This window comes from Cupressus sempervirens, chromosome 11, assembly GCF_028749045.1.
Source record: "Cupressus sempervirens isolate cs-2001-9-10 chromosome 11, ASM2874904v1, whole genome shotgun sequence".
NCBI classification, from domain to species: domain Eukaryota; kingdom Viridiplantae; phylum Streptophyta; class Pinopsida; order Cupressales; family Cupressaceae; genus Cupressus; species Cupressus sempervirens.
Window position 1 is genome coordinate 363028056 of NC_143128.1, and position 72089 is coordinate 363100144.

Genomic DNA, 72089 nt, shown 5'->3' on the forward strand with positions numbered 1-72089 from the left:
ATAGGGTGACTTATGACCCGCTTTGACCCATTAAATGATGACATATGTCCCTAGGGGTCCTAGGACCCCTAGGGGCATATTAGAATGGTTAATATATGTGAAAGGAGGTCATAGGTTGACCTATGACCCCCTTTGACCCATTAAATGATGACATATGTCCCTAGGGGTCCTAGGACCCCTAGGGACATATTAGAATGGTTAATATGTGTGAAAGGGGGTCATAGGTTGACCTATGACCCCCCACGACCCATTAAATGATGAGATATGTCTCTAGTGGTCCTAGGACCCCTTGGGACATATTAGAATGGTACATATGGTGACCTATGACCCCCTTTGACCCATGACCCCCCACAACCCATTAAATGACGAGATATGTCCCTAGGACCCCTAGGGACATATTAGAATGGTATATAGGGTGACTTGTGACCCCCTTTGACGCATTAAATGACGACATATGTCCCTAGGGGTCCTAAGACCCCTAGAGACATATTCGAATGGTTAATATGTGTGAAAGGGGGTCATAGGTTGACCTATGACCCCCCACGATCCATTTAATGACGAGATATGTCCCAAAGGGTCCTAGGACCCCTAGGGACATATTAGAATGGTTAATATGGGTCAAAGGGGGTCATAGGGTGACCTATGACCCCCTTTGACCCATGAATTGATGACATATGTCCTTAGGGGTCCTAGGGACATATTAGAATGGTTAATATGGGTCAAAGGGGGTATAAGATATGTCCCTAGGGGTGCTAGGACCCCTAGTGACATATTAGAATGGTATATATGGGTCAAAGGAGATCATAGGGTGACCTATGACCCCCTTTGACCCATTAAATGATGACATATGTCCCTAAGGGTCTTAGGAACCCTAAGGACATATTAGAATCATTCATATGGGTTAAAGGGGGTCATAGGTCCTTTGACCCATTAAATGATAACATATTTATATACTATTAATACTATTGTAGCATAATAATAATAATAATAATATAATAAACACTAAATATTAATACTATTATATCTATAGTAATAATAATAATACTATTATAGCTATAATAATAATATATATATATTAATACTATTATATCTATAGTAATAATAAGAATACTACTATAGGTATAATAATAATATTGATACTATATATTAATACTAATAAACTAAAGTTGGTTTCCCTCCAATTATTACTCTAATATTAATACTAATATAGCAAAGGTTGTTTTCCCTCCAAATCTCATTGGATAAGATTGGATATCTAATTGTAAATCGAATATCCGATCTGAAATCGGATATCCGATCTGAAATCGGATATTCGATCTGAAATTGGATATCCGATTTTTCCTGGCACCAATTTCCAACATATCCCTGTCACTGCAGAATTGACAACATCGTTTTTTCTGTTCTTTTTTCACGTGTTTTGCAAAAAAGTGCATGGAATTTTTTTTCGAAAATATAACCTTAGGTGTTCGAATTTTTCATCTCAATGGGGAGTAGCAGTCATCAAAAGGATAAACACAAAAGGAAGATATCCAATAAAGACATTGCGGAATCTAGGGAAAGAGACAAAATGGAACACCGAAGAAAAAGACAAGGTATGCTAAATATCAATCAAGTTGACGATGAATTAGTCGAAGGTGAAATCATAGAGTCAGATAATGAGTATGTACAATTGGGGAATGAAAATGTACCTATTGAAAATGATAATGCCGAAATTGAAAATTTAGAAAATGAAAATTTTGAAGATGAAATGTTACCAAGTCATAATCCAAATTGCATAATTGACCATGTCGAACATGACAATGCACAGAAACCTGATGCACAAGAACATTACATATCTCCTAATTATAATTGACATGAAGGTTCTAAAACACCAAAATGGATAATTGAAATTGATGAAATGATTATTACTAGTTTGGAAGGGAAAAAATCAGAAAGAACCATTAGGTTATGGCTTCAAGACTATATCAGATGTTTTTCGGCAACAAGACAGTGGTAGAGCAATGTCAGCTTTTCATGCACTTATTAAAGATGCAAAAGATGTGACCTATGCTTTCCAAATTGAAGATTCGTGTCAATAAAAAGTTGGAAAGAAATGTCATTATTGTGAAGAATCTTTTCAGTGCTCTCAATAGCATTGGGAAAAATAACAAGGAGAAGGATAACAGAGCTGCTCGAAGGGTTATTACAACCTCTTTGGTAAGTCATCATTTGAGAAAGGGTAGATATATGAGACAAACTTGTATTGATTTGGATCTAAATCGTACTACTTTGAGAAGAGCACTTAGTCGACGAGAGAAAATTGATGATCCTCTTCAAAATGAAACATGGGCATTTGGTGGGAGACTTCCACGTTTTGATAAGAAACTATCTGATGATGTGAAGGAAGAAATTACACAATTTTGGCACTCTAACTCATGAGTATCACCCAATGCTAAAGACATGTTAAAGTTGAGAATTGGCATCATAGACCGCACGCCACATCCTAAACACTATTTCGAGGTAAGTCAAACTATGTTGTTCAAACAATTTAGAGAGAGTCATCCAAGTCTTCATATATCACAAAGGGATTTTGAATCTTTGAAGCCATTTTATTGTGTGCCACTCAAAATTCGAAATACATGTTGTTGCAAATATCATATTGAGTTTTCTATGCACTATGAACTAGTACTCTCCATCCGTTCTACTTTGCATAGTAAAGAAATGTTGGAGGCTTGTGGTGCTAGTGAGCTTCCAAAATCATCAAGAGACTTGCTAGATCAACTTTTATGTCATAGAGTTGATGGTTGTTTCTTTTATGGAAATGCTTGCTTAAATGAGAAGTGTTCAGAATGTGGTGGCTTATCCAAGTTTGACACATTTTTTCATGAGGGGTGCAAACAAGATCTTGGAAAGACAATAGTGAAAAAAAAGGTATATGAAACAGTGAAAGACACATTGAAGAGTGGAGGTGAGAGCTCTAGATGTGAATTGGTTGGAAAAGATATCAGTGTGGCTAGTTTTATTTCAGATTTCAAGGCAAATCTTTTTTACAAGTATGCAAGACATAGTCACAGGTCTAAGTGGTTGGATGAACAATTTAGAATGTGCAAGGAGACTTTTCTCATTGGCACTATTATATCAGTTGTTGATTTTGCTGAGAACTACACATTACAACCTCAAAATGAGACACAATCTCAGTATTACAACTCTATTCAGATTGCTATTTTTGTTCACGTAACATATAGACATGCCCCTGATAGTGTGGAAGATAATCGAAAGATTATTAGAGAGTATCATTTTTATATGAGTGATGATAGATCTCACTCTCATGAGTTTGTGCAACATTGTTTCGAGAATTATTTTGATTTCTTACATGAGCACGCAATTTCTATGGATAGACATATCATTTGGTCAGATAACTGTACAGGTCAATTCAAGAATGCTTGCATGTTTTATTGGTTGTGTAGGATGCATGTAGAGAGAGGGGTGCCTCATATTAGGAGTTTTTTTTAGTCCGGCCATGAAAAAGGGGAACATGATGGAGCGGGGGCATGTGTGAAGAGAGCTCTAGTCAAGAAGCAACTAAAGATTTCAACAACAGAGCTTCTTAATGCTTGTAGCATTGTTGATTGGTGTAGTTTAGCATTATCACAGGGGGGAATCTTGATTCAGTGGTACGCAAGTTCTTTTGGTTGGTTAAGGAAGGGTCCATAGCTGATAAATTAGATTGTGCTACAGTGAGAGACTCATCAAAAATGCATTCATTTTGGAGCTCTGATTCTAGTACATGGACCATTTGGACATGATAGCTAGCTTGCTTTTGTCCTAGTTTTTTTCAGTGTGATTGGGATCACTGTGAGTCAAGTGAGTGGGTGGACACATGGGCTCCACATTATCTTACTCCATTGTCTATCATATCCTCTATCAGAAATGATGACATGGAAAGTTCACTTGAGCATAACCATCTATCAGATCTACTTCAACCAAGACATGTCTTTGCATTGGTTGCACCACAAGGGAATGATGAGAAATCTAATTATTGGTTAGCACGTTGTGTAAGAGGTAAAAAAAAACTTGCACAACCAATCACAGATGATGATGGATTCACATATCCTACTGGTTTAGTGGTTGTCGCTGGAACATGGCTGCGGACATACATGCTTAGAAGGAACGAAATTCCTGCATTCGAAGACTATCAAAAGCACAAAATAATTCTCATATATTCGCATCTTATTATGGCGACAAATGTAAAGGTGTTGAAGCATCAAGGAAGACCAAAAGTAAAAGAACTTTTTACTATTGCTAATGTTGATCATGAAGCCCTGTTGGAGACCCTAAAACAGAGAGAGGACCCTATTGGAACACTCGACTAGGTATATTTACTTCTTATGCTATTTTTTTCATAATGATTCAATGAACTGATAATTATCTTATTTAATACAATAAGTTACTAATTTTTTTATGATATTGGAATGTAGGTACATCATGAAGAGTTGGGGGGGTGGTATTGGGGAGAATTCCTAAGATTTTGATGACGGTCTGCTCTGATACCACTGACGAAGGGCCACACCACCCTTACCAACTCACAACCAAGAATGCAACAATATGAAGACAACGAGATAAAATGCTTCCCAAGAAATTTTATTAAACTTAAAAATCCTTAGCAATTACAATAACCTTTTTGCAAGATCTCTCAAAATCCAATCCAAGCCCAAGCTAGTCCAGATCCACGCTCTGGTAGAAACCTCCAAGATCTCAACTTGTGCTCGCAAGCCACCAAGCAACCTCCTTGTTTCTAAACCACAGTCACTAGCTCTTCTCAAAAACCTAATCCAAGATCCAAGTGTAAACTGCCTCACATTCGACGCTTTGTCTACACACTCACAACTCCACCATAATCCTACTGTAAACTACCTCACATTCGACGCTCTGTCCACATACTCAGGAAAACTCACTCTTCACTCTCTCCTTATCTTTCACACCTTGAAGCCTTCCAAGTTTTCCAAGCTTCACCTTCCACAACTTTCACCTTTCCAAGCTTTCCTTCCAAAGCTTCTACTCCTCGAGCTTCTCCTTGAGCTTCTACTCCTCAAGCTTCCCCTTGAGCTTCTACTCCTCAAGCTTCCCCTTGAGCTTCCACTTCTCAAACTTGATTAGAAATGCTCATATGCCTTGCTTAAATAGGCACTTACCACCCAATACATGACTTATCCACAACCTTCTAGAATTCCTCCACAACCTTCTACAACTTCCATAACTTTCTACAATATCATAACTTTCTAAAATTCTACCCACACACCTCGATAAATGGAATGACAACCATTTATTTTTATTTTTATTTCTATTATGCCACCTATGCACCTCGAAAATAGAAATCCTCTTTTCCTTTTTTTTCTCCTTTTTCCCCTTTTAAATTTTTTTATTATTTCTCCTCTAATTTTCGTCACTTTCTCTCTCCTCCACAATTTTTTTTTTTTTTTTTTTAAATTTTAAATTTTACATTCAACATGTCTCCCCTTTATTTTGGATGCAAGATGCTCCTACATCAGATTTATGGTGTATTATGACATAAAATGTGAACTTTTTTTGTATATGGTTTTTGTAATAATGAAAAAGACAGGTTAAATTAGTTGCACATTCTAATTTGTATTTTGGTAGGTTCTTTGTAAGGAATTACAAGAAGAATATATTGAACAAGTTCTTGTAAATCATATTTGCATGTGATACAAGGCTATAAGGACAATTTTAAGAGCATTTATAACTATATGAAAGATACTTGCTTGCGGATATCTTATTACAAATTTGGTTTTTTCCTTATTTGACATAAAGCTGACATTATGATTATTAAAACTATTTTTATCAAACTAATCAAATAAGAAAAATTTAGAAAGTATAGATGAACGATTAGAATACTTGATTTCTTCCATTTTGCAACCAATGATGACATTTGAAAGCATAAAGAGTCATAATATTGTATAATGTTTTGAAAGACTTTCATATTGAAAAGTTGTAAAGGACCATGAAATTTGAACTTTAGTAATGTCTAAGTTTTCATAGGGTAAGTGAGTCATTACATAGGTCCTAATAAGGTCTCATAATAATCTCAAGTCATTTCATAAGTTGAAACATTCAATAAGTCACTCAAAATTTAGCTTATTGCTTTAGAAAATTCAAATCTTGAATGTAACGGCTACATGAGCATTTTGGAAGGAAACTCTATAGTTTAAATTTTATGAAATACAGGGAACACTAGTGCAAAGCACCTAATAATTTTTCTTTTCTTGATGTAATATGGTCTAGGGATAGATCTAATGATCTCCCTGTGACCATCCACATTTGTAATGGACACAAGACCCCATGGTGCAACTATAAGCCTTAGCCATCAATTGGTCCAATAAAGTGGATTTTTGGTAAATTCCATGTTTTTTAGGTAAGTCTAGATGTTTAGAACATTATTAGGGTCCCTAGGAGTTTGTAGAGTCTATTTGCAATCAAATTTGCAATAAAACTTGTCTTAGCGCAAAAATTGTAAAAAGTTGCTTAACAACTTTTGCAATTTTCTTGACAACTTTTCAAAATCCAACTCCTAACGGCTAGAACTATTTGAATCATTAGTTCCATTAGCTCCGGGTGGTGGGTGAACCCTAGTGATACCCTTGTTCCAACCATGGAGACCCTCTATCATCCGTGGCCACCCCGTATCGAGGAGTCCCCAAGGATCTCTAAGTGCATTTTCAGGTCGATCTTCTAAGGGTCATAACTTGGAGCTCGTGAGGGCTATTGATGAATTGTCAAATGCTACAGGACAATGATGTTGAGGCCTAAAATAACCTATCTCATTTTCGAGAGATCACATTCTGTTTGGATTCGGCATAGCGATCTCGCTCGATGCCAAAACTCACAGTGTGCCTCAGTTCATAGGTGCACCATAGTGTAACTTTGAAACCGTTGATCGTGGCATCGAATTGTCAGCGCCATTAGCTCTGAATGGTCAGGTGAACTCTAATCACACCCTTTTTCCAGCCACGGAGACCATCCATCATTTGCAGCCACCCCGTACCGAGGAGTCCCCAAGATGCTCTAAGTGCATTTTGAGGGCAATCTTTCAAGGGTCATAACTTGAAGCTCGTGAGGGCTATTGATGAACTGTCAAATGCTATAGAACAGTCATGTTGAGGCCTAAAATAACCTATCTCATTTTTGAGAGATCACATTCCGTTTGGATTCGACACAGCGATCTCGCTCAATGCCAAAACTCGCAATGCCTCAGTTCATAGGTGCACCACATCGTAACTTTGAAACTGATGATCATGGCATTGAATCGTCAGTGCCATTAGCTCCGGATGGGCGGGTGAACCCTAGTCACACCCTTGTTCTAGCCATGGAGACCATCCATCATTTGCGGCCACCCCGTACCGAAGAGTCTCCAAGGTGCTCTAAGTGCATTTCGAGGTCGATATTTTGAGGGTCATAACTCGAAGCTCGTGAGGGCTATCAATGAACTATCAAATGCTATAGGACGGTAATGTTGAGGCCTAAAATAACCTATCTCATTTTTTAGAGATCACATTCCATTTGGATTCAGCACAACAATCTCGCTCGATGCCAAATCGATGCCAAAACTCGCAGTGTGCCTCAGTTCATAGGTGCACCACAACGTAACTTTGAAACCGCTGATCATGGCATCAAATGGTTAGCACCATTAGATCTAGATGGGTGGTTGAACCCTAGTCACACCCTTGTTCCGGCCATGAAGACCATCCATCATTTGCGGCCACCCTGTACCGAGGAGTCCCCAAGGTGCTCTAAGTGCATTTCGAGGTTAATCTTTCAAGGGTCATAACTCGAAGCTCGTGAGGGCTATCAATGAACTATCAAATGCTACAGGACGGTGATGTTGAGGCCTAAAATAACCTATCTCATTTTCAAGAGATCACATTCTGTTTGAATTCAGCACAGCGATCTCACTCGATGCCAAAACTCGCAGTGTGCCTCAATTCATAGGTGCACCACAGCGTAACTTTGAAACCGTTGATCGTGGCATTGAATTGTCAGTGCCATTAGCTCTGGATGGGCGGGTGAACCCTAGTCACACCCTTGTTTCGAACATGGAGACCATCCATCATTTGTGGCCACCCCGTACCGAGGAGTCCCCAAGGTGCTCTAAGTGCATTTTGAGGTCGATCTTTCGAGGGTCATAACTTGAAGCTCATGAGGGATATTGATGAACTATTAAATGCTGTAGGATGGTGATGTTGAGGCCTAAAATAACCTATCTCATTTTTGAGAGATCACATTCCGTTTGGATTTGGCATAGCGATCTCACTCGATGCAAAACTCGTAGTGTGCCTCAGTTCATAGGTGCACCACAACGTAACTTTGAAACCGTTGATCGTGGCATCGAATCATCAGCGCCATTTGCTCTGGATGGGCGGGTGAACCCTAGTCACACCCTTGTTTCGACCATGGAGACCATCTATCATTTGCGGCCACCCCATACCAAGGAGTCTCCAAGGTGCTCTAAGTGCATTTTGAGGTCGATCTTTCGAGGGTCATAACTCGAAGCTCGTGAGGGATATCAATGAAATGTCAAATGCTACAGGACATTGATACTGAGGCCTAAAATAACCTATCTCATTTTTGAGAGATCACATTTTGTTTGGATTCGACACAACGATCTCGCTCGATGCCAAAACTCGTAGTGTGCCTTAATTCATAGGTGCACCACAAAGTAACTTTGAAATCGTTGATCTTGGCATTGAATCATCAATGCCATTAGTTCCGGATGGGCGGGTGAACCATAGTCACACCCTTGTTTCGGCCACAAAGACCATCCATCATTTGCAGCCACCCCATACCGAGGAGTCTCCAAGGTGCTCTAAGTGCATTTCGAGGTCGATATTTTGAGGGTCATAACTCAGAGCTCATGAGGGCTATCAATGAACCATTAGAGGAGACAAGTTTGTAAGAAGTAGTGGCTTAGTGTTTTATCTAAAATAAGTTAGTGGGAAGGCTTTATTAGAGGGTCTTGGCCAAACTAGTGGGGTGTCTACCCACTCTCTAATTTTAGAGATAGTTAGGTTTTGGAGGGAGATTAGGGGAGCTCTACTACAACTATCCTTACCCTAGCTTGGACCAAGGTTGGTATCTCAAACTTGCTTCTTTTCTATTTCTTTCTTTTAGCATGGTTAAGAAAATATGCAAGTGTGGAGTTTATCAATGGAGTATGCATTGCATTGCATTGTGGAGTAGCATTCATGTGAGTGCTTGAATGGTGTTCATTCCATGCAGATTAGTGTGACACCATTGTGCATCTTGTTATATTGTGTGGAGTATTGTGAGTATGAGGTTCAGATTTCCTCTATTTCCTTGTTGTATTATCCATTGTATGCCATAACCATTCATATCTTGCTGGGGGTGATAAGGAAAGTATGGTGTAGAAAGGAAGTTTGAAGAGTTACAACTGATGGTAGTGGGTTTGGAGGAGGAAATGTGGAGGCCCCGAGAGGCATTAAATTGTTGATTTATGATAGCCCCGAGAGGGCATGAAATTTTTTGAATTATGATAACCCCGAGAGGGCATGAAAATTGTTTATTGCAGATATGGTTTGGTATGGCAAGTCTCCATTTTAGAACACACCTTCACCCTATGTTTATGGTTCCATATGTAAAGCCATTGTGAAATAGCCTTGGGGGGAAATTGTTCAAGTTTGAAATGTAATGTTTATGCATTGAAAGATTGCATGTGTGTCCCAGTTTGAGCCTTGTTCCCTAGCATGGGGGTGGTCTCTTTGAGGCCTATGGTTGGGTGGAAAGCACCCATGGTCCTTGTTATTTTGTTGTGTTGCATATGCAGATTTGTGTCCAAGGGAGCAATGAAAATGGCTTGGAATGATCATCTTGCAGATTGATGTTGGATGAGAAAACTTGACATTGTGCCCTCATTTGTGAAGGAGGATTCACCAACTTGTTCACGTTCTCAACGATCATGTTGAACAATGTTCATGCTACTCATTGTCCATATCTTTCAATGTTCATGTTCCTTATGATTTTGAAAAGTCCCTTATGTTGCCCCATTGTGATGGAAGGAGATTGTATCATTGTTACCTAATGTACGTGTAGAGGAAATGATTGATAAGGTTGTATATGCATGTTTCGTTTGGAGTTTATATTGTTATGAAAGCATTGGTATGAGTTGCAGATTTACTTTGACATCATTGTTATCATTTGAAAATGTGAAAGAAAGTTTTCTCCTTATGGTATCGTAAATGACTAGTTGATAATAACAATCCATAGATGTTATGTGATACCATTGATTGTATAAATTTAAAACTTAGTAGATTGCTTACAATCTTGTTGTGCACTCAATAATTTGGAAGGAAAATTTTATGTTCATATCACATGCACTCAATAAAAGCCAAGATTGATCTTGACCGCCCTTCTAGAGTAGCCCCCAACATTTCCTAAGTCATCATAATGCAAAAAGTTTTCTCCACTCCCCAAGGCGTATTGTTAAATCCGACATTCATTCTGACATGTCATGTCAAAGCTTTTATCCTTGAGCTTTCCTCCTTGAAAAGGGGTTTCATCCCCATTAATATACTTGGGTGCATAGGAGAAAGGGTTTATGTCACATCCTTGTCTTATGCACTAGTCGTCCCCTCCTTGCAGCAGTGGTCACGTGTTCCCAAGCATAGGTAGTCGACTTGAAATTAAGGGGGAGTGGGATAGCAATCCCAAGGGATTTGTACTTAGGAGAATGTCAAGTTGACATTTAATATGACTTGTTCACATTAGGATTGCTGATTGGAGGGATGGGAAAAAGATGTCCTAAAGCTTGGATTAGTCAAAATTCTGCACATGCCCCACGTGGGACCTTGTGGGGACCACGTGTAGGAAGAAATGTGGCCTTGGTAAGAGTTAGGGAATGATGAGGATTTAAGATAGATAGGAGATTCACCCTTTAGATTTGTTTTTATTTTTATCAGATAATTATTTAATCATTTCAAGTCTTGAGTAGAGGACAATGACACGTAGTGTATTTGAGCTTAGTTTAAGGGTAATGTTTATATCAAGGGGCTCATTTAGAAACATGTAACAATTAAATCATATGGTAATGGAAAAGCTCAATATAGGAAAATAAATTAAATGAAATAAATAAGTTTATGAGAATGCATATATAATTGAACACGATGTTAAGTACGAAGGGTTTAATTAAATTAGTGTTAAGACTGTAAATTAGGATAGTTGGATGTAGATATAATAGGGTTAAGATGAAGTAAGTTATTGGGATGATGGGATTGGAGAATCAAGGATAAGGATGGATGGTGGATTAAAATAATAACTCAAATCTAGTTTTATCTAGTCAATAAAGCACATTGATAGATAAGAGTTACTAGATAGAATTGAATGCATGACAAACCTGTGTAGATGTTGTATTTAATGTCAAGTGAATTTTATATTTGGCTTGAGGGAATGTTAGTTAGATAATGAATGTTGTGGATTTGATTGAAGATATTAGTAGAATATCAAAGTCGATAGAATATATATACCAATTTGAAAATGTAGTGTAGGAATAAAGCATTAGTTAGCTAGTATGTAATAAGGGTCAATAGGCATGTCATTATAGGTAGCTCGTCAGCTCATGTACCCTATGTATAATTAATGATAATATGATTCATGTACACCACATTTTAGTACGTTAGTTGCATGAAATGATGAATACATATATGTCAGAACGACAAGGTATGTTATATACAAACGTTATTTATACGCTTGCACCTAATCCTTGCATAAACAAATCATCTAACAAATTTAAATTGACACACTCAATACGATGATGTAGTAGGATGTGTTTAAATACTGATTGTGAATTATTATTGAGTTAAGTACTTTGAATTGGCCCTTAAACTTACTAAGAGTTTCTCATTTTATGTGCTTACTAATTCGTACTATGAAACTACTTTGAATCTTAACATGCTTTGATAATAATAATATTGATAGTGAGAAAGTAAGCTTATGGTGAATAATTAGATGTAATAATGTAAAAAGTAAATGTAATAGTATAGTAATTATAGTAATTAAAATAGTAAATGTAAAAGCATGGCAATGTAGCTAGATTAGTTAGTAGTTGATGAGCTAGATAGTTAGTAATTGTCTTTTGTTAGAGTGAGTTTAATTTATGTATTGAAATAGTAATTTTTGTGTTTAGGAAACTGTAGTGAGTTCTAGTTTGGTGAGGAAGAAATGTAAATAGAATGCATAAGGATGACTAAATAGAGTAAAGCGGGAGAAAATGACTCAGTATTGGTCCAATCTTCGAGAGGACCTATAACCAGTAAGATATGGATGCAAGGACATGATACACATTTGGCACATAAAACAAATTGTTTATTACATAAGTTGTGTATATTATGTGTTGAATGATGGATACTATCAATACAAGTGGCCCCTTCTCCATCATGTAGACTTCGAAGCTACCTTTGGGGCATATCTTTTTTTAATTTCCAATGGTTAGATCCGATATAGTGTGGTAGATAAGTGTACATTTTCTTATTTGACTAAGGGTGCTCGTGTGATGAGTACTAAATCTAAATTCTCTAGATACGTGTGTTTAATCGATTAAGATATACTACACTTCCACACCATATAGTAATTGTCACATTAATATATATTGTAATGATTAATGAATGTGTGTACATTGGTAATGAGGATAATAAGTAATTTTGATCCCCTTCCCTTACATGCTAGAATCACGACCTAATCCATATGATACAACTGACAGACCTTGATAGAATATTAGTATCAAAGGCTTGTTAGGATATGAATTACCTCACTAATTTATGAGTGTTGTATCTTGAACTTGCTCTTTTGACTCGTGATGCTAACTTGAACTAGACTGTCATCCAATCTATTTGAAAACCACCTGTGATTAAAATGTTACAACTGGATGACACTATCCACATGAGTCTTGAACTCCTATTCAATGATAACCTTGTTTTACAATATGTAATTTCTTATGCAACTTCATAAGCTACAAAAAAAAAATTGTTGTGTTTTTACTATTAAAATTTAGGGCATGACACATGATCCACGATAAATTGAACAATACTAGATACTAAATTAATATGTATATCATTGTGCACATAAATGACAAAAATATATATCAAAATACATGTATCCAAAGACAAAATTTTACACAAATATATATCAACCATCATGTATCCATAGACAAAGTACTCAAATATATATCAAAATACATAGATCCATATACGAAATGTGGCTGATCATGCCATCAGAATGTGTATAATATCAATGTTTATGTATACAATGTGGCATATGCCATCTCAAAATGTCTCATGATGCATCCTACGACAACTATACTATTCTAGGGTGCTGGTGGATGATCAAAATGCAGCCTCTTCACTGCACTAGGTGGATCGGATGCCTCCTACATAAACAAAAAAGGAAAACCCAAAGTTAGACTACTAAATTTATATGATTCTACGTATCTAACATTGAATTACTCAAATGCATAATGATCTTTTTTGTGAGATTAATACTATCAAAATTTCATAATGAATACCTCTCTCGTCGACCTCCTGCGTTGAACAAGAGTCCTTGTATGCCCTCGGCAATGCTGGTACCTCTTTGATTGTGGGTTGTATATGTTCAAATACCTTTGTCAGATGAATCTACAATTTAAACTATAACATTATAATTCATAGCATGCTAAATTTATAACACATTTAATCATGAATTCAAACTACAACTTACTATTGTAGGCTCCTCCTCAGGAGTGAGTGGCCGCATCATCAAATCTACATAACTCTCCTGTCGGACCTCTTGTTCATTAGGAGTCTCCTATGAGATACAAAATAGTAGTTGTTAATATCACAGAAATTAGTTTTGAATTTATTTATGAAGATAAGGATAATAAAAAATAAATGATACTTATACATACAATGGGGCTCTCAGTGCGAATGGAAATCCCTGATGGTCTACGACACAGAATCTGTACAGGCTCATCACCAGTAGCGACACCTTATATACAATAAAGAATGTAATTAAATGGGATTACCACAAAAATTTTACAAGAATGCATCGATATTTAATCAAATAGAAAGCGCCTAATTACCTTTCCTTTGTCAGTGCGTGCTGGCTCACCCTCCGCACTTTGTCCCTCCGAGACAAGTGCTACCTACAAGATAGAAGAAAGATTAGCAACCATATATGCTACAATATCAAATAGAAAAAAAATACGAACACAACATAATTTACCTTAGATGTCTCAAGGCCAAATGAAATGGTCGAGAGCGTGGCATCATCAATCTGTCTGAGCTCATCCTCGGTCATCAACTAAACATGAATGAAGATCACATACATATAAAAGTCAATATGGCTTAAAAATTAAAATTACTCTATTATAAAAATTAACTTTAAATCACATATGTCATAACAAAAAAATATATGCACATACCGACACCGAAGGAGTCCATGCCTCTACATTCCCCTCCTCTCTCGTATCAGGGTCTGTAGCCTCTGCGTGTGTGTTTGGTGTATCCTCGTCTAATACAAAATGATACTCAGGAAGATCACCTTTGGGACCTAGGCAAATATTCTTGCACGTAATGCAAGTGTGAGGCACACAAACATGTGATGAGCTAGCCGATGATGAACTGGCACCAACATCATCAACACGAGGATGCATGATTGACCTAGCCTAAGATATCATTAGGCTACTCAGCCTATGAATGGCTCTAATAGTCTGAGAGCTAGCCTCTATCATAATATCTGGATGCTGCACTCGAGGAGGAGGGGAGATATCAGTGGGGGGGACAAAAGTGCCAGCTTTCTTCCACTGGGAAGAGGGTCTATCCTAAGGAGCTCCTAGTCCTAAGCCCATGTTGGGCTTCATGCTCCAATAGTTCACTTTAAGTTTCAACACAAATTTAGCATATAATTTTTTAAGGAAATAAAATGGTATGTCTGAATTGCCATGTGGAGGGATATCAAAGACCATCCACCAATGATCCCAAAAGTTTGCACGTATGATGTCATTTGTGCACCATTTAATCGATAATTTGGATTTTTTTGGGTCAATTGGTAAACCCGTTTTCGGGTTTGCAAAAAGGTTGGCCAAATTGTCTTTTCTTATGTTGAGGGCCGCAACCTCATCATAATCCAAACCATCATCAAACATCTCGTGCATTTGATCACGCCAACGAAGAGCGGCATTTTGTTGGTTTGTAAGGGTTTCAATGTTATCCTCTATGGTGTTTAACGTGGATAACATAGGAGCCAATGCGGGTACATTATTATATATTCTATGCAAACCTCTCAACTCGGTGAGATTTTCATTTATCAAATCCTCGATTTGAGGAGGGTTTTGAGGGGGTAGAGAATCGTTTGGTGGACAGTTTTGTGGGGGTATTGGATCGTTTGGTGGGGGGTTACGAGGAATATTATTCCCTGCCTCAGTGTCATCATTATGATCAACCATTCCTATTGAATTGCAAAATGTAATATATATTAAAAAAAAACCTTAATTTTAACATTTTTTTTTCAAAAAAACCCTAGATTCAACTAAAACAAACAAAATCATGCTAAAATCTATCGAATTTAGATTAAAAATTAGTTAAAAAAAAAACCATACCTCAATATCTGATATCCGATTTTATAACTGATATCCGGTCGTGCGTTGATACTGGCCCCCAAAATGTGAGAAATAAGGGCCCGCGGGTCTGTTCTTTTTTAAAAATGTAATGCCGCAAGTATTGGATATCCGATATTGTATCGGATATCTGATATTGAATCGGATATCCGATCGCCCATTATATTTTATATATAAGATATATAACATATAGCTTTGAAATATTATATTATATTATTATAATGTATTATATTATATTATATTATTATAGTTTATAATATATTATACTTTATTATTATTATATTATATTATATATATATTAGATTACATTACAATATATTATAATATTAAATATTATATTATTATAATATAATATTAAATATTATATTATTATAATATAATAATATTATTATAGTATAATAATATACTATTATAATATTATAATAATAATATTATTATATTATAGTATAATAATAATTATAATAATAATAATATTATATTATAGTATAATAATAATTATAATAATAATATTATATTATATATTTAATAACAATATTATATTATAAATTATATTATAATAATAATAATATTATTATATTATAGTATAATAATAATAATTATAATAATATTATATTATAATGTATTATACTGTTATAATATAATGTTTTTATATTATTATAATATTATTATAATAATGTCATGAATATCGGATATCGGATATTAGATCGAATATCCGATAAGGCTCAACTTTTCCTTCCAGGCTTGGTACCTGGATAGGTGGAAAAAAGTCAGAGCGGATTTTGAAGCGCTTTTATACGTGTTCAAACTCTATTTTTTTCACATCGCCACTTTTTGGCACACCATGATCCTGCACATACCCTGCGAATAAAGAAAACTTGCTTACCTCACAGGAAGGAAGACCACTCTCACTCTGCAAATTCTTCTTTTTCAATCTAATAACCATGCAGCCATGATGAAACCTCTATTTGTAACTTGTCAAAGTCGACATTGACTATGACCGCACCATTCCTTAAGTGATCTTGCACTGTACGAAAGATTTCAAAATTTAATTGCTCCACTATTTATGCAGTCGACACTTATGCATGTACAAAGAGATACACATGTTCACACAGTCCAAAGTTAACATTAAAATATGTTCCTCTGACACAAGAATTAAATAGATATGAATTTGGATAGACGTAATCTACTATTTTCAAAAAATATCAATTCTCGACACTCAAGTTTCACATCCTACTTTTCCCAAGTCTCTACAATCATCACAAAATGTTATATGATAAATTCACAAAATTTAAGGGCGACTTGCTACACACATTTCTAAGAGGTATGAATTAGATGCTTTTCAGATTGTACCTTTCAACCTATTTTCCACTAAGACCACCCCTAGTAAATGCAGATGTCATACAACACTGAGTAGAGTAGAAAGGTGTCTTTTTAAGCACTAACTTTACATCTTCATTTTTATTCACTACTTCCATAAAGCAAACAAAAAAAACAATTGCCAAATGAAAAGTTTTAAAAAATTTCCCAACATTGACTGTTCATTGTACAATTCTATGTAAAAATTTATCAAATCAAATTTATAAAATAAGAAATTAGAAAAACAGTATAGATGCATCATATTAGATCATTGTTTTGGAAAAAATAAATTGATTTCATTGGACATTAGAAAAAGACAAAAAAAACCACCCATTGGATGCTATAGTATCCTGCCTACAGCAGGAACTAATAAATAGAAGAAATCTAAAATGAAAATAAGTAAATGAGAGAAACCAAAGAGAAGAAAAGAAGGATAACAAAATATTAAAAAGATAATAAAGGAAAAAGAAAGAAAGATAAAAGAACCAATAATGAAATAATAAAAATATGACACACAATCCAATTCAAAAAATGCATCTGTCTACTATGCAAATATATGCAAAACCCGACCAAAATTGTCAAGCAAGTCCATACTAATATATTTTTGCTAATATTAATTCATATTTAAACAAATATATAAATTATTATATGCTATTCATCTACCAACTACACTACAAATACTATTAATAAAACTACCACAAAGATAAGTATTGATCCTTATATAATACTTTATTATTATTATTAATAAATTAAAGAATTATGAACAAAATTAATACATTTAAGAATTATGAAAATAAAATTTAATTCAACTATATTATAAACAAGTAATTCTTTAGAATCCTAAAGGGACAAATACCCATTAGATGCAAGACCATGTTGAGGAAGCATCATATTTTAATAATTGTTAGTGCTTATTTTACCCTAAGATATTTATGTAGATTTCCGTCCTCCGTTAAAAATACGGGAACATTAGAACCAGACATTTTCGGTTAAATTTTTAGTCATTTTGATAATAAGATTTTGGCTACAATGTTTGTGTGGCCAGTAAGCTGGAGATGTCCAGTTTTGGAGCTTCGGTTTCGCTGAATTAGAGTCGGCCAGGGTTTCAAACATCTTGTGTAAGTACCAATTGAATCTGTATTTTCATTTCTACATAAAACATCATAAAAATATTTTGGATGAATTATATGTTTGTGGAGAATTCTGTAGTTAAGGGGCCTCCCACTGTTAGATTTGTTCTGATACCAGTTAAGCAGATCCCAATCTACGGTTTTCCTATCTTCTGTTGTTGGGGGGCTATAGCTGGTATTGACCTTATTAAAGCTCCATTCTTGGAGTTCGTAGTTTTTGAAGTAATGTGAAGAAGGATTTGCATACAGAGAGGCATGGAAGAACCTTGAAAGTTTGAAAAGAGTGAGAGTTTGCAACATGTTTAGCTATTCTCAGACCAAACTACTGATTGCAGGTGTCGAAGGATTTGCAGTTTTTAATGTATGAATAAAGTTGGCTGTGGCAAGGGATAAGTGCTGGTTGAAAGTCTGGGAAAGATAATTTTTTGAACAAAGGTGTTGAAAAATGGGGGAAAATTGAGTGGAAGAAGTGTATTCTGTTTGCAAGATGGTGGCGAGGAACTTCAATCGGCATTGAGATCCGACCACCCAGTTCAAATTCCCTCCAGTGGGTGCTGATGAACTTTATGGCATAGATATGCACATAACTACTTTGGCTCATTACCCTTGGTAGAGCCGTGAGCAGCGTTTCCCTAAAGAAAGAAAAAGGGTAAGTTTTAGGGGCGGAGTTCGAGAACGGGAATGAATTCATGGCACCTGTTATGCCGTTGACGGCGCCTCCCACCCTCGATGTACGTAACACATTCCTGAGAGAGCACACTCTCGATCCTAATAATTGCGCACACATCCACAACAACAAAGTCAATAACGACAACAACAGCAGTGAGAACGATAACGATACCAGCAACAGGCAGCAGCAGCAGGAGTTGCCTTGTCAAAATGGTGAAACTAAGCAGCAGCGACAGCACAGCGAGCAGGAGGGTTTGAGCAGATCGGCAGCAGTGGCTCTGGATCAAACTGTGCTGGACGAGCGAGATAATAAGGATTTGAATGGTACCCTGATTTCGGGAAGAGCAGGAACCAGGGCTTCTTTGGACATTACAATTGCGAATCGTGCATTGATTGGGAGGCGGACAGTAAGCTGGAGCGATACCCGTGGCAACGATCTTGTTCAAATTTGGGAATTTCAGCCAAGGTACTTTTCGTGAAATCCTTATTGCAGTTTTTATTGCCTTCTGTGTCATTTTTTTTTGAGAATGCTGTTGCTAAACAAGTCTTTTAGGGGCATCAAATTTTACTATTCTCTTTAGTCGTAGGTCTCCTCCTCCTTTCATACAGATTTTTGATACAGACGTATGTGGTTCCAAATTTATTCTTTATCTACACCTTAATCATGCTTATATAACCCCAAGCTGTGTTTAATATTTTGATATTCTTGAGTCAAATTGTTCTGTTTCTTTTACTGATGAATGGTTAATAGAATTCCTTTTTTTTTCCTTTATATCCTTTGTCTTTGGGGTAACTACTCTGCAAAATTCTACCTTGGACTTAAACCTGGCTTCATCAGTTTTAAAATTATATACGAATTAGGGTCCATTATCAGCTGGAGTGAAACCATTGTGTTCTTCGGCTACTAAGTCAAATTCACCAGCAAGCTACAGCCAGATTGATGTTCTCTTTTACTTCTAATCATTTGAAATAGCAGATTCTTTTCAGTGACTACCTTCCTAGGTCACAAGCTTTTGTATTACTAATTGGCTAGGATGCTCATACATGATCCAAAGGGGTTTTTGCAGAACATTATACACATTATCTTTGCTCAGATTCTAGGTTTTGAGAGGTATCTTCATCTTATGTCACAATTGACTTGCATTAGATTGCATCCCTTTTATTGTCCTGTGATATGGGTGTTTCAGAGTTCAATTATGCCTTAGTGTGTCATATGCAATCTCTTTACACGTACTAGTGAATGAGTCCATTGTTCCATGCCAGATTTTTATTTTATTTGCACACACGTTATTTAGAGTGCCATCATATTGAAGGAAAATAATATTTGATTAATATTTGTAAAACTTGAAATTTCTGAGACCACAAATGTTGGTCAGTAGCAATAGTCTTTTGCATGATCTGATTTTTAGAGACCACTCTCTAGGAAACTAGATTTATTAAAAGCCATACATTCTATGTTGTTGCAAACCCAACTCCATATCAATTGAATAAATTAAGTTTCAACGATTGCACTCAGTTATTTTTAGTGTCATCAGATCTGTGCTACTTGATACTCAGCATGAGATCTTGTATTTATGTGTTCCATGCATCCAGTAAAAATGATACATGCATCCATAAAAATGATACATTCATCCATAAAAAATGATGCAAGTAATTCTATGGTTTGATTACGTCTGAGATAATTTCTCAGTCTTTGAACCATACTAGTTCACATTGAGTTTATTAGTAAGTTTCTATTTTATAACTGCAAATTTTGTTTGCAGGATTTGGAACATAAAATGAGCATTGTCACCTGTAGAACCATTAGCCTATGTTTCTTTATGTACATGTGGTTATTTCTGAAACTTTGAGCCGTTCAATGCTTATGTACCTTTTGTCATAAGTGTATCCTTGTCTCTTTCGTTTCAACACTAGTAAATAAGATTGGGGCTTTGAGCAGTTTTAACATCAGACCTGCTCAGTCTGGGAGTAGTGCTCCACCTATTGGTTTATTTTATTTCTAGACCCACTGACAATAAATTTTGGATGGACAAAAACTAGTTTTTTGATGAATGAAATGAATTTCAAGGTATATATCGAACCTTATTGTTTGAATAATGAGGGTAAATACAATGCATTAAAACTTTAAACTAAAACAAAGCCACATGCATGAAAAGACAATAAGACCCAACACCAAATAAAAACTATAATGGATTACATGAGCAATCGCTGTTTTGCCAGGAAAGCCTTTCTAACTATTTGGGAAAGAAGGCTCTCCATTGTCCACTACAAACTTTCCTCAACAGAACTCATGGTTTCCAAGTGCAATCTTTCAGCTTCTGACCTTCATCCATGGTGTATAATTGAGTGGTTACAATTTTTGTTGACTTCTTAGATTCTGGTTGAGAGATGGCAACAATTTCCAAAGAAGCCAAATGAATTTCCTCTTCCTTTTGAAACTACACAGCTTGTGCATCCTTCGACATCTGAATCAGGAAAATCAATTCCAACAGCCTCTTTCAAAAGAGCAGAATTGTTTAAAGGTAGTACTGAAGTCTTAAATCTAAAATTAAAACTGCTATTGCTTATCCTATTTCAAAGAGTGAATTTTTATACACATTTCTGCTGTTGCATTAGTCTTACAGTTTTTAGCATCACTATCAATTACTGTATTCCCTACTAAATTTTATATACAGCATGAATATATCATTTCTATTAGAAAAAGTGTTGTTTTAATATCCTATTATTGAAAAAGGACAAGAATTTCCAAAGAAGCTAAATGAATTTCCTCTTCCTTCCTGGACTTCACAACCTGTAAATCCTGTGAACATCTGAATTATGAAAACCAATTCAACAGTCTTCTGAAGTAGATGAATGATTGACTGTCATGTTTCCTGATGGTAAACTAATTTTGTAATGATTGTCCTTTTTCTTAATGCGAAACACATTTTGTAATGATTGTCCTTTATCTGTATGCGAAACACATTTGTGTATCTGTGCTCAATAAGAACTAAAGTAGACTACTTGTAAGATGGGCGGACTTGAAGAGGATGAAGTGGTTTATGTGTAGGAAAAACAGAGTTTCTGTAGAACTGAATCACATTGAGAATGAGAAGCCTTAAATTTTTTTTCTTATTTGTGAGATGGTAATATGTAACTAGTGTGAGTTGGCAAACAACAGCAATAATAGGGTCTGCATATTTTGCCAATTTGCGGTTGAGTCTGCTGTAAGTGGGATGCTGCTGCACACCACATGATGGCTATAGTTCCTTGATCCTTCTTAACCTGTTGCAAGCATAGGAGGTTTTTTAGCTGGAAAATATGCTCAGGGCTAAGATTTTGATGTTAAATTTCTCACTTGAATCAGGAGCATAGTGAAAAGGAAAAATTATTCATTGGTTTGCATGCCTCATAGCTTGCCATCCTTCGCTAAATGCAGTTTGAATATTGAAATACAGTGCAATAACAAAGATTTTGTGGACATCTTAGTGTTATAGTACTTGGTTTTCTAGACTGCTAGTGTGTCCTAACAATTCTAGTTTGTAATGCATATCGATTCACTGGTTCTGCTGTCAATGGGAATACTAGAAGAAGATAAGGTTTAGGTGCATTAGAAGGATCCTTACTACATGTTTTTCTTCAAGACTTTTGAATAGTTTCCCTAATTCAAAAGATAATCTACACGTTTTTTTCTCTTGCAAAAACAGCTTTGTACTAGGCTTAATAAGAATTCAAGAGGAATTGTTGAATGATTGGAGGACTTGAAGAGGATGAAGTGGTTGGTGTGTACAATTTATAAAGTTGTGGGAAAACAGCTGAACTGTATTGAGAATCTGAGAGTCCTCACTTGTGAAGTGATAAGTAATTGTTGTGAGGTGGTATGCATTGACAAATCTAGGGTCTGCACATTTCTTGATGTTTGGCTTGGTCTACTCATGTATAAGGAAAGGAATAATACAAGAGCTAACAAGTTAGGATCTGCAAACTTAGGGTATTTTGAAAGGAATAATATCAGAGCTAGCAAGTGGGCAGTCTTTAGGAAGGAAAAGTAGACCATTTACCATTTTTAGACCCTGAGCTATTGTTGAGGAGATTTGTCACAGGTCTTCTGGAGTCTCTTGCTCTTTGTTGAGTTTAGAAAGGCCTTTAACTTGGTTTTGAGACAACTACTCTTCCAGAATTTGTGATAAATTGGCAACCCAAACTCTTTGATTATGATTGTGCAGAGGCTTATGTGATAGATTTGTGGCAATTTTACTCTTCTCTGTCTTTTGGAATTAGGGAAGAGTACCATTTGGGTCAAGCAAGGGTGTGTTCTCAACAACTCCATTCAACTTTTACATTAATGAGGTAGAGGAATTTCCTTTCCAATATGTTCATTTAGATTACGTTTGTATTTTACATGAAGTAGTTATGCCTTATCTTCTTTTGCATAGGATGTTATCCTTGTCTCACTTTTTGTTGAGTAGAAATAGTAACAACTAGATGCACTTGCTAATTTCTGTGAATTTTGCCAGCTAAATGTCACCCTTAGTAGAACTAAGATCGTGCCTTTCAATATCTTCAACCACTCTCTCTCTAGACTGAGTTTTTGTGATGTCCCCTGCTAGAAGGCTGCCAATTTCCAATTAGTAACATCCATCATTATGCATCTAGATTGGATTAAACTAAGAAACAATGAGTGATTCATAATACATTTGATGGTTAACATACATGAGCCCGATTCCTTATTTATCTCTTTTAATTAAACTCTAAGGAGGATGAGGAATTACTTGTCATAGGGCCTCTGGAAACCATCTACAAGCAGGCTCCCTCAAGGTACTGTGAGCGCATGTTCATACTATTCTTGGGATGCTTCCCTCTAGGCATTGGACATACATGTCCTTACCCATCTTGGGAATAACCTACCTTGTGAGGATTTACTCCACCTCTCCCTATACAACACCAACCTATCCGCTAATATATATATACAATTCTGAAGTCACTGCTATAAAATGATATTAAGCTACGGTATATTTATATACTGGACCTCCCTTATTCTTAATAACTTTCAGATGTAATTTTTATAAACCAGTATTGAGGGGTAGATTGTTACAGAATGCGACTTGTTGGTACACCTTGCTTGCCAGCCAGTAAATATGAATAATATTTCCTTTATCATCCGAGGAATACCAAATATAACTGTAATCCTGATCCTTTGATGCTGAGTTGAGTGAAGGTGAATGTCCTGTTATATCATATGCTTGGGGTGTCTCATGTTCCTTCATAATCATTACTAAATGCACCTCTTCCTTATAATTGATCTTTATCCAATTGCATCCATTCATATAATTGCTGATTAGTTTATATTCGCTGCTAACAACTGACTGTTAATCTTTTTATCAGTCGATGTTAAATTGACATTTGCTGCCGTGAAACAGGAGCACTGTAGTTATATTAGGCTCAAGAATTCAAAGGTGGCATTATGGTTTTGTTTGATGTTCTTTCATGTAATAAGGTCTTTTGTAGCCATTTTAGGTTGATTGGAGTCAAGGTTGGGTTCCTAGGTGATAGGGAATACAAAAATGTAAAAGTTGTACAATGTTGTCAAGAAACTTTTTGCATCTTTTTGTCCTAAAGTGACATAATAATGTTCTAGTTAGCTTCTAGTTTGGAAATTTGTTCAGGAGTGTGAACTGTTTGTAAACATTTAAAACAATCCTGTAACATTGACCCAAGGGGTTGTATGGAAGTTTAGATGTTGAAACAAACAATAAGATGACTTTTTTGAAGTTTTTTCTAGCAAATCTGAATGTGTTTTTGCTGTTTCCTTGAGTTGTGCATGCCTGTACAGATTCATACTGACCTGCAAGTGATTGGGGATGAATCTTTTTTGAGTCTAATTTGTATTGCAATTGCTTTGAGATTCATTAAGTTTTGATGGATATATTTGTGTTCCTTCCTAGGTGGGTCCAAACACTAGCTAGGGCATCCATAGACAGAAAAATGTGTAGGATGCCATTCCACCAGTTAAAACTCCTAAAAATTGGTGGAATTGCCCGTACAAATGTACTCTTCTATATGCCAGAGTTTCAGGAGCAGGGGTGGAAGTTTGCACCTGTGGTAAAGGCATAAAAGTCTGATATCTTATCAGGCTGAAAATCCTAGATGAGTACTAATTCGCATTGGACCATTGTGAGATGTTGGGAGATGTGTGTGAACCCTGCCTAGACTGAGACATTACTTGATTACCTGTTTGGAGTCAATACCCCTTTGGAGTCCTTTGGAGACAAGAAACCAAAGTTTTCTATAAGCCTAAATGCCCATTTGGGCTAATTCCAACTGGGACTGTCAAAATTTGACACAATCAGTACAAAGTAACCCTATATCATATTCAATTATGTGTAGCAAGGGTCAAAAGGGTATCTAAAACTGTGTTTACATTTTGATTATTAAGTCTGCTCCAAAAGTAATTTAGAAAGAAACTTAGTGGAGGGCTAAAAGGAATAAGGGTGGTTTATGAAGAAAGTCCATTGAATGATGAGTCCAAGGTTCTCTCAAGTAGTTGTTTGAGACATTGTAAATGTTTCTATCAATAGTTGGAAAACCCGGACTCGGCAACAACTCTCCAAGCCCCCAAAAGTTTATTCGGGAAAAAATCGGCCAGCTTTTAAAAAAAAAAACTCGGGAGCCTAAAACCGCTTAAATTTAATTAAAATACTTATTTTTTGCAAAATTCAATGAGAAGATTCATGTAATGAGTTAATTAAAGAGAATACAAAAGAAACAAGTAGAGTTTGGATATATATATATATATATATATATATATATATATATATATATATATATATATATATATATATATATAAATGCATAGTGGGTACAAAATCGCATCCTCATGCGGAATGCTGATGACAGGAAGCAAAATAATTAATAGTTTCTTTCAAACTAGAAGTAAATATTAAATACATCAATACAATCACATCTTCCTCTTCCTACCTCTACAATTGGAAAAGAGAGGGGGTCTAGGCCTCGAAGAGGTGCCCCACACTGGGAGTGGGCGTGAGCCGCGTGACTGTGAAGTCTGTGACTGTGCCTTCTCACTCAGCATCCCTAGTGACTAGCTCTGTGTCGTGGAAGTGGATGTATCTCCTCCTATATGTGGCATTGGTAATGCCTCCTCTAATTTTGAATCCACATTGTCCTCTTTCTCAATGTCATCCATTGTGAAATGAAAATCTATTCTAGCGATCTCATCCGCTGAAAACAATGGACATGGCTCCTGTGCTGTCCAATCAGAATAAGGATCTATCTCTTCTAGATCAAGTGGACTAGGTAGTGCTCAACTCTGTACCCTCTTTATGTGCAACTTAAGATTATAGTGCACATAAACAAGGTCTTTGAGCTGTTTTTGAGTCAGTCTGTTTCTTTTCTTTGTGTGGATGGACTCAAATAAGCTCCAATTGCGCTCACAATGGGATGCGCTACAAGTTTGGCACAAGACTTTGAGAGCAAAATTCTTTAAATTGGGGGTATTGCCACCCCAAGTTGCCCACCAACCACTTGCAAAACAAAATATAATAAGCTATAAAGCAATGAAAAAAGATAATTAGAAAACAGAACTTATCAATTTGCGAACCAACCATCTGCAAAACAACATATAATATGTTATAAATTAATGAAAAAGATAATCAGAAAACAAAACTTATCGATTTGCAAAAGTTTTATAGTTTAACTTTAATCTTTGACGGTTTACGTGGGGCTTGAGTGGCTCTTTCTCTCTTTGCTAGCATAGAAGAGAACAAATTACCCCTTGATTCCACATAGACTTGTTGTTCGGTCACCACAAGGTCTCTCTCTACTTCATCGGATATCATCCTCTCAATGCATTTAGAGAGACCCTCAATGACCTCTCTATTAGGCTCTAAATAGGAATTATCAGCCCTAAAACAAATAAAAAATGAAATCAAGTCTTAGTACACAACCTTGAAAAATAAAGTAAAATTAAGTCTTAGTAAAATCTCAAAGAGAATCATCGTACTTGAATTTGGGGTTGAGGAAGTAGCCTGTTACATGAATGGGTTGGTGGAGCATATTGTTCCACCTCTTATCAATTATTACCCAAATGTGCTCAAATTTGAGTCTGTCCGCATGGTAATAATTTCTAACAGCCTCTTTGGCCTTATCCATGGCCTCATAAAGACTTACCATTGGGGAATGTTGCCCATTACATATGTGCATGACACTAACTAGGGGCATAGACATCTACATTTAAAGTTTGAAAAATACAAATTAGTTAGTAACATAGTAAGTTACAAATTAATTATGAAACTTGAATCAACTAAAAAGTTAATGTTTTGATTCTAGAAGTTACCTTCGCAATTTCAGTAACCTTTTCCAAACAATTATCATCAAAGACTATTTGTGCCACAACCTCTCCTTTAGGATTCTTTGAGTAAGGTGAAGCAACCCAATCAGCACACACAAGCATTTGTTTTAGAGTCAATATTTTGTCGATAATACTTTGCAACGTCAAGAACACCGTTGCAAACCTTGTGATAGCGGGTCTTACCAAATCCTTGTTTTTAGTGATCCTTCTCATCAAACTGAAAACCCATGGGTGATTATAGATATATTTGGTGATTTGCCTTGCATCTTCCACAACTGGACTCACCCAATCCAATTTTCCAATGTCCTCCAAAAGAAGGTCAAGGATATGTGCTACACAAGGTGACCAAAAAACAATGAGGTACCTCTCTTGGAGGATTCTACCCAAAATATTAGTAAAAAAACAATAATTAGTTGCAAACTTTCCATATTTACATCAAATCAAAGTTGAACACAAAAAATTAGTTTTACCTGCTGCCACATATGCTGCTGCATTATCTGTGATGATTTGCACCACATTCTCTACTTCCACCTCTATGACAACATTCTTTGACATTAAAGCCAGTGTGTGTGCATTTTTCACTTTATTGGAGGCATCAACAGTTTTCCAAAACACCACATAATCTTTGCAAGAAACCAAGAAATTAATAATATTTCTAGCTCTTCCGTCTGTCCACCCATAAGATAAAATGGTGCAGCCATATTTCTTTCACTTTTTCTTTTAGTCTTCCACCGATACGCTTGCCCTATTAATCACATTGTCAAGCAACTTACAAAATTAAAGTGAAATCAAGTATTAGTAATAAATAAGAAATAACAATTAAAATTTATAATATAAAAATCAACTCAAGTGGATTTTAATTATTTACAATTACTAAATAGTAAAATACTAATCTTCCTCTTAAATTCTTGCGAGAAGGGGGCATATACTCTTTGCTCGATATTGTAATTGAGTTCACCATAATCAATCAATAGGGACTATCAACCACATACATTGAGAGATAGCTGAAAAACCAAAAATCAGCACATGCAATATCTGTTTGCTCATGCACCTCCTTGTTCCATCCAGTGCCCTTTAATGATGGTTGTAATCTAGCTCTGTTCTTGGACACAAAATAGCTCCCTATCCCTGATGCACTAGGTAATGTAGAAGAGGGAGTGAAACCGGCAAAAGAGACACTTTGTTTGCGGATCTGTGGGCCACAAATAGATCTCGCTATGTTCTCGAGTGCTTCTTCTTCTTCTTGAATATCAATAGGAGCTCCTTGAGATTCAGCTATGTCTGCCTTAATAGCTAATTTTCCCCTCTCCCTATTCAATTTTTTCTCTTAAGCAATTGCAAGTAGGGCATTAATGAATCTTTTATGTTCTTTAGTTACCATGTGACAAGGAGTTGAATCATGTTTTTTTATGCTTGCAAGGTGGTATTTGAAGTGGTTTATGCCTCTAGAAATAATTTTTTTCACATGGAATGCATATAATCTTCCCAACATCATTTGGAACTTCGTAGGCATACCACCATGCCTTATTTCTTGCATTTCTAGGCCGAGTGCCTATATATCTAGATGGGCATGGTGTTTGTGGCCACTCTTCTTGTGAACTTGTCATTCTTTTTTAATGCTTAACTACCACTTTACGCATAAATTTATAGAAAAATTAATAAACAAAGTTAGAAATAGAAACTAGGTAAATAAGCTTGATTTATTTTAAATCACTCAAAGTTAAATATTAACTAAACAAACTGCTAGGGTTTGTTTTTAAAAAATCTTTCATTTTCTTCAATTTTCTTTTGTCAAACATAGAGTTGAAATGCTTTGAAATGATTTAAACATAGAGTTGAAATGCTTTCAAATGATATGAATTCATTTACATGCAACAAGAAAACAATAGAACATTTTTTAGAAGTATAAAAACAATCTCAGCAAACCTACCTGGGAAAGAGATTTGTCTTCTAAAACTGGTTAGAATTCTCTTTAAGTCTGCCTTCAATAGCTTGCAATCACCTAAGAATGCCTTAGAACCCTTCTTCTCTCCAATCCTCAAGCCTCCAAAGCGCTGAAAATGGAATTGGTGAACAAAAAAAAACCCTTTTTGGTCTTTAATGCCGATGTCTGTCACATGAATGAGTTGTTGATAAATACTCGCCCATCAATATGTTGGGAAATAAAAAAATGACAAGTTTTTTGAAGTTGCTGAGCTGCGATTTTTTTTCGAGTTTTTTTTGGCATGCTAGAAAACTTGGTGATTAGTTGCTAATTGATGATTAATCGACGATTATGCCAACTATGTTTCCGCCCTTGCTCAACATCAAATTGGTGTTAGAGCTAAGGTTGATGAAGAAGGGAAAAAGGTGAAGTGAGAAAGAAATAAAGATGCCTCCAAAAGGAAACCTGGTTGCTAAAGAAATGATTAAGATGAAGGAGACACATGCAAGAGAGGCGAGGGAGATGAGAGAGTTGACTGGAGCCCTTATTGTTAGGTTTGCTTCTATAGAGACAAGTCAAAGAAGAGGTGTGGTCATAGGGGATATGAGTGTTTGAAAAGAGGAAGAAGAGGGAGAAGAGGAAAACCCTTAAGAGGGGTCCCAAGAGGAGGTGGATCCTGATGACTTGAGAATGATAGAGGTATTAAAGGTGGTCAAGGGAGATAGTCATAAGGTGAAGATGGATTTATTGATGTATGGAGGGAACCTAGATGGTGAAGAAATTTTGGGTTGGATAGGGACATTCGACAATTACTTTAGGTACGAGGATGTACCTAAGGAATAGAGGTTGAAATTGGCCAAAAAAAAATTGATGGGCCATGCATTGCTATGGTGGGTCTATGTCCATGAGAGGAGAAAGAAGGAAAGCCAAAAATTACTTCGTTGGATAGGATGGTTGCTAAGATCAAAGGCACATCCAAGTATAGAGGAAACTTTAAAACCTCAAGTAAAGGGAGATGGATGTCAAAGCCTACACTACGGAGTTCTAGAATTTGAGCATCGAGGCAGGTTACATGGAAGATGACATGGAGAAGGTGGTCAGATATATCAATGGGTTGAGATTCAACCTACAAGATGAGTTAAGTTTGACAAACCCAAGACCGGTAGAGGAATGTTATGAACTAGCAATCAAGGTTGAAGACAAGAAAAGAAAAACTAGGGTAGAGAAATGTTTCAGAGGAAGAGGCACATTTAATGGTAGAGGACATACCACAAAACCACAAGGAGAGAAAAGCACCAATCAAGAAGAAGGGGCAAATCAAAGAGGTAGATTTAAGGGGAGAAAACTCAACAATAAAGGTAGACTTGGAGGCCAAAAAAGAGGATAAATTGGATTTAATGGGAGATGTTACAAGTGCAACAAGTTGGGCCATCAAGCATGGCAATGTACGGAAAATCAACCGACCACTTCATTTGGAGGGGAAAGAGGAAATTGGATTGCACTTGTAGATGACAATGAAAGTGTAAATTCTCCACTAAGCAATGCTGGTTTAGAATTTGGCAAGTAACTCATGGTGAGGACTTCCATCAAGGTCCAAGAGGAGGAAGAGCCACCAAAAAGGTTATAGATCCAAGTAGCATGAATAATTTGGTATCTGTTGAGATGGTAGAGAAACTAAAATTGAAGCGGATTCCTCATACCACTCCTTATATAGTTTCTTGGCTTAAAAAGGGGCAACAAGTAGTGGTCAATGAGCTATGTTGGATGGATTTCCATATAGGGGATTATAAAGACAAGGTATTAATGTAATATAATGCCAATGTATATGTGTAGTTTGCTTTTGGGTAGGCCTTGGTAATATGATAAGAAGGCACTACATGATGGTAGGGAGAACACCTACACTATAGATAAAGATGGGGTTTCTACCCTTATACATGGAAGGAGGAAGGCCTAGATTCACAAGTAAGCTCCATTGTGATGTTGATCAATGAAAAAGAGTTCCTAAAGATAATAGAGGAGGAGAATATGGGATTTGCAATCATTGTAAAGCCTAGATTTGTTATGGTACTAGAAAAGGAGGAGCAAGAGTTACCTTTGGAGGTTCAAACATTACTAAAATCACATGCATTTTCACCCACGAGAGACATTAGCTACATTGTTGACTTCATTCCAAGGGCTAGTTTGCCCAACAAAGCTGCTTACAAAATGAGTCCACAATAAAATGAAGAAATAAAGAGGCAAGTGTGAGCACTTCTTGACAATTGACTGATTAGGGAGAGTTTGATTCCTTGTGTAGTTCCTATAGTCCTAGCACCCTAAAAATGAGAATGAAGGATGTGCATTGATTTCCTGGTCGTCAACAAGATTAATATAAGCTATAGATTTACAATTCCAAGAATTGAGGATTTAATGGATTGTTTGGGGGGTACATGTTACTTTTCTATGATTGATCTTAAGAGCAAAACCATGTGATTAGAGGAAGACAACATTTAAAACAAATGAGGGGTTGTATGAATGTCTTGTAGTGCCTTTTGGCTTACCCAGTGCTTCTAGTACCTTTATGAACTTGATGAATGAAGTGCTCAAATCCTTCATTGGTAAGTTTGTTTCTATATGCCTTGATTATATTCTTGTCTTTAGCAACACTAAAGAGGATCATTTGCAACATTTAGATATGGTTTTGAGGGAGTTACATGGAGGAAAGCTAATGATAAACTTGAAAAAGTGCGAATTCCCAAAATCAAAATTGATTTACCTTTTTCTGTGGTTACTAATGGCACTTTGAAGATGGACTATCCTAAGTTGGCCTACTCCTAGATCAATGGTTGAGGTAAGGAGTTTTCATGGTTTAGCAAGGTTTTGTAAGAAGTTTATAAAAGGATCCAATCATGTGTGAGCTCCTATGATTTGTACAATTAAGGGTGATAGAATGAAGAACTTTGTTTGATCTAATGAGGCTAACAAGAGCTTTGATATCTTAAGAGAAGAGTGGCCGAGCAACCTGTATTGGCCTATCTAACTTTGATAAGGTTTTCACCTTTGAATGTGATGCAAGTGGGCATGCTATAGGGGTTGTATTGAGCCAAAAAACATGTCATTGCCTTCTTCAATGAAAATTTGAATGAAGACAAGCAAATGTATTCTTCTTATGACCTTGAAATGTATGCCATGGTGAAATCGCTAAAGAAATGGATACATTATTTGCTCCCTAAAGAATTTGTAGTATATATTGATAATCATGCATTATAAATTTTGTATAATCAAGAAAAGCTTTTAGCCATAGACATGTGAAATGGGTTGAGTATTTACAAGGATTCACTATGACAATTAAGCACAAGAAAGGGCAATTTAGAAAGGTGACATATGCACTCATTAGGACATTGATGGTGCAAGAAATTCAATCACACAGTGTGAGAGCTGATTCCCTCAAAGGTGTGTACCTTGATGATGAAGATTTTTAAGAAATCTATGCAAGTTGTAGACAACTCGGTGGTTGTTATAATCAGAAATAGTTAGTTTTATTAATCTTAGATGGTTTTTTGTTTAAAGGGGCACAATTATATATTCCTATGTGTTCCATGAAGAGTGACTTGATCAAGGAGAAGCATTTAGCAGCCTTTCAGGTCACTTTGGTCTTGACATGATTGAATAGGTAAGAATGCATTTTTATTGGTCCAAGATGCAAACTGATTTGAGAAACTTTGTGGAGAAGTGTATCACTTGTTAAAAGGGCTAAATTATCTAGCACTAATGCAGGGTTATGCCAACCACTTCCCATTCCCAGTAGGCCATAGGAATTAATAAGCATGATCTTTGTGATGAGCTTACCCAAAAATCAAAGATGTTTTGACTTGTTATATGTTGTTGACATAGTTTCTATGGTGGATCATGTGGATTCCTACACAATTTCAATCACTTAGTGTGTTTGCTTTCGATCTTCAATTGTGTAAGAGTAGTGCCTTATGAATCAATAAGCATGGATTTTGTGACGGGCTTACCCAAAAATCAAAGAGGTTTTGACTTTTCATATGTTGTTGACATATTCTCTATGATGGATCATGTAGACTCCTACATTGCTTCATTCACTTAATGTGTTTTCCTTCAATCTTTGATCGTGTCAGAGTAGTCGGCAACATTCAAAGTCCCAAGACATTTGACACGCGTCAGTCCGTTGGAGTTTCTCATTGTTTTGCGGAGAATGCACCTCTTTAGAGTTTTGATGACTTGCCATGTGTCTTCAGATACCTTCACTTGAACAAGGCCCGCTGATGCATTTCTAGGGAATATGCTTTCTTGGAGGGAACCTCCATGACTAACAACTTTCTAGACAACTATTTACTTTTTGATGCTCATATTGGCTCGTACAATCATGGCAACTTTGATCAAGCCACCATGGTTGTTTTGTTTGAACCCAATTAATAGGCATGTTGCAATAAACCAATATGTTTTGAGCATTTGCCCGTAGCACTAGGAATAGAGTGATTATGGTGGATTCTTTGGCAATGCCAATCAATTATAACAAATTGTAATCATTGTAGATTGTCTCGACCGAGGGTTGTTCTATAAAGCCTTGTCAATTTGTAAATTGAAGGAGGTTGGAAAATATTGGACTCTATTTAAATAGGTAGAGAAATTAACTGTATCATTTGTAGAGTTGTAGTTCTTCTAAGAACAAGACCCTATGGCTTGTACTCTAGGGGACTTCAAAACATGTAGCTTCTGGGGCATTTTCTTCTATCTTGGCAAGTTTTCTCTTAGTGAATCATGGGATTTGTGTACTAGGTGCCTTTTCCTTTTTATTAATCATTGTGTCATGTGCTGAAATCTCCTAGGTGAGAACCGCTTTGTTTATGTATATGCAATTATTTGATGTTTCCTTAGCTTAGAACAAATGGTGAATTGTATCGCTTACAACTTGCTTCGTCTTTTGACCCATATGAGTTTTGAGAAGTGAGTTGTCTTTCGACCCTTATAAGAACTATTAGAACAAATGGTGAATTGTATCGCTTACAACTTGCTTCGTCTTTTGACCCATATGAGTTTTGAGAAGTGAGTTGTCTTTCGACCCTTATAAGAACTATTTATGCTCGTTGATAAATTGGGTCTTATACTGTGCCCCTTGTTGAGGAGAATTGCACTTATTTTAGGATGTGCCTTGATTCATACTCCTGATGCCTTTGATGATAGTATATGAATGTGCCTTGTTCTCTTGCCAACAATGAAGGGAACATGGTGCACCATGTCGTGAGTGGATGATGATACAAAACTTTGAATAGGGTAGGCTGAACTCTTGCAAATATCACTTGACATATTCCTAGCTTCTCTAACAAAGCTTTGATTTGATGCCTCGACTTCCTTAGCTTGGGTTGTTTGATTAGATGCAGGTTTCCTCCTTTTTCTCAAACATCGACCATGAAAAGTCGAATTCTAAAATCTCGAAAGTTTGTTGTAGGGTGCACCCTATCCCATCATTGCAACACTTTAGGATCTGCTCCTCAAAGAGACGAGGATTGATTTAGTGGATCAATAGTTTTCCTGGCGAGCCCAGTGGGACAAAGCTAAATGCAGTCGCGAAAGTTAGTGCATGCTCTTGGGGTTTTCAGTTGGGATGTAGAAAGTAAGTGCACAAGACAAGCACTAGTTGAGGTCCTGTTAAGCCATGGATGGACCCAAGTAACTACAACTATGTTGATGGGGGTGTTTTGCAACCTTATCATGCAAATCCAATTCTACTGCCCAGGAGATGTTGCTTGATCTTCAACTCAAAGGATTGTTAAGCTTGAAAGGAAGTAAAGCGTTCTCCAACATTCCTTGGCAATGCTTGAGGTCTCTTCCGAGGAACCATATTTGGTAGAGGAGCTTGTCATAGAGGATTGGATCATGAATGAGGAGGTTCTAGAAGTTTTATTTCTGATGGGAGATGAACTTGATTGGAGTAAGTTTTTAGAGTTCCCTTTTCAGTCTTTGATGCTGGATATGGTTTCAATGTTGAAGGGCAACCCGATGGTTTGGCGCTCAAAATAAAAGAATGAGAAATGTTGGCAAGATCCATGATTGACACAAAAGGGCGGAGTATAAGAAGATTGCCTTCACCTGTGAAATCCAAAGGTGCAACACGACGGTAGGGACATGATACCAAGGCAAACCCATGAAAATACCCCTTTATAAGAAAAAGTAGATTTGAGTCTTTTATTTTCTAAGCTTCATTGTTTCTTCAAAGACAACAAGGTTCCTACTCTGAAAGCTTCAGAAGTGGCAGAGACTTCTTCGGAAGAAGTGTCATTGCTGAAATCTCTCCGTGAACCCTTCAACGAGCAAGGTAAAGAAAAGGACGACAACATGTCATTATGTGATGAGCTAGAACCCTTTTGCACTTCACTTGACGAATGCATTCTAACGGCTCGGAAGGAGTCATTCTCTATGTCCAAGATCTTGGAATCACCAATTGCTCAGTTCTAGGAATACATTGACACATCTCCTACTGTGACACATTTGGTAAAGGTTTGTGGGTGCTCAATCAGGTATTTTTCAGGGCCATTTACTTGTCAGTCCATTAAGGTCACGCTCATGTTTGAGCATGAGGAGAATCTTGTCAAAGTTCTCAAGATGTCATTTCATGTGACATTAGAGGAAACACCCTAGTCAAGGCATAATGTAATACCTTTGACTCATCACACCTAAGAAGTATTATACCTATGCTTCCCATCTTGTGTCATAATTTGTTGGAGCCATTTTTAGAAAGAAAAAATTAGGCCGCAAGGGTAGCTGCTACTTCTCAAGCCAACTAGATGGTTTCTTGTGAATAATTAGTAGTAGAGTAGTGTAAGTCTTGATTTGGTTTGTGTCTTTTTAATAAGTGCTACTGCATAAGGGAACATGTTTCCAGTGTCCCATGTATAGTCATCAGTCTCCTAATAGTCGTTTGTCAAAATCCTCAAATCTTAAACAATGATTTAATTTTTATGCTGCACTAATCCTTTTGTTTGTTAAGAGCAAGTGTGCAAATGCAATAGGGTTTCCCCATTTTTTTTCTGCATGCGTTCTCAGGGAGGTGTCTTCTGCCTCATCATCATTTTGTGTACAATAATGATGTTCCATGTTATCATATTTCATTTCTTTACAAGCAAGCATTAAAGGTTCATTTGAAGATTTTAAAGAATTGACATTTAAAGGCAATAAATGACAAGAAAATTGTGCGTAGTCATTGAGATAAAGAGAGAAAAGTTCATATATTATATCGGTGCTATCCATGTACATTTCAAAGTTTTGCAAAAGCTAACAATGCTTTTTTCTTCATCATTTACATTTTTATGTATCATAACATTTCTTTTGAAATCAAATTTTTTTATCAGGGCACAAGCCAAGCATCTCTACAGTTGGGTTAGTCATCTCTTGAGTCATTTCCTCTTTCCTCCAAGTTTTCTTCTAAGTTGAAAGAGTTCTTTTCGCTTGCCGGAATGGATGATTCTCTGGCTTGGTCAAACATGGCCTTTAGAATTCTTTTATAGCCACCTTAGACATTTGCAAATTGGGGTCCAAGTATTTCTTCATAAACTCTACCCCACGTTGTGCATATCAATAATAGATGTTGAGAGGCTGACAACAAAAATTTGCAACCAATGGACTAAACGACATATCTACTCATGTCTCCAAATAAATCCTTAGGTTGGTTGCTAGTGACAACCAAATGTCGTCTCGAGCCACAATAAGCACATCCTCGAGTCCTCTGCAATAAATTTTGCCAAACATACCCACTACAAGAAACACTATAGTATCCCCAGATTCTTCCAGGTATAGCAAAGAGCCCACAAATCTAGACCAGATGTCTGTGTTTAGTCGATAGTGGTCCTCTCACTATGTATGAAGTCTTAACATAGTACCCATTTCAAGGTAGTGAGAACTAATTTGTCGCCTGTCTTGACCAATGCGACCAACCTATTGTCGTATATAAGTGCTAAGAAGGGATCTTCAAGCAATGAACAATTCAATCTCACAGGAGTATCCATAATTCTAGGCTAAGCAAGCTGAATCCTTCCCGCTTACCTCGCAAAGTTTGCTAAATGCTATGCCACCTTTCAAATATGTTCCTCATTTTTATAGAGCAAGTGGTTATCCTATAGGCTTTTCACATTTCCTCTACATTAGAGAGAATGCCTTATGAATTCACAAAATTACCTTGCTTGTATTCCAAGGGTGCAATCTGTTTATTTTTGGAACTTCGGGCCCAGTTTTTGGTTGTCGATAGTGCTATCGAAGGAAATCAAGAGTCCTTGAACTTTAAAAAAGGTGACTGCATTCACTTCTGACCTAAAATGAAAGATTATTTGTGATATCTTTTGTGTGCTAACATGTTTTTCGCAGCATTTAGCATTAATATCTGTCATTTCATGAAATTGGTGATATCCAGTTGGATTTTGCATGCTTCTCACTTAAATACCTGTACCAATGATGCTGAGATGTCCTTTCCCTACCTGCTAGGTGAAAAATTAGAGATGTTCTGGTGCCACCTTGGCAGCCAACCTGGAAGGATGACATCATAATCATTTATGCATACTTAATTAAGCCAAGGAGGTGTAAAATGAAAGAAATAAAAGAAAAATACAAAATAAAAATGCAAAAATGCGAAAAAAAAACAGGTCATGGTAGCAACTCTTTTGGGGCCATGGACATCTTTGTAGTAGAGCAAGTTAATGACTGCCAAGGCAATACCCATCGGGGTAATGGATGCCTGATTGGTAGCGAGGTTCTATCTGGTTGGCTATGGGCTTACTTAAGTACTTTAGCGGACAAGTGGAAATCATTTCTTCTTCTTAGAAAAGGGAAGGATTAACCTCCTTGCACACACATAAATCCTTGGGTGATCTATTTTTGTTCTTTTAACAAGTTAGTTTATTGCTTGTTTAATGTTGTTGCCATTGCTATGTATAATATATAAAGTCTCATTATGAAGCTGCAATCAAATAAAGTGCTTTCCATGCTTGGTGTTCCCCTTTCCTCTGTGGATATTGGTGAGCCATTTTGGCTTGTTTGTTTTAGAAGTATTATTTTGACATCTCTTGGCTAATGTTGCTTGTGTTTTTATCTCTTGTTTCTCTCTTAGTGTTTCCCTCTTGTTGTTGGTGTTTTGCATTAAGTCCTTTGGTTTGATTTGTGCTTTGATGAATGTTTCAACTTTTTTGAGAGGAAAATTTCTCATCTTTGCTCTTTGCATGAAGGTTTCATTGCCTTGAATGTTTGTTTGACAACTCATGGCGATAACCGATTCGAGAGATTCAAAATGAGATTGTCTCCCAACCCAATGGATAAGGATTTGATCTGTGCAACCAAAGGATTCCGAGATTTTCTCTCAGCAAATGAGATCCCCCAAAAGTCACCAAAATGCTGACTTCTACATTGTTTTGAACACTTTTTGCGATTGCCTTAAGTCTTCGATTGTGTAAGAGCGGTCTGCAACATTCAAAGTCTTGATGAAGGTTGACACACGTTATCCAATTGGAGTTTTTGATTGTTTTGTGGAGAATGCACCTCCCCAAAGTTCGAATAGCCGCCACACGTCCCCCGGACACCTTCACTTCAACAAGGACCACCAATGCTTTTTTGGGAGAAACTCCATGACTAACAACTTTCTATACAGCTATTCGCTTTTTGACACTCTGGTTGGCCTGTACAATCATGGCAACTCTGATCAAGTTGCCACAATTTTTGCAGTTGAACCCAGCTGGCAGGCATGCTGCGATAAACTAATCTGTTTTGAGCACATGCCCGCAGCTCAAGGAATTGAGTGATTTATGCCGGATTCTTCGACATGCCGATCAATTTTAACAAATTGTAATCATTCCAGGGCATCTCGACCGAGGGTTGTTCTATAAATCTCCAATGATTTTTAAATTGAAGGAGGTTGAAAAATCTTGGACTCTGGTTCAATAGGCAAAGAAATAAACTGCATCATTTGTAGTGTTCTAATTTTTCTGAGAATAAGACCCTATGGCTTCTAGACTAGGGGCGTATACTATAACATGTACTTTTTGGAGCATTCTCTCTCGCCATTGCATGTTTGCTCTTAGTAAATCATGGGAACTGTATACTTGGTGTCTTTTCCTTTTTATTAATCACTGTGTCATGTGCTGAAATCTCATTGGCATGAAATAGTTTGTTTATGTAGATGCAATTATTTGATGTTTGCTTAGCTTAGAACAAAGAATGAATTGTATTGCTTACAGCTTGCTTCTTAGGGATATAAGTTTTAGGAAGTGAATCCTTCTTTTTCGACCCTGATAAGGATGATCTATGCTTGTTGATAAATAGGGTCTTATATTGTGTCCCTTGTCAAGGAGAATTACACTTACTTTAGGAAGGACTTACCTTAATTTGGACCTATGTCCGACAACATAGAACTCTGACCAGAAAAGGCTGAACTCCTGCAAATATCAATTGACAAATTTCCAGCCATCCAACAAAGCTTTGATTTGACACTCTGCCTCCCCTTAGCTTAGGTTGTTTGATTAAAGGCAGTTTTTCTCCCTTTTCCCCAAACACTGACCAAGAAGAGCCAACTTCTAAAATATTTGAGGTTGTGTTGCATGGCGCACTTATCCCACCATTGCAACACTTCCAGAACTGTCCCCCCAAAAGGCAAGAGCCGATTTAGGGGATCAACAGGTCGCTTCATGCCTTTTAAGAGTACTCATGATCATTCATATGTAGCAGGTCTTTTCTTCAAAGAGGTGGTAAGAATCCATAGTTTACCCCTTAGTATTGTTTTAAACAGAGATAGCAAATTTGTTGGCCATTTCTGGAGGACCTTGTGGAAGTTGGGTACAAATCTGAGTTTCAGTTCTTCCTATCACCCATGAACTGATGGGCAGATTGAAGTAGTGAATAGGAGGAGCCTTGAGAACCTCTTGAGATGCCTGACCAAAGAGCATGCAACTCAATGGGATTTGGTTTTAACCCAAGCAGTGTTTGCCTACTATGATTCAGTGAATAGAAGTGTATTGAAGAGACCTTTTGAGATTGTGCAGGGTTTGCTCCCTAGGGGTGTGTTTCAGTTGAGGGATGTTTGTGGGATGGAAAGAAGTGCTGAAGATAAGGAGTTTGTTGTGGCTAGGCAAGAAATACACCATTTTGTCAAGGATACTATTCAAAAGAGTATTGACAAGTACAAAGAACATGCAGATCTAGAAAGGACAAATGTTCATTACAAAGTTGGAAACTTGATTTTGGCTCATTTGCAAAAGAAAAGATTTCGTCCACATGAAGAAGATAGGGCCATGTAATGTGGTGCATAAGTTTGGACTTAACCCAAGCAGTGTTTGCCTACAATGACTCAGTGAATAGAAGTGTATTGAAGAGACCTTTTGAGATTGTGCAGGGTTTGCTCCCTAGGGGTGTGTTTCAGTTGAGGGATGTTTGTGGGATGGAAAGAAGTGCTGAAGGTAAGGAATTTGTTGTGGCTAGGCAAGAAATACACCATTTTGTCAAAAATACTATTCAAAAGAGTATTGACAATTACAAAGAACACGCAGATCTAAAAAGGAGAAATGTTCATTACAAAGTTGGAAACTTGATTATGGCTCATTTGCAAAAGAAAAGATTTCCTAAAGGGCAGTATTATAAACTCCACATGAAGAAGATAGGGCCATGTAATGTGGTGCATAAGTTTGGAGGCAATGCCTATGAGATTGAGCTTCCTCCCTGTTTTTCCATTTCTTCTATTTTTATTGTTTTCTACCTTTATCTTTATAAGGGGGATGTGGTTACAGGTTCATCAACATTTACAGAAGATTGGATCAGGGATCTTCTGCCAAGTCAGCCTTTTCATTTTGGAGTTGGAATGTATCTTGGGCACAAAAGAACTCATTAGAGCAAGGCATAAGGTCTACTACCAGTACTTGGTCAAATGGAGAGGTCTACCAATGGAAGATGTCTCTTGGATGACTGAAGATGACATTATTAAGCATGATTGCAAAGTTGTAGAACTGTCAGAAAATGGGGCTTGAGCTTTATTTGCTCTTGGGAATATGATGCAGTGGTGCACTAGGTCTATTAGGTCTAAGAGTTTAAAGTTGGCATTTTGGTTTTGTTTGATGTTCTTTCTTATAATAAGGTCTTTTGTGATCTTTTTAGCTTGATTGGAGTCAAGGTTGCATTCCTAGTTGATAGTGAATGCAAAAAAGTAAGAGATGCTCAATGTTGTCTAGCAACCTTTTTGCATCTTTTTGTCCTAAAGTGACATAATGATGTTCTAGTTAGTTTGTAGTCTGAAGATTGGTTGAGGATAGTTGGAAATTGTTTGTAAGCATTTAAAACAGCCCTGTAATGTTGACCCAAGGGATTGGATGGAAGTTCGGATGTTGAAACAAACAATAAACTGACATTTTTTTTTGCAAAACTGAACATGTTTTTGCTGTTTCCTTGAGTTTTACTTGCCTGTATGGATTCATACTCACCTGCAAATGATTGGGGACAAATCTCTTTGAGTCTGATTTTTATTGCATTTCGTTTCGTTCAGATGCATTAAGTTTTGAAGGAGATATTAGTGTTTCTTCCTAGGTGAGTCCAAACCCTAGCTAGGGTATCTGGAGAGAGAAAAATGTGTAGAACACCATTCTTTTGGCGAAAACATCTAAAACTTGGTGGAATGGTCTTTACAAATGTGCTCTTCCACATGCTAGAGTTTCAGGAGCAGGGATGGAAGTTTGCACACGTGGTGAAGGCATGAAAGTCTGATATCTTCATGACTAAAGCTGAAAACCCTAGGATGTGAAGGACGAATTTGCATTGCATCAAACCAAAAGTGGATTGGACCATTGTGAGATGTTGGGAGATGTGTGAACCCTGTCTAGGCCAAAACTATTACGATAATAGATAAGCTTCTATTATTAGTTAATGGTTATCTATTTGTAATCTATTGTAAATATTAGAATGTTTCTAATATGAGTTAGTCTATAGTTATCTGTTAGCTTTCTTTTAGCTAGAATATAATGTTTCTATTCTTTATGGTCGTTTCCTAAGGAAACATCGTTTTATTCGTTTGTATATATTGACCTCTCGGTCTCTGTTAATATCAAACAAATATTTACCAATTACTTCGTAATAGTATTAGAGCATGGTTGAATTTTTTCGAAAATCATAATTTCTTGTCGAAATTATCTACTCTTATTTTTGAAATTATTTTTTCCATTTTTTTAATCTGCTTCATGATACCTAGCGTCGACTAGGGTTTTCATGCAAGGACTTCAAATCGTAACTGGAAAATATGCCATGATTCGTGTAAAGTCTTTTTCATCTGCAACTCATGATCCTATTTGTTGGGAGCCATTTTTAGTTTGATCCACGATAAAAAAAGTGACAAAAATCGTAGACGCGATCTGTTTTTTCATAGCTATTTTTGCAAATCCGTTGGGCCTCTATCTACAACAAAGCATCATTTTTTGGTGTTGATTTCTTCATCATCTGTGACATTTTGGTAGGAAATCCTTCTTTGTAGACAAAATCGGCCATTTTTCTACAACATTTTGCCTCCATAGCTACTCACTAGGGTTTTCTTCAAAACCCTAATTATTGGGCTCAAATTTTTTTTTTTGATTTCAAATGCTTGGTGTGTTTTTTTGAGAGCTCAATTGGGTTATATATTTTTGGGGGCGTTGATTTTTGTGCCTCAATTTTTGAGCAAACAGATTCGAAAATTGGCAACGAACTCTCCTCTGGGCACCCTTTAAATTTTCAGGGTCTTCCATTTTTTTGCCTTGAAGAATGTGCCTTCACAGATTTTCACGCTTTTTCATTGAAAAATGTGTTATGACATCTTTGACTAATATTATGCTCGAGAACAATTCAAAATTTAATGGTCGGAATTATGGCACTTGGTATTACGTAGCATCTGACTGCCCTCGTACTGATCAAGATACATGGGATCTGAATAATCAGGAGGTGGTGCGGCTTCTCAAATTCTCTGTAGTTGATATTCAACTCTTTCAAATTCCATCCGGCAAGATAGCGGTCGAGATATGGGCACATCTCAAAAATCTCCGTGCGACTTCTGACAAATGTAGAGCTTTCTTCTTGAAGAACACTCTGTTTTCTATTATCATGGATAAACGGACATCACTCCAAGCTCACTTGAATAGGATTCAACAAATTCATGATTAGTTGTTTGCCATTGGTTGCAAGATGGAGGAAGAGGACATTGTGGTTATCACTCTCTAGAGTTTACCGAAGTCCTACAAGCATTTTATTGAGACTCTCAACATCATGTCTTCTGGTGTTAATCTGAAGTTCACCGATCTCTGCACACTTTTGCTTCAGCAAGATCAGTGGAAACAACAGTTTGGTAGTAGTTCCAACTCCACCTCCACAGAGCAAGCCTTTGCTACTAAATCGTTTCAGAAGGATAAAGGCACGTCTCAATAGTCTTCTTAGTAGAAGTCCTCTGCTCTAGCTTTAGAAGGCTCCTGAAAGAACATTCAATGCAACTATTGCCACAAGTTTGGTCACATGAAGGTTGAATGTCCGAAATGCTTAGCTGCCCAATCTAAGCAAAAAGGTTCGCAGCCCAAAGCGAACAATGCAGAGCATACTAAGCACATAGAATCTACATTTTACACCTTCATGGCTAAAAGACCTGAAGATCATGTGAAGTTGTCTGCTTGGTAAATTGATTTAGGTGCCTTTCATCATTTCACCCACAGCCGAGACTGGTTCATTAACTACTGGCCTTACTCAGATTCTGTTATTTTTTGGTGGCAGAGAAGAGTACACCGTTGTCGGTTAATGCAACATTCAGATTCAGTCTACTGGGAGGAATCTCATTTTCCTCGATGTGTATTGCATTCCAGGGATGGAACTAAATTTACTCTTAGTTAGTCACTCCTGCGACATTCTCTACAGTTGGATGTCACCTTCAGTTCACATCAGTGTACCATCACTGATAGGGCGACTTAGTCTATGTTACAATGAGTCTTGACAATCATGGGCTTTTTTGATTTACTAATTCTAGTGATTCTCAGGACTTAGCTATGGCTGCTTGGCGGTCTTCTGTTACAACTACACCCACACACCACAACAAAACAATGTAGTTGAAGGTCAAAATAAAACAATCATCAAGATGGCTCGCTCTATGCTCAAACACAGACATGTTTCGAAAAAGTTCTAGGCAGAAGCAGTTAACACTGCAATTTATCTTTTGAACCAGTCAACAACAGTAGTAGTCAAAGGTAAAACTCCGGAAGAGGCCTAGTCAGGTCGCAAGCCTAGAATCAGTCACTTGAAGGTTTTTGGCTCCCTTGCTTTTGTTTGGATCCCTGATGTGTCACGCACCAAGTTGGATGCCAAGAGTCAGAAACTCATGCTTGCTAGATGCAGTAGTCTTCATGAAGCCTATCGCTTGATTGAAATTGAGACATCTCGTCTCCTCTATAGTCGTGATGTAGTCTTTGATGAGCAATGAGGACCATTCGTGCTTGTTTCGCTTGATCCTGATCCAACAAACTAGCCTATGAAAGCTCGTGATTTGAGAGTTAGGATTCCATTAGGTCCACCTGATGGGAGGGCTCCAATAGCTCCTATATCTTCAGTTATACCTGTGATCCCTCTCCAAACACCTCCAGCTTCTCCTGCAAGATCACCCAGATTTGTAGATGCTTCCCCTGAGTTTGATCTAGATTCTTCAGATGAGGAACTTGATCATAGAGCATCTCTTGATACTAATGTTGGTTGTTCTCATCTCCGGTCTAAGTGGTGGGCTAAGACACTGGCTAATCTTCGTGATGATGAGCTCATTGATGGGAGAACTACTCAGAAAAAGAGCAAACCTACTGAGTCTGTTAACTTTGCTCTCATGGTCAACATATAAGTGTGTTTGAACCTCAAAACATATTCCGAGGCTAAAGGAATTCCAGAGTGGGAACAAGCAATGACATCTGAACACCAAAGCCTGCTGAAGAATAACACTTAGGTCCTTTATGATCTTCCACCATGGAAGAAACCCATTGGCTGTAAATGGGTTTACAAAATCAAATACAAATCTGATGGTGCTTTGGATAACTACAAAGCTCATTTAGTTGCAAAGGGCTTTTCTCAGCTTCAGGGCATTGATTATGAGGAGACCTTTACTCCTACTACCAAGATGAGCACAATCAGATTAGTCCTAGCCATGGCAACACAATTTGGCTGGAAGACCCATCAGATGGACGTCAAGAGTGCTTTCTTGAATGGTGATCTCCACGAAGAGGTCTACATGATGCAACCTCCTGGTTTCAAGGTTGTTGTTAAAGACCATCAGGTTCTCAGATTGGTGAAAGCTCTCTATGGCTTGAAGCAGGCCCCTAGGGCATGGCACATAAAAATTGATAAGTACCTCAGTGATCAAGGCTTCCAGAGGAGTTCTTCAGACTCAATTTTTTACATCAAGACTATTGGCAGTGACATCATCCTTTTGGTTATTTATGTGGATGATTTGATCATCACTGGTAGTTCGACATTCTTGATTCAAGGAATCAAACATAATTTATGGTGGTCTTTTGATATGACCGACCTTGGGCTCATGCATTATTGCCTATGTGTTGAGGTTTGGCAACAGTCCAAACATGCCAGGGCTCTGTTAGACAAATTTTGTATGCAAGATTGCAAGCCTGCATCTACACCTATGGAGAAAGGTCTTAAGTTATCAACCAAGTCTGATTCTCCTCCTGTTGATGATAGTACATACAAGCAACTAGTAGGCAGCCTCATTTACCTCTTTGCTACTAGGTCTGATATCAGCTTCATAGTTAGCTATATCTCATGCTTTATGACAGCTCCCAAGGCTGATCATTGGATGGCAGCAAAGCGTGTGCTTCGTTATGTGAAGGGAATTTCAGATTATGGACTTCCTTACTCTCAAAGTTCTAATCCTAGTCTCAGCGGGTTCACAGATTCAGATGTGGCAGGCTCTGTTGACGATAAAAAGTCAACTTCTGGATATGTGTTCAATTTGGGATTAGGTGTTGTCACATTTACCAGTAAGAAGCAACATGCAGTTTCTCTCTCCTCTACAGAGGCTGAATACAAAGGGACTGTTAAGCCAGGATGTGAAGTTGTTTGGCTTCGTCGGATGCTTGGGGATATGCAAATGTCACCAATAGTACCAACTACTTTGTTTGTTGATTATGAAGGCGTTATCAAGTTAGCATGCAATCCAGTCTTCCTTGAACTCACCAAGCATGTGGATCTTCACTGTCACTACATACAACTACCGGTTGAAACCGAGAAAATAGAGTTGCAGTATGTTCATACCTCAGATCAAACTGTAGACATTCTCACCAAGCCTCTTGGTCTTGTTAAGTTTGTCAAATTCACGATAATAGATAAGGTTCTATAATTAGTTAATGGTTATCTATTTGTAATCTATTGTAAATATTAGTTAGTCTGTAGTTATCTGTTAGCTTTCTTTAGCTTTCTTTTAGCTAGAATAGAATATTTCTATTCTTTATGATCGTTTCCTAATGAAACATCGTTTTCTTCTTTTGTATATATTTTCCTCTCGATCTCTGTTAATATCAAGAAAATATTTACCAATTACTATGTAATTAAAACATTGCTTAAACACCCTTTTGGAGTCAAGAAACCAAAGCTCTCTATAAGCTTAAATGTTCATTTTGCCTAATTCCAACTGGGACTGTCAGAATTTGATGCAATCAGTACAATATAATCCTATCTCATTTACAAGTATATGTAGTAAGGGTCAAAAGGAATAAAAAATAGTGTTTTTTTTTAATTAACAAGTTTGCTGGAAAAATTATGTAGATACAGGCCCATTTTGAGGGCTACAAGGACTAAGGATGGTTTATGAAGGAAGTTTGTTGTGTGATGACTCCAAGGTTCTTCCAAGTAGTTATTTGAGACATTGTGGTCATTTCTACCCCTACTCTGGATTGCACTATCTGACAATGGTCCTTATAATCTGAAAAACTTGGTTGACATGATGTGAAAAGGATGGGTTTATCACAATTAGGGTTTCAAAACGGGGTCATGACTTCTCGGTACAAAGGGGGAACTTATCACATTAACTTACACATACTTTGGGGTTAGATTTCTTGGTACATGTAAGTACGAAGTCCGCCTCTGACTTGCACCTTTGCAAGGGATATCTCTCTTTTGGTATCAAAATGTTTATGTTTTGAGATCCACTTCTAGGACATCTCTAAATTGCAGGTTTTGGATACAATCTTCAAGCCTATAGTTTTATTTGGTTTGAAGGTTTTTGGACTTAGCTTCGAGGTTGTTGAATGGGCTCATATTAAGATGGTCTAGACTCCATGAAATCATCTCTTGATAGGCAAGAGGGTTTTGGTATCATAGATATAGAGGGTATACTATTATTTTATGAATAATTTGACCATATGTGTCTCGCATTTGAGGAATCGGTTTTAAAACTATTAATTGAATTACCCATGCTTTGTAAGGCCTGCATAAGTACTTGGCTTGTTCTTTTGTTTACTCTTGGTTGTCATCACCATGAATGTTCCAAATCATTTTCCCATGGTTCCACCTCCACCCATGTTATTGTTTTGACTCTTGAGTGGGGTTAGGATTTGCTACTGGTTGTCTTTCCCTTTCTAAGGCTCTTAGTGCTCTTTGGCTATATTGCATTAACTTCGGCTTCACAAGATGGCAGGATAGAAGCTTTGATACCAAGGGATGTCCCTCTTTTAGGAGGCTGCCAATTTCCATACATCTCTATGCATTTAGATCCGATTAAACTAACCAAGAATGAATGATTCATTTAACTTTGGTGGTTAGCATGCTTATGCCCAATTCCTTACTTCTCATAGGGACAATGGGGAATTACTTGTCATTGGGTGCTTGGAAACCATCTATAAGCAGGCTCCTCAAAGTTTGGGAATGCATACTCATACCCATCTCGAGACTTTTCACTCAAGGTATTGAAAATACATTTCCTTATCCATCTTAGGACTCATCTGAAACTTGGTGGAATGGTCTTTACAAATGTACTCTTCCACATGCTAAAGTTGCAGGAACAGGGATGGAAGTTTATGCATGTGGTGAAGTCACGAATGTCTGATATCTTCATGAATAAAGCTGAAAATGCTAGATGTGAAGGACTAATTTGCATTGCATCAAACCAAAAGTGGATTGGACCATTGTGAGATGTTCGTGAACCCTGTCTAGGCCAAAACATTGCTTAAACACCCTTTTGGAGACAACAAACCAAAGCTGTCTATAAGCTTAAATGTTCATTTTGCCTAATTCCAACTGGGACAGTCAGAATTTGATCCAATCAGTACAACATAACCCTATCTCATTGACAAGTATGTGTAGTAAGGGCCAAAAGGTATCTAAAACAGTGTTTTTATTTTGATTATCAAGTTTGCTCCAAAAATTATGGAGATACAGGCCCATTTTGAGGGCTACAAGGAATAAGGGTGGTTTATGAAGGAAGTCTGTTGTGTGATGACTCCAAGGTTCTTCCAAGTAGTTATTTGAGACATTGTGGTCATTTCTACTCCTGCTCTGCATCATATTGTCTGTCAATGATCCTTATAATATTAGATGATGATGTTGATGTTATAAGTACACTGTGCTTGCCAGCCGATAAATATGAATTTTATTTCCTTCCTTATTTAAGGAATACCAAACATATATCTAATCCCGATCCTTCGATGCCGAATTTAGTAAAGGTGAATGTCCTCTTATATTGTATGCTTGGGGCATCTCATGTCCCTTCATAATCATTACTAAACAGACCTCTTCCTTATCTTGAGGTTTATATAATCATATCCTTTCCACACACCCATTCATATAATTGGTAAATAGCTTATATTTTCTGTGAACAGCAGTCTTTTAAACTTTCTATCGGTCAAGATGCTAAATCGATATTAGCTGCTGTCTACCTAATTATCCTTATCATCATTAGTGATGACATTGATGTTATAAGTGTATACATGGTTTTCATGCTCTGCAAGGATGCATTTGACCATGAGGTCCTCTGCCAAATACTTATAATATATTGGTATCTCAATATTCTTATTAGTAAGATATTTAGCGATCTCTAGTGGACTTCTCAAATCTATTACATCACTCTTACTCATTCATGATTATTAAATTGTTGCTTGCAATAGTCTCTTTATTGACTCGACCTCAATATTGCCGTTGTTGATTTCTTCTATCACTGATGTGTTAGTCGATACCTATACATCTACAGATTATGTGTCGGTTTAATATTTATTTGCTGAACAGTTTAGAATATACTAGTCACACATTCCCCCTTATGGTCATCGACTATCTGAACAATGCTCTTAATTTTTTTATACCACCATAAGATGATAACGGTAGTTGAGTTCACTATCCATTGTTTATGGGTCATGAATGGTGTCTCTTCCTTATCCTTGGGAAGTATTGGAGACTTAGTATTACCATACGATGGTAGGATCATTGTAATTTTGCCATCTCTCATGCTTATTTTGACCTTCAACTCCTTTCACATTGGATTATTTCTCCAACCTATGGTGATACCCTTTTAATTCATTATTGTAGTTTTGTCCCTCCAAAGATTTCACAGAATTGAAACACTTGGTTGACATGATGCGAAAAGGATGGCGATATCACAATTAGGGTTTCAAAATGGTGGACATGACATTTTGGTACAGAGGGGATCTTATCATATCAACTTACACTTACCTTGGTGTCCAATTTTCTGGTATAGCTAAGCATGAAGTCTGCCTCTCAAGTTTATCTTTGCAAGGGGTACACTTCTGTTTTAGTATTGGAATATTTATGTTTTGAGATCCACTTCTAGGACATCTCAAATGTCGATTTTTTATTATGACCATCGATATTTTTATATGGTTTAAAGGTTTAAGAACGTAGCTTGGGGCCCATTGAATGGGCTCATATTAAGAGGATTTGGACTCGAGAGTTACATTCTATGGCTCATGCTCCATTAAAAATGGTTAGATCCTTAGTTCAATGCTCTACTACAATCGAGAACATATTCAAACAACAAAATTTCCATGATAAATGATGAAGACAATGACACAAAATTATATTACATCAGGGTTAATATTACATTGACTAGAAAGGTCTTTATAAGGGACCTCTCCTAACACCCTAAACTACCCAACAGCCTTTTGGGATGTAATTATCTCTTGATTATAAGACATGTTACTAGAATACCAACAAATATCACCTTTGCTGATTTTTAAGGGATTATGTGACAAGGTGATGCACATCCCATTCTAAATGTTACTTATATAAAAAACTAAACCTTGAATGACATGACCCAACAAACACCCATTGAACCCTTGGATTCAAAAGGGGTCTAGATGATCTGCAGCTTATGATTGTCAAGTCCAATAGTGTTTGCTACACCTGCATGATTGGCACATTGTGATTGTACATCATGGTACTGATCAATCAATGCTACTTCACATAGAAGCCTACTACTTCACGAGTTGTTAGCGGAACAGGGCTTTATTTTGTCTTATGTACTTTTAGTGCGTCGATCCCTGAAAGATTCTGTTGTTAACTGCTGTAATCTTTAATCCCATCAACCTACTTTTGGTCATTTGTGGATAATATAATTTCTCGTTCTTTAGGAAGGAACTATTTTGTTTCTTTTTCTTTTATGGATTACCTTGATCTACTCTGTTATTGCACTACAGGAATGTTATCTAAATGGTAAAACTAACTAGTATTAAAATAGGAACTGCCAACTTCTAAACGCTGGAAAACATGATGTTGTAGAACGTCCACAATGTCACATGTTCTGCTGTTTTTCTCATCTAATTTTAACAAACAAGGGACTTTTTTGCTCAGAAAACCAAATAAGGATCCATCCATTGCGGGCCTTCTCTAGCTCTGTACAACTCATGGCCTGCATCCTTTATGAAGTTACATGTAGAAGAATTGGAGAATATTGAGACCAGCAAGCAAGCATAATTGTCATCATCACTGTTGATGTCGTTTTATAATATTAGAACTCTTTTGGACAATAGCTTACTAGTTAAGCCTCAGATTATTCTGGATGTTTATACTGAATCTGAACAAACTGAACCAACCCCTTCAACTGCTATGGCTTGCACATCTTGACCCGCTTCCACACTAACATGCTAAACTGACATTCTTAAGAACTGATATGAAAGAAAGACTTGAAGAAGTCATAAATGAATCTCTACTTTAGGAGTAGGTGAACAAGTTTGGAGTTTAAATCGCCGCGAATGATTGCATTTCTGTGATGAGCATCCATTAGAGCCTATTTTACCAAACCAATTTTGACAAAACCTTGTGAAACTGGATTGCAACAGGCAAATGTAACTTGCAAACATCAATCTGTAATGTAGCCCTGGGACAATTGGACCCCTTCATGATGCACTGGTGGTTAGTTCTCCATTTCAAACCAGGATTTTAACCTTGAGACTATAAACTGATATACAAAGCAAGAGTCCTGCAACAACCAGCTTTCCAAAGATAGGAAAACCATACCGTGCGCTCATACAGAATCACAAAGTTGTCATGTCAGCCCCATCTATCCTCCAATCTATTTGTACACCATCATATAGAAACTCATTGGTATGCATGCTGTGCAACCAATCTCCGTCATTCATATGATGCCAACACAAAATGGTCCTAGGATTTTCTCATAGGAACTCAATTAAATCAAATCAAACCTGAACTGTTACTTTCCTATTTATCACGTTAAAAAATTCTAACACATAATGACAATTTGTGAATCTGGAAAGAACTATGACAATATTACTCATCAAATGCATCCAGGAAATTAGTGTATTTAATGAATATGTATCTTGCAAACAATATAGTGTGGTAGCCTTCTTTCTGGTTAGTTTATGCTGCAGTACAGTACTACATGCAGTGTATATAATGCTTGAAAATAATGGGCTATCCTACACAGGAGCAGATGGGATCTTCAGATCCAAAATTATGGCCAATTTTTGGCACACCTAGGGTATGATCTGGCTCAACAAAACTTGTACATAGCATTTCTGGTCACAACGCTACAATGCTGGTTTGGTGCAACTTTTAAAAATTTCTCCTAACCCTCGAATATTTGTAGTTATCTTTTTGGTGGTATGTGGAAAATATCCTAGATCTCTCCAAAGCCTACATTCACAATCTATGTTCCTTGGAAATGCTCAATGGAGATTACTTGGGCCACCTTGGGTTGACCTAGTTACTCCTAGTACCACTTGGTGCCTTGGTTGAATTTCTGATCACAAGGCTACAATGCTGGTTCGGTGCAACTTATAAATTTCTTTCTGAACCCTCAAATAGTTGCAGTTATCTTTTTGGTGGTAAATGGCGATATGTAGGTAAGAGCGTAGATCTCTCCAATTCCTACTTCCTTGAAAATGCTTGATGGAGATTTACTTGTGCCACCTTGGGATTAGAGACAGTCACTCCCAGTACCACTCAGTGCCTTGGTTGGATTTTGGGTGTTTGAAGTATATTAGCTAACCCGCCCTGCTGGGGACCTAGAACTTAGTATTTTGCTATCACTTCCCTCAATTAAGTCCCTTACACCACCCAGGGTAGGTTTCTAGTTCAGTTCTGAATGTGGACTGATTTGCCTTCGATTGCTGCACCTTGTTTTCCCTGTGCATACTCTAAAATTACTGCTGTCTTTATTCTGCACAATTCTGTGCAGATAATTGCTAGCCACTCCTTCCCAACAATAAATGGGGACTGGTGAACAGGTTCCTTAGTAGATCAGTCCCTTGATGATGGATTTCCAACAGTACGACAACCTTGCAAAATATCAAAATATTTGTTCAGAATAGTTGCAATCCTTGATGTAGGATTAGCCCAGTGGAGTAGGATTTTTAGCCTACCTAAAATCTGCCAATGGACAGGTTTCATACTCACGAGTAGGCCGCTGGAAAAAGACAGTTACAATGGGTTGTTGAATAATAGATGGCAAAATTTGAAAACAGAACCTGCTGATGTACCTTTCATAAAATGAGTGCATAGGACCTATCCCTGGCGCCTGAATTGGAATTTTGAATGAATATATTTTTATATTTGATGTCTACAAGTTCATTATACTTACATGGTGTTTACAAACACCTTTTTCTTTTATGAGTGCGTTGAACAAATCACTAGACCTGCACAAGCTGGAGTTGTGTATCATTGGTATGATAATGTCAATTAATGGGCCAAACTGATAATCCTTTTTGGCTTTTTTATGAGGTTCAACCATTACATCTGAATGGCTACAATTGCTAAAGAGGCTTGGGATTGCTACATGGCAGTATATCATTCCATAAATAAGAATTGGATACTTCATTTGCAATGTCTGCTACATTGCTTGCAAATTCAAAGTGGTGAAATAAACAAGTGGAGAATTTGTTCAGAACTTCAGACTAGTTGTATAGATTGGAACATAACTGCAAGCATTAGGGAAACTGTGTCAGATGAATTTTTTATCCATGCTCTTGAGAGCACTGTGCCCTATCTTTCATGTGTATGCCACAAATTTAAATGTGGCTAGGGAAAAATCGTCTTTTGAGGAGTGGGTGAATTTGGTTCACCAAGAAGAGTCAATTCATGGTGAGATTTTAGACTTATCAGACAATTAGGCCCTCGTATCTTAGAAGGGAAAGCAACCTGAATGTTAGCGTAGTCCATTAGGTTCATCCAAATCCAAACAAGAAAATTAATCCACAAAGAAGGAAAGGTCTCATCTGTGGGAAGAAGGGACACACTCTCTAGGAATGTTGGTAGAATATCTTTGTCAATAGTTAATCTAGTCAACAAAGTAGCCACCAAAGTATTCTGACAGTGATAAGAACAAATATCCTTTTGGGAAAAAAATGGAGATAAGCAACTCTTCAGTATTGCTTCCAAAGTTGATTGTGATGAAGAAGAATTCTTGTATGCTATAGAGACTCAGTTTTGTATGTCTAACAATCTTGTAAAATATGTTGATTTTGGTGCATCTGCAGACATGATAGGAGAACAAAGTGGTTCCATAATCTCATCCTGTCATCTTTATATGAACAAGTTTCCTGTGGCACCGATATAAAGTATATTGCGTTGGGGATATTTTATTACCACTTAGGACTCACAAGGATTGACTTACAAACGCTCTATGTGTTCTAGCTCTTATCGATAGCCTCTTATTACCAAGTCAATTTCTTGAGCACAACTTGAGGGTTGAGTTTGACTTTGATGATTGTGAGAAGCTTTGTCTCATTCAAGAACCTACTATCCGATAATAATTGAATATAGCAGCGTAGTCTAATCTTAAGTTCATTTTGAATTTGATCACTGTAAATCATTTCTTTGATTAAATTGAGAGTTTGTCAAGGATGCATACAGGGGGTCAGACCCACATATTGGGTAATGGGAATATCTTGGGGAAGGTGGGACACATACAACATGTCCTACACATTACTCCTTTGGGCATCATTAGCAAATGGGGTCATGCTTGGGATGGCCTTGCAGTGCTAGGGATGCTATGGTGCATATGGGAACTCCTTGTCATCCTGTGGTTGGCTTGGGGACATGCAAGCATCCCTCAACTATCCTAGAGATGGCAAGATGTCTGTGCTTCATTTTAAAAACAACCTTATTTTGCAAAAAAGTTGAAACCTGAAATTTAGTCTAAATGCAAGGCCCCCCAAGGTCCCCAACATAGAAAAACTATAGAAATGCATCTACCCCCATTTTAACTACCACGAACAAGATGCTGCCAGAGGAAGTATAAGAGGTGAATGGTTTATGAAGGTGCTTCTGCCCACAAAGGCTTTAATTTGGGTTGTTTCATAATTTGGGTTTGCTGATTGAATCTTAATTCTGAGTAATGCTACTATGGTTATGGTCAACTGATCTTGGGGAATATGCTGGCCAGCTTGGATCTTGCACATATATAGCAACTTGACAAATTGTTTATGTGAATAAAAAATTGCAATTTTTAAGAGATATTTTTATACTTTTGTTTCAAATATTAACTTTTTAATATTATTTTAATCAATGTCCCTTTTCAATGCATTATTTTTTGGGAAGGAAAATCTCCATCCCTTTAACGTGTTGCCATCGTCTACCTATCTTGGAGAGTATAAAGAAAATAATAAATAAATAAAAATAGAGTTGAAGCCTCAATTAAATTGCCTTGAACAAAATTATAGACTTAGTTATGCCCTTGGATCTCCTTCAGCAATAGGATTGCTTTCATAACATGTCTAAACAGTTTTTGTAATTAACCATTGCTTGCTTGCTTATCTCATCCATTTGCCATTGTCTTGATCCACATCATTTAAAGGAGAACGATGATATTTTCTTGCCATTTTTTATAGAAGGGAAGAAAGTCTGTAATACAATTTAAACTGAGCTGAAATTTGAATCTTTCTTTGCTCAATTACTCTAGTTTTTAATACTGTTATTTTTAGAAAATGACTTCACATTTTAAAGAGTTTGATTATTGATTTAAGGAGTTTGTTTTTGTTATTTACTATTTATTAAACATATGTTCATCAAAGATTGATGTGTGTGACATTGTGTCTAGTGACTCGAGCGACTCAGATGATGATGGTGAAGATGATTCACAAGCTTGTGCTTGTGTCATTGTTTAAATTTGGGATCGTGTACCAGATGTGGAAGCAATTCATCAATATGAGGGGTGATTTATGAAAGAGGACCAATAATAGGAACTATTATTGAATCTTTGTATTGAAGAATTACCTGGAGGGCTAGAGGAGGTCTTGTTCTGTTCTTGTTGTGTAAGTAGTTTTTCTTTTATAACTGATGGTATTGAAAGTTAGCTTTGTTGGCCGAAGTTGATATTCTACTTAAGTACCCCATTTATTTCCATGGCCTTTATTGTATATGTACAGAAATTATGTATGCTTTGCTGCTGGGAACATTGGGATACTGAATGCCTAACCATTCAAAAATATAGAAGCATGCTAAATAATTGAGCTATATTGCCATTAATTCATTTTCCATCTGGAAACGAAACATGTAATAAATAATGTTAGTTTTATATCTCACATATGTTGTCACTGTTTACACCTTTTTCTTTATTCCTTTGAAAATGACTTTAATTCGATTAGTTTACTCTATGCTTCCATGAGTTAAATTCAACCTTATTTATTGATAGGAGCTTTTATTTTTCCTTAATAAATTCAGTTTGATAGACCATAAGTTTGTTCTATCATGTTTGATAAAGTACCCTGTTGAATTTGCAGGATTCAGTCAAACATAGTGACTCTCAACCTAATGTTACAAATCTGAACTAGCACAATATTAGTGGCACATTAACAAATTTCCAAGCAAAACATATAGAATATGATATGGAACAATTCTTGAACCTACGTGCGGAGAATTAGTAGGTTACAATATAGAAGAAATATAACAGAATGCTATGGAAACTAACCAAATTGGTTTAAGAGTTTACCTTAAGTGATCTACATGTGCAAAGTATCCCAGTTGTTCAAATTCATGATTAACATCTATTATCACTTAACAAGAAGTTAAGGCACACTAACTTTATTTCCTTGAATGTCTATTTATTTGTTGTACTGAGTTTTATCATTGTGACTTAGTGTTGCATCTTGTCTTACAGAGTTAGATACTTGGGTCAATCTTGAACATCTTGTCATGATATGGTTCTTTGAGTTGGAGAGAGCTTAGATTCTACTTCCATTTGCCACAGGCAGAAAATTTCAAAGTTATGTGGCAGAGCCTAATCAGCCCATATTTCCTATTGACAAGGTAATGCAGGCAAGTTGAGTTATGTGGGCCTTGCTAAAACATAGAAGAAATGTGGCAAGTATTTAATAAGATGACTGAGTTGAGCATAGAGGCTTGCTTGTTAGTTGCATTGTCTCTATTGGTTAATGCCAATCTAGGTGTGGTTTGTTGTCTGTTATTGATAAGGTCCCTATTTCAGCCTTTATTGTCTTTAAATTGTTTATGCACCAATCACAGGCATCAAGTGAATGCATTTTACCCTTTTCGACAGGTAAGGTCATATGCAAAAGTTAGGAATACCCAACTACCTTAAAAGTAGTCCATTAGTATAACATATTTGATTTTAAATTTTAGTCAATTATTGATAGGGGAGCTCAAGTTGTAACAGCAGTGTGACTTTCATTACAAAGCCCCAGGTTGATATCCTATGAGATATGATAAAAGTGTTGGAAATGCATAAAATATGGGATCCAACATGCTGGTTGTGATGTGCTTCAATGAACAGGGCTGGGTTCAAGTCCAAAGACATGAGAGAAGTGTTAGAAATGGGTAAAAGTTCATGTCCAACTTGCTCGAGTTTCCAATACTAGGCTAGTTGCAAGTCTCAGTAAGTTTGTTGGAAAAGATATCCTTCTACTTCTCTGACAGGAACACGCCTAAAATAAGGTAAACTTACTGAAAATATTATTGTATTCAATATTGTGCTTTACCTGGCCAAATGGTTGCAATCTTAGAGTGCATGATATTGAATCACACTTTTATGCATTTACATTTTGGAGGGTACTCTATTAATAAATGCCACTCTCATTTTTGTGGTTTGATTGCAAGATCTCTTTTGAAAAGATAAGGAAAATTAATGTAAGAATTTTCTCATCACTTACGTACACATTGCTTCGTTCATTTGTTTTTCCAAGCAGGAGTCTTATTATGGCCCAAGAAAACAATATGGCTGAAAGATAAATAAAATAAGCTCTTCAGATCCACTATTATAGTTTCATTTTAAATCCCAATATCAATCAGTTCAGTATGCAAATGTATTTAATTGTGAGTTGATACCTATCATGCTTGTTAAAGATATTTTAAAGAGATGCTAGGCCTTTTAGAATCATAATACCTTTCAATTGAATGATCCTTGACTCAACATTACTAGATTTTGATATTTGTGTCAACGAATCTTGATGCGCGGAAGAACGACTCAAAGAGTAAACCAATGATGTCGTGTGATTTTTCCAAATGCTTAAATTTACCAGTTCTCTGAGTTGTTCAGCATTGCTGGGCTATAGATCATTTCAATTTTCAATTATGAATGCATTTGTTGGAACTGTAAATATAGCATAAAAAGAGACACTGCAACAAGTTCCTGTATTCTATCGTTTTCTTCCTCTAGGATATATGCAATGCTGAATGCCTAACATCTCATAGTGATGTCTTAGGCAATTCTTAAGTTCAACTGCTCTTTTATTCAATTTCGTATGTTCTTCCACACTTGATGTTTTGATCAGTCTTGAGGCCCAACAACAATGCCTCATCCTCTGAAGTGTCACTAGTACAAACAAGTTTTACATGATTCATATGCACTATTTTTCTTGCTCTTTTCTGAAAGAATTCAATGCTTTCTAGTTGCTCTCCTCATCCGACATTATCATGTATATACTAAGCCCTGTCTCTTCATATGAAGTTCTAGTTACAGGGATTATTTGCCTTTTCAAGCATGTTATTTCCACCTTTTCTTTGAATGGGAGGCAGTTTTGGTCCTTATGATTCAGTCCCATGGGTAGTAGTTTGCAGTGTTGCTATCTTGTCTATGTTGTGTAGTGGCTTTGCTGCAGCATGTCTGTTCCTTTTGTCTAACCTTGTGATAGTAGATATTTTTGTTTGTTTGTCCTGTTATCTTTTGGTTTCTTGGTGTAAAAGAGGGGGCTACTTCAAAAAGATTTTTACCATTTTTTCATATTCAATGAAGAAGAAAGATCATTTTGAACATACTTATACTATTTGATTAAGCTAATTTAAATGATCTTAAAAATAGTCCAACTGAGAAATTCACCCTAGTTTTCATGTAGCCAACAATATCAATATTAGCTTGGATCATGAATAACTCCAGTTCGTTAGTAACCTGAAATGATAAGATCATGAGATATTTTCAGCGGCATTCTGTTTGCCTCTCCTCTTTTTTATCGTTTGTGCTTTCAGTATTGTGCAGGAGTGGACACAAGTGAATAATAATTGAGATTAATCACCACTTCATATTGTGGTTCAACTTTTATGAAAACCTGTTGTACAGTTGCGATTGGGTTTGTCTACTTGGCATGGAGCAATACTTGACCTTGTTGCTTCATACCCTGCAAAGGGAAGAATCAAATCTCATCTCCAAACATGAACTTCCATTACGGGCATTTGTATCATAGAAAATATAGTAATAATATTTCAGTGGAGGCCTTTTAATTGCTGGCTTAATAGAATAAACTGGAAACATGACTTGTTATTGGTCGTATTTTGCTGGAAATACCACTTCAAAGGTAGTTGAGTCTAGTGAATAGGTACTCTTTGTAACAAAGGATCAGCTAAACAGTGAATTTGTGGAGAATTTCCTTCTAATCTTTCTACTGGTGATCATATTTTCTTCCATCATTTCAGTGCGTGCTCTTCAGCTTCAATCAATCGTTTGTCTGACTTGTTTTGAGGAAAAAGACAATACTTGGTGTGAGTATTTATGGAACAAATTAGAAGAATCTTGAAAGGAGGTTTTAAAGTGACATTAATCCTAATGACCAGCTGATTAAATTGCAATGAATCTTTTCAAAGGCTCATTATCATCATTTTTAGCATGTAAGATTTGTGCAAACAAAATGTGATCATCTTTAGTTAGTGTAGAGAATTTGAAGTGTTTCATGTATAGTGGCCCAATTAATAATTGAATCTGAAGCAAGACGATGGAACTGACCGCACTTCCCACCAATGGCCACATGTCGCTGCACTGCAACATAGTAATATGCAACATCCAAAATTTACATGTTATTGTGAAAGTTGAAAGATAAGTTCATTTTGGCATTGACTACCATCACTAAGAATTTTGAAAATGCCTTTCTTGCTCTGGAAGCAAGGTAGCAGTGTAAGCAGGAGGACCAATATTATTTCTGCAAAGCAATGGAGAAGCTAGACGATTGTCTCTGTCATTGTTTTGGTCACCTACTGAATGGAGTGTCCTTGCTGATAATTGAATTAAGATTAACTAGTTGTAGGCAAGTTGAAGGTGGAGCTCTTTTTGTGGGTGACGAGCAATCATATTTGTAGCTGCAGAAATTTGTAGCATGGATTCCTCAGCTTCTGTGTGCCTTGAAAGTGTAAAATTTGCTCTGCCAGACTGACTTTTCCACATTGGAAGTACAACTGTTTCTTTCTTGCTGTAATTTTATTTTATTTAACTTTCTAGAAACAATTCATTAGTGTACATATTTTTTCTTGAATTTACAGGCAGAACGTGTTCTATTTTTTCTTGAATTTACAAGCAGCATGCCTTTCTAATCTTCCGCAATTCATTTCATGTTGTGCTTTAGAACAGGATTATAAGGACCAAAATGGTCATCGACTCCATTAGAGTGATTACTTAATCCTGTTTACGTACTCCGTGGTGGGTGCTAAAGGCTTTAGTGATTAGTTCCTGTCATAGGTATGATTACATATGCATTCACCTAGAATCAATCAAATGTCAAAGCATCAATCGATATTAAAATATGAACATCCAAAATTAAAATATGCTCACCAAATTTCTTGGAGTTTATATTTTTCAAATTTATTTTAAATACATTATTGTTATCTATTATTCTACTAGCTAATTGTGTGTTACAGTCTTATTATTATTAGCATGATGTCACCCTTTTAAAAGTCAAAACATCTATTGATATAAATAAATACATTACTTTTTATCTATTATTCTACTAGCTAATAGTGTTCTACAGTCACTATTATTAGCATGATGTCACTCTTGTAAAAGTCAAAACATCTACTAATAAGAAGCAAGAATTAAGGGGTGGGGGCCCTAGCTCGGTTGGCTAAATCTTTCTTGTTGCAAGGGGTTGGTCACGGGTTCTAGTCTCCCCCATCTCCGTGGTACGGTGGGCGTGTCGCACCAGCGCTACCGATCACATTAAAAAGTTTACCCGGCGCACTACAGTTTATAGGGGGGGCCGTGCTGCACCCGATCCCTGCAGTCTAATTAAAAAAAAAAAAAAAAAAAAGGAAAAAGAAGCAAGAATTTAAAAAATATTTGCTATGATTCCACTATTACATAATACATAATAGTGACTAGTTTGTCTTATTTCTTTTGAGAATGCAATGAGTAATAAAGTCACTTAATTTTTTGTAATAATAATTTAAAAATTATATACAATTATAAATATCAAGGTGAAATGTATAGCTTTAATTCACTCATTTAGATAATAAAAGACAATAATATCTTATATAATATTATTATTTTTAATATATATTCATGAAATAATTATATTACACTTATTATAGATAAATTAAATATATAATAATTAATACTTAATATCATGTAGTCTTCTTACTTGTAGCAGGTTCAAATCTCTTTTGGGCCACTTTGCTTGTACCTTTATTGGGTTGTTGACCTCACAAGTTTGAACAACTGAAGTATGGGGTGAGTTTGATATTTGTGGGCTCACTAGTTCACAAAGTTGGGTCATAAGTGTTTAATACTTAATATGATAACAAATGTTATTATATTGTTACGTGTATAATTGTGATTACATAGTTTTTTTTTTGAAGAGGGGTAAACACTTTGACCGAAGCTTTACGTGTATAATTGTGATTACATGGTTTTTTTTCGAAGAGGGGTAAACACTTTGACCGAAGCTTTGAACTAGTGAGGGCACAAATGGGGGGCCTAATCCCTTGTGGGTTTTGAATCTTAATGACAAGAACACAACTACTTAACCATCACAACATATGACTTGACAATTACACAGTCACTGTAATAAATATTTAACCAATAGGCTTTTCCTTTGAGGTTGCTTGTGATTGAAATTTGACTCATGTCGAAAAATGACAGCCGATAAATAGTTTTTGACTCGTGTAAATGGTTTCAGGGTATGTAATTTTATTTGTGTTGAATGGAAAATGGTTTCAGGCTATGTAATCTTAATTGTGTTGAATGATTAAAAGTAAATTTCTTTTTACCACAATCTGTCATCATGATTGATATCGTGTTCGATTCGAATTCTAATGCCCCGAATGATTTGAATAAAGATTTATTTTAAACCAATTTTTTCATCATTTATGTTAAAACTTGTTATCGTGTTCAATTAGAATTCTAATGCCCCTAGAATGATTTGAAGAAACATTTAGTTTTAACTAGATCTTTCATCATTTATGTTTAAACTTGAATTGGGATATTGTGTCCAATCTTTGATAAGAATTCACTTGACTATTTTTTTTTATGTCTACATGTTTATTAATGTAAAAGGAGAGTTGACAGGTTTGGTTGAATAGAGCTACATGAACTACATGCATTGAATTTGTACTTGGAGAGTTAATTCAACAAAGATACATTCTTCAATCTGAAGTAATAATGACAAGTAGTAGTGACAGCCAGAGATACATTCTTCAATTTGTAATAGTAACGACAAGTAGCAGTCACAACCATATCTGATCTTAATGAATCGATCCATGATTTGACAGCTTTGTGTTCAGATAACTGTTTGGGCTGCATAGTTGATCTTTAAATAGTGATCAGTTTATTTCACCTAGAGTCTGTTTGTATTTGCAGTACCACAAGATGAAGTGGTATACGAGATGATGTGGCATACGGTGAACAGATAATGTGGGAGAGAAGACGTGGCACAACAATGCAGAAAGCATGGCGGCGGGCGAGATGACGTGGCACAGCAGTGCAGGAAAAATATGCGTGAACATGTTTCTCTTCTTGGATGGCGGCATACTACTGGTCCAGTAGTAGCGGACGTTCCTAGGGTCAGCCCGACAGGTGTCTTGACCCCTTGTTGGTTGACTCCCTGCACCGGTCGGTTCGTCAACGAGTGCGGCTCCGTAAAAAATTCTGTGAATTGTAGTCACCAGGAGTAGTACCAATTGGCTATGCAGCCGATAGAATGGGTGAATATTTTAATTTATTAATTCTTAAATTTACAAAACAGTGAGTTTATAATTTTAAATTAATATTAAATAATAAATTAATATCCAATCTGTCGGCGCTTCCGAAGAAGTAGAAGCAGAAGAGTAAACAACAACAATAATGATTAAACCCCTCCGCTTCACGCTTGGAAGAAAAAGGGCAGTCCAACGCGATGCTCGATAACCGCTATAATTAAAGGCGCTTGCTGCAAGCTTTCTTTATCCCAACTTATCCTTGCCTTAAAATTAACATTTTTCGATTCCGCCAAAAGCACTTTGCCATGTATTCAATGAGCGGATTAAACTTTACTTCCAGCGCAAAGACCCTTATTGTTTAGCAATTATGTAATTAAAGTAAACGAACAATGATCATCATGTTGAAATTTTGTAATGGGCGAATGAGGGTAAAATGGACCCTTCATCAGGGTTACAGATGGCCCTTTGTTTGGGCGTGGAAGCGCCAGGCACTTCGATATCTCTCTGGATTACACGCTACAACTTTGCCACTCAATCGACCATGCTGGATTGTTACAAGTCACTTTTGGATTTTGGAGGGACACTTTCTGCCCTTTGTAATTCTTCCTATTTCCTAATGCTTATACTCGCCATGTCTTCCTTTGAATTATTTTTGCTCCTAGTGCTCGTTGTTTCTGTTCCATCCATTCAAATTATTCCCGATTCTGTTACTCGCTTGTACTATTTCTCCCTTTGAAATAACTTAATTACACAATTATTGTTTTTGACTCCCCCAAAAATGGTTTAAACGAACAATTATTAAATTGAGAGTTCAAGATTTCACTATGAAACAAATTTGAAGAATTTTAAAAGAAGTTATAATTTGAAGAAAGATTCCAATCACTTTCTAAATTTGGTAACTAAAATTTTGAATTTAAGTTCAAAACAGAGAAATTAATCTTCTTTTTCGACCAATATGAAATGGATTTTCAAATAATCTACCTCATGAATGTGTTCACATTAAGAATGATTCACTACACACTATGAAATTTTACATGGTTTTGTTATTTAGTTTGGAGTAAATAATAATAAATTCTTAATTTAGAATTGTAAGATTATTTGCTTTTCTTGTGAATATGATTGATGTTTGATTACAAATTAAATTTGAGTAATGCTCACATTAATTTAATTCAATTTTTTGAAAATTTGAATTCACTAACACATTATAACTTGATACATTTCTAAAAAAAATTCATAAAACATTTACTCTTAAAATTAATTACAAAAGTTTGAATAAGTATTTTTACCATATAAATATTTGATCGAAGGAAAATATATATACATATATACATATATTAATAATAACTAAATTTCAAGTTCAAGAGTTTACTATGAACAAACTTTAAAAATTGAAAAAAAAATATATAAATGGAAAAAAGATTCCACTCACTCTTTAAAGTTGCCAATTGAAAATTTGAATTTAAGTTAAAAAGAGATAAAAGTATGTTATTTTTAGAGATAAAAGTACGCTTAGTAGCCACAACAACAAAGACGACATTATTTCTTTCTCAACATATTGATTAATTGGTTGTTTCTCAATGTCTCCCGCTCGCGTTCCTGTTCTCGCCCAAGGGTGATTTCAAATTGGCTTGTCTGCTCCTGTCACGGGTTCCTTTGATGCTGTCAAGCCGGGTGTGGAGGGTGTGGTAAGGGGTGTTGTGTTTCCCTCTCCTTCCTTTGTTGTTGGGTTTGGTGCGGCCGCTTCTCTTGTGGTGAAGGCTACGTGTGTTGGGTCAGCGTTAGGGATTTCTGCTGTGTTTGGGCCCGGGGGGTCGAGGTCTGCTAGACCAGCCTCTTACGTGGATGTCACTGCTTTTGAGGCAGACCTTCATAAGTCTGTCCCTTTTGCTGGTCGTTCTTTAGAAACGTGAGGCTACTCCTGTGAGTGTGACTAAACCCCTTCGGGTTTTGATAGATTCTGATACAGTTGATGAAATTCTCAAAATTGCAGAGGTTTTCTCCTCCCATGCTAACCTTGGCATAAGGATTTTGACCCACTTACAAAATCTTTCAATAAGATCCCTGTTTGGGTTAGGCTTCTGAATCTTCCCATGCATCTCTGGTTGGATTTTGTTTTGGAATCTATTGGGGGGGCTCTTGGGGATTTTCAGATTGTAGATTCGACAACCTTTGATGTTCTTCATTTGACGTTTGCATGCATCCTTGTTGAGATGGATGTCTCTAAGGGTCTCCTTGAGAAGATTTTCCTGGGTTCCCCGCGAGGTATCTGGACTCAAGTTCTAGATTATGAAGGTCTCCCCTTCCAATGCAGGAAATGTCATATGACTGGCCATGTGTCAGCTCATTGTTCTTTTGATAAGGCAAGATCAAAGCGAACACCTACCTGGTGGGCGAGTGTCCTTGATAAGCATTACATTGTTACTAAATCTTCTTCTATTCGGGAGCAAGTTGCTGAGGGGTCTCTTGCTTTTGATGGTTCAGGGATACTACTCTTGATGTTTTGGATCAACCAGTTTTGGAGGAGGCTCTTGCTTCCCAGACTGTTGATCCTGTTGTCCTGAATGATGACCCTTTTTAGTCTGTTGTCTCTAGACCTGTTGTACATAATGTTTTGGATTTGGGTTCGCTCAAATTGGCCTCTCCTAGGGAGAGTGTTTTGTTGGATGATACTTCTTCTCCGGTCTGCCATGTGAATTCTTTTGTTTCTTTAGGGGATTGGAAAAACGATGCAACTAAGCTAGAGGATGGATGGACAGCAGTAAAATGAAAGAAATCTAAGTACTCCATCCCTCCTCTAGATAAGAATTTGCAATCCTACAAGGGAAGTTTTAAATCTTAAGCTCCCTTATTGAGGATTGATGTCCGTTGTGGGGGAAATTTGTTGGTTGTTCCCTTTCTTTGTTTGGTGACTCACACTGTTGTATTTGGGCCTTATATTGTCATATTTTTAGATTTGATGTACAAAGTTTCGGGTCCTTTGAAAACCTATTTTTACCTAATCAAAACAAAGACGACATTATTAGACATTGGAATCAATTAAATGAAAAAAAGGTATAATGTTTGGCATGTGGACCACACTGATCACGATGAAGATGTCCAAGAAGAGGATAATGAATCAGATGGTGACATTGATATACATGATTCATTGCAAATGAATGAGGGAGAGTTTTTGTCCCAGTTGGGCCTTGCCAATAGTTCTACCTTAAATGATCTTGACATGTTGGGAAAATGTGACTTTGACAACAAACATCCATGGGAAGACCATAATGTTCCTTTGAATTTGCACGACCATGCCATTCAATTTATACATAGAAACAAGATGGTTGGATCAATTCTTGAATCTTCTACCTCTCACTCTGCAAACAACTACAATTTATCACATCATTAGAAAATTGCACTTTCTATCATTACAAACCACTCTGCATCTAATTTCTCCATTCAACCTTTATACACGATCATACAAGGAACTGCAGGAATTGAAAAATTGTACCTTGCTAGCTGCATACGAAATGCACTACACAATTCAATGCTCACCGCTATAAACCCACTCCTTGCTCTTGCACCAATTGGCATTAGAGCTTTCAATATCCATGCATCAACCATACATGCAACCCTCCAAATTCCAATTTGAGAAATGAAATCACTACAGGACAAGCATTGACAAAATACCAAGAAGACATGAAAAATATTCAATACATTTTAATACATGAGATGACCTTCATAGGTCCCAAACTAATACAAAAAATTGATTCCAGACTACGTGAAGCTATATCCCAAAAACACCAACTTTGCTTTGGTGGCATGTCAATGATTCTCATTGGAGACCTAGCCCAACTTCCTCCTGTTATGGATAAACTGATTTATACATTTCACTCTAATGCAAAAAAATTGTGGCACAATTCTAATACAATTGTAACATTGGAAATAATATTTAGGCAGGAAGGTGATGATATTGGAAACAATATCGCCAAGCACTACAAAATATGCGCAACGCAAAATCGCTACTACATGATTGGGAGTTGTTAATGACTCCCACAAACAAGAATCTCACTCCAAATGAACACCTTGTGTTTGACCACATAACACATTTGTTTGCTACTAATGAACAAGTTTCACTCCACAACAAAAAAATGCTAAAAGAACTAAATGTCCCTATTGCACTTTGCACATCGTAGACTTGAGGAATCTGTTGATGATGACCAACTATTTAAAGAAGTATTATTATGTAAACTTCAACGTGGTATGCTCATAACAAACCTTTGGATTGTTGTTAATGGATCTCTTGGAGAGGTAAAAGATATAGTGTATCCAGTGGGCTCTAAATTTCCTTTGTTGCCTTCATATGTTACTATAGAGTTCAATAGCTACACTGGACCACCTTGGGATCCTAGAAACCCAAGAACCATCCCAATACAACCCATATCCTAAGGCAATCATGCACAAATGCACCTCGCCACAACTTGGGCTTTCACTATACACAAATCACAAGGTCTTACCCTAGGTAGGGCAATAGTTGGTATAAGTCTAACTGAAAGTCAATGCCTCACCTTCATAGCAATCTCAAGAGTCAAATCCATCCAAGGTGTTTGTATAGAGCCTTCTCGTTTGACCACTTTTGTAAGATGCAAAAAAACCTGTACAATATTATTAGAAAGAAAGAAGAGGCATGTTTGCACTCACTCTCACATGCAAACCATATCTATGAAGCTAATTCTATAGAAAATGGTAATGTTTGACATTCTAAAACTATTCATTTTTTCCTTTATTGGTTTCTTTTTAGGACTTTCTAAGTAATTCGTTACTCTTTTATGCAGGTTGACATTTGTTGAATTCAAAGGTGTTCATACACAAGAAATGCTCAATACAATTTCAAGTATGTAAAGTTACTTTTACAATGCTTTTCAAATTCTGCTAATTCTTTATTTTATAATAATGACACACATGTACTTCCTCTTATCAATTAATCTCATTTTCCTTTAACCTACAAGTTTTTGTTGTCTTGCCAAGAAGATGACTCCAATTACTAGTGTATTTGCAAAAAACAAAATATTTCAAATATTGTACAATTCAAATGAACTCTTTAATTGGGATGTCAAACATTAAATAATATATTAAAGTTGTACAATTTCTAAGCCTCAAAAGAAGGTAGTCATGGGTATATACATCAACTCAATATCAAGATTTAATTTTATACTATCAAATTTGAAATACCTCTTTCAATTATACATCTCTTCAAATTTAATTTTTTGTTAAAACTTATCGTCGTATCCGTTGCATCTTCTTATGGTGCAAGTGCTATTATTTAATTTAATTTAGTGATTAAACACCATTATATATGAAGTTTTAAATCTAACTTCAAATACTTTTATTGACAAACATTTTACTGAATATATCTTCTTTTTGTTGCATAAATCATTAATGTTTTGATTAAGTAAAAACAGGTTTTGAAAGGACCCAAAACCTTATACAAAGGGACAAGAAAGATATAACAATGAGGATCTTAAAACAACTGTGGAAAACCACCTGACAAACTAGAGGAACACAACAAAGTTCCCAACAAGAGGGCAAACAACCCAATAGTCCATAGGCCATCAAGATTTACATTTTGGTCCAGTCTTTTGAGAATGTAAAGACATATCAAATGAAGGTTTGGAGGATTTGCCCTTTTTTCCTTTAACTGAAGTCCAACCATCCTCCACCTTCTCAGTAGCTTTCTGCCAATCTTCACTAACCCCCAAAACCCTCACAGCAGGAGAAGCACCAACAACAATGTTCTAGATAGAGTCAGCAATAGAAGGAACAACAACAACATTCTGATTCAAAGCCGGCCAAAGGGACATTAAACAGATTAGCAAGAGATGAGTCAACATCAACATTTTGAGTCAAAATCGTTATAGGGATAGCATGCGAATCATTAGAGACATCAACAAAATCCTCATCCAAAGTGAGATCAATATGTGAAGAGCTATCCAACCCATCCACATCAAAAGATACTTTTTGAACCGTATAGTGATCATCTAAAACCCCCAACCACCCACCAAGAAGATGATTTCTTTGATCTAACCTTGTCAAAGGAGCATCACACAGTGAGATGGCCAGTCTCATGACATTCCCTACATCTGAAGGGAATACCCTCATAATCAAGAGGCTAAATCCAAGAACCACTTGGAGTACTTCAGCATTGCAGGGAACCCCTTAGAGACATCCATCTCCACAAGGATGCAAGCATATGTTGTCCTATAGACATTGGAGGAGACCAAATCAACCAACAAGAAATCCCCAAGGGCATCCCCCACAACCTCCAAGACTGAGTCCTGCAAAAAGTGAAGGGGAAGATTCGACAGTCTAACCTAAAGAAGAATTTTATTAAAGGATTCAGTAGTCAGATTAAATGTTGAATACCAAGGTTTGACCATCAAGGGGAACCTTTCCTCCCAAGAGGAACCACAACACAGGATGGAATTCCTGTCATCAACATTAGCAAATTTCACAATAAAAAAACCCCTTTGCTACAGGGTAAATTTGAACTAAATTTGAAATGATTGGTTCCCAATATTTGGAGATCCAAGCATGCAAATCCGAGAGAGAGGGCCAAAAACCCCTAAAATAAAAAATAATAGCAGTAGCAGAGAAATCATCCACACATGTGTTGATCTCATCAACAATGTCTGAATCAAGATGAAGCACAAGCAGGTTACTCACAGGGACATGCATAGTCGAACAACTACCCACAATTAGATGTATCCCCTTCCTTAGAACGAGAGCATTAATACCTGCCTCAAAAATAACCACATCTGCATAAGAGATAGCAGATCTTCCCACAACAACCCGAGACACATCAGGAGAAGCATCCACATCAAGAACAACTGGAGCAATAGGTACAAGACCTACGACAACGACCCGAGCCACAATAGAAGGGAGCACAAGATGCACCAGGGTGAATGGATCCACGTGAGCGGGAGATGTGGTAGGGAACCTAGCCGTAGCAGATGGACAAACAACCTCCACACCAGCAATGATCGGAGAGCAATAGGCGAGAGAAGCTATTTGAATTGCCAGAGGAGCTGTCATAAATCATGGCATAAATCATTAATGTTACAATGTTGTTTATCATAGCAATCTTTTTTAGATTAAGGTAAAAATAGGTTTTGAAGGGGCCTCGAAACCTTTACATAAAAAAGAAACAGGTAAAAACAGGTTTATCATAGCAATATGTTATAAATTATGCTAAGCATAGATTCTTGAAGATTAAACTTTATCAATATTATTTGTTATAAGATCTACGATATTATTATTACTTTTATCATTCAAAGAACTCTTAATTATTGTTGTATTCAACAATGTCAACATTATGATATGTTCACTACAATTTACAAAAGTTCCAACTTAAATAGAAAACATTATAAAAAGAGCATAATGCAACCACATCCTCTTATTTTAATTTGTCCCTGATAGGAATCACAAAGTGTGAGAAGATGCACAATAAAATCCTCTTCAAATTAGAAGAGAACATTCCTTTGAAATTGAAACCAAATCTAAATGTTAAGACTATTGACAAAATAAATAAGGATTAACATTTAACACAATGTTTTTATTTTGAGATTTTGTTGCAAAATAAATTAGAATTAAATTGCCCATCTTTTTGCCTTGAATATATGAAATTAACTCCTTTATAGATATTAGTTTTTTAAATTTATAACTAAATTTATTCAATAAATATTTAGTTGAAATATCATTGATAAGTAGGAGATATTTTTCATAGTATGTCAAATTCTGATATTGCTATCAAGATTCATAAGGCACATGAAGTTGCAAGCAAAGTGGGTTTAGCCATGGAGAGAGATTCGGAGTTAAGAGCGCTCGATTGGAGTAGTATTGTGATGGTTGACTTCCCTAGAAGTTTTAGTTATTCACCTCTATGAGCACACCTATATGTGATGAGTCGATGAACATTATGTGTTCCATTCATTCTCATGAGAATGGGTTCATGTGAACCATTACTCATGAAACATGGGTCAATGAGTTTCACTTAAAAACTACACAGTGTGGATTCTAATAGCAATATCATAATGAAAAACCATTGTCACTCATGTCATTGGCCAAAGGGAAAAAATGAACAAATTAGTTTACACAAAAACATATGAAGCAAACTAATCTATCCCATGATAAATCAACATTTCATGAATGAACAACTAAAGGATGCATGCAATTAAAATTTTCAATGAAAGTTGAGAAAACAAATGACTATTCTAGAAATTTGTTACAACATGGATCCTTCCTTGAGTTTGATTTAAGCATAAAATTAACCATTACTTGCGAATTAGGGGTTAGACTTTTCCAACAAAACTTCTAACCTATCATTATTAAGTCTCTGAATTAATCCTATTGTTGAGTTAATTATGCACAATACTCTTACACTTCCCAATTATACTCTTGGTAATTAGTATTTCTCTTTCTTGAATTGAACTTTGCACAAGAAGGTTTGTTGACTTGTTTTTCTTCTTTTATCCAAGAAGACCTTTTGACTTTTTCTCTTCGGAGTTGAATTATTTGTTTCTTCACTTCCTTTGTCTTTATCATGAAAATTTGAACATGGGATATATGTAATAGAAGCTTTGACGACTTGGTCGACAAGTAGTTTTTCCTTATATTCTTGATAAATACAATTGTGGAAACCAAAATTTATACTACAAATCTATATGGTTTTTATTATATTCAATAACCTAATAAGAGGTTAACCCTTACACAATCACAATCTAAAAACATCAAGCAAAACCAAACTAAAATAGGGCTGTTGGATTTTACAAGTCATCAACAACTTATTAACAAGACATGAACATAACTGGTGCTATCAAAAACAAAATAAACAACGCTAGCATACAAACTAGTAGCTCTCCTCAAAGTGGGAGGGTTGCTCATTCACCACATGTAGAGAAGAGTGTGAGTTTGAAGAACTATTACTCCTATTTTGTCATACCATTGAGACTTCTATTAGCACCAAGACTGGAGTGTTGAGAAAGTTGTACATTGTTAGTTGAATCTTGGACCAGAGTAGAAGAAGGAAGAATGGGTCCTATGGTTAGAGGGGGTCACATCAAAAGAAGTCATAGCATAAAGATTTGCAATAGTAGTTTCATCCTCATCATAATCTTGTGAGTAGTCCTCAGTGGTAGAATTAGA

The 72089-nt window shown here is 36.5% G+C and overlaps 1 protein-coding gene across 1 annotated transcript; it reads left to right on the forward strand.

Annotated features, from left to right (window-relative positions):
• Positions 1 to 17931: 17931 nt before the first annotated feature.
• LOC149529574 (uncharacterized) lies at positions 17932 to 56083 on the forward strand. The gene is made up of 3 exons (XM_089811914.1): positions 17932 to 18126; positions 18474 to 19273; positions 55600 to 56083. Exons 2-3 carry the CDS (start codon positions 18828 to 18830, stop codon positions 55664 to 55666), a joined length of 513 nt encoding a protein of 170 aa, XP_089668040.1. The 5' UTR covers positions 17932 to 18126; positions 18474 to 18827; the 3' UTR covers positions 55667 to 56083.
• The last annotated feature ends 16006 nt before the right edge of the window (positions 56084 to 72089 follow it).

Bases quoted from the DNA above. Each gene is read 5' to 3' on its own strand.
- LOC149529574 (XM_089811914.1), top strand. From the start codon at position 18,828: ATGGCACCTGTTATGCCGTTGACGGCGCCTCCCACCCTCGATGTACGT. The intron at 19,274-55,599 runs GTACTTTTCGTG...CATTGTGTCTAG, and splicing joins ATTTGGGAATTTCAGCCAAG to TGACTCGAGCGACTCAGATG.